Source organism: Poecile atricapillus, chromosome Z, assembly GCF_030490865.1.
Source record: "Poecile atricapillus isolate bPoeAtr1 chromosome Z, bPoeAtr1.hap1, whole genome shotgun sequence".
Lineage (NCBI taxonomy): Eukaryota > Metazoa > Chordata > Aves > Passeriformes > Paridae > Poecile > Poecile atricapillus.
The window spans coordinates 105,996,698-106,068,786 of record NC_081289.1 but is presented as its reverse complement, the minus strand read 5'-3'; positions in this window follow the sequence as shown (position 1 = coordinate 106,068,786).

Below are 72,089 nucleotides of genomic sequence, written 5' to 3'. Positions count from 1 at the left end.
GCCATCTCTAACAGGAACCTTTTGTCTGAACAATTACTGTGTTAGTGGAACAGTGTGCTAATGATATACATATACAGCTCTAGGTAGATATACTGCTCTAGGTAGAAGTCTCTGGAACTCATCCATAAATGGTGCAAAAATCCCACCAGCAGTGTAAAAAATGGATGGAAACATAAAAGGTCTGTTGTACTGATTACTTTAGAATGATTATTATAATTTATATTGTTAAGGTATTCAAATGTTGAACATTTTGGAAATGTTTTATATAGATATACTTCAAAAATTCCCCCTCAGTGATAAAGGAAAAGTATGGTTGGGTAAGATAAAATGAAAGTAAATTGCTTCATTCATTCTTTAGCCCCTTTCAAATATTTTGACCTTTCCTTTTGGAACCACCAGGATTCAGGTTTCATTTCTTTCTACCTCTTCACCTGACCTCTTAGAAAAGTGGCTGCATGCACTGAGTGAAGTTTCCTATCTCCTGTCTCATTTTGATGCTGCCTGCATTGCTGAGGGGTGAGAAAGGAAGGATCATTCACTACTTAGGTTCCTTTCCTGGAACAGCTTTTTAAATTTGCTGAAAAGAAACGTATGTAACATAACTTTTGTCAGCAAATAGGCTGTATTTTTTGGTTGGTTCAGATGGGATGAGAATAGAACAGTATTTCTCACTGCATAAAATAGGGATAATGAGAGGAAGAAATGAAAATAGGAGGTTGTGTTTAGGTTTCTCGCTGGCTGTATGTAGGGATGGATCCTTTTCTTCAAACTTCTAGTAGCTACAATAAAGATTTGAATACTTCATTTGTTATCCAGGCTCTCTTTGTAGACAATGGCAAAAGCCAGACATTTTCAGGATGAAATTAATCTCCTTTTAAGGCTGATAACTAAAATAGGTTGGATGAATTGTGCTATTTAGAAGTACTTGTTTCTCTCTATTGACTAGAAATTTAGGAAAACAAGCTAGTATAAATACCAATGTCTAGAAGTCAGAAGAGATATCTCCTTTCTGATAACTAAAAAGAGCAGATGATGTCAAAGAATGTCACTTTTGTTCATGTGGGGGAATTATACACTGTTGCTTTTGGAGGTTTTAATGTAGACAAAAAGTTACTTTTTATTAAATATTGCCCTTGAGAAGTCCCCCAGAAGCTCAGAATAACTGAGATTTATGCTTCCTTAGCCCTCTTTAATTCTCCAGGGTTTTTTGTTTGGTTTTTTTTTTGTTTGTTTGTTTTTTTTTTTTGATAGTTGGTCTTGCATAACTTTCCTGCTCTTCATACCTGTTATATTTTGGTCTTTATGTACTTTTGGGAAGGTTGTACTTTTGTTTATCTAGATGTTAATTTGCATTTTAAATGTTTTTAAGCATTACAAATTGAATTCTAAATTTCTCAGTATTTTAAATTGCATCCTATGAGATGTGGAAAGAGCAAATGTTGGTTTTCAATGAATTCTACCAAATGCAATAGCTACTACCCAAGTGGGCAACTCCTCCTTCAAAACCTAGCCTGTGGCAGTATTTCCATGGGAATCCTTGCATAATGCTGAATCTTTTCTATAAGCCCACACAAAAGTGTTAAATTCCTTCTGAACTCAATACACACCTCATAAAAAGAACACAGGATAGAAACGGATTTTAAACAAAAGAGAGATAGGAAGCAGGAAGGACCTCATTTGGCAGAGTGCTGAGCCTATATTTGTCACTTCATTTAAATTCTTCCTTTTGAAGTAACATGCAAACAACATTTACAGTCTACAAATGAAATCAATTAAGAAGCTACGAGAGAGACTTGAGTTGTTTACAAAACTGAGAGTCTGTGAGTTTTCAGTGAGAAGTTGAGTTGTCTGCTTGAAGGCTATGCTGTCACTCTGCTAATGAAAAAAATAAAAACCAAAATAAAATGTCTGTAAAATAACAATTAGAGAAAGAAGGGGGAACCCAGATTAAATAATAGAAGACAGTTTTGATTTCCTGTTGGGATGCAGATTAATATTTATTAGTATAAGTTTAGATACTGAAAGGTCTTTTTAATCAAGGTGAGAGGCAATTTTCATTAGCTGATTTTTAAAAATGGATAAATATGCATGAACAGATTAAGTATCCAAGTCATAGCAAAATTCTAATAAGGATTAAAAAAAAAAGTATATTGCTCTGTAGTCCACCAAAGGAAAAACATTGCTTTCCTTTTCAGTTGCAGAGACTGGTATTGTGAAGTAAGAAAAAGATAGTGTATGAATATATATATGTGTATGTATATATATAGTTGGATAGCTTTTTTTCATTAGATAGGAAGAAGAAATTATTCAGGAATAACTTATATAGTCAGTGGACCATTGCACTGGTAAGATTTATTTTCTGAGCATTATTTGTGCTTACATGCTGCATTTCAGCTCTGTTCACAGTGAATGCACTTTCTTTCTCATTTTAATCAACAGTTTTGTGGTGCTACTGCTGACAGTACATGTCAGAGGGCTCCTAATTTATCCTTGGAGCAAAGCTATGCAAGCCACTGGCTTTGCACTAAAGATAAATTTGACCAGTTGGTATGTCAACCTACTATAAGTTATAAAAAAATAACCCATTACAATGAAGTAGTCAAGCAAAACCTTATAGCTCAAGATCTTTGTTACCTGTCATAAAAATTGTCTGCTGCCCTGAGAAGTGAACTGCATTGTACTCCAAACATGTGTTTTGACACTGTTTCTCCATGTTAGAATGACCTAGTGAAGCTTTGGAGGTTACATATGGCTCATTAATTGATTGATAGGAGGATGATCTAGAATCCAGATTCCATGTGTTGCACAGTAGCACTGTCACACTACACTGCTGCTACACTCATGGATTGTGGTGCATTTTCAAGTGTTAGAGGTCCCCTCAATACACCTTAGTAGACATAGTTACAATGTGATATTGATTAAAGAGTATACTTTTTTTTTATTCTCCCTGTCTAAAAGGGAGGGAGGAATAATACAAGAAAATTTCTGACTGCAGGATGTTTGTTTGGCTGAAAGTGATAGGTTGAGTTTCACTCCTAGGAAGAAAGGATGTGTAAGTTTGTTTTAAAGTTAGCATGACATTTCTGTAGCATCCTGCCTTGTGCTCAGCTCCAGAGTTTCAAGCCTTTGAGTGCATCTGAAGTGAGTTAATCAAAACTAGCAGTGACAGGGCAAACTCTACTGTCAGATCATAAAAGCATTGTAGTGGAAAGACTTATTACAGGGAAAAATAAATAAGAAATAATAAGACACTTCAAACTGAGGAAACTGTGAAAAAAAACCAAACCAGCCTTCAAACCCTGTGTAGGTGGCTATCTTACAGCTTCTGTTAATGGGGCTGAAGAAGAGAGCTACACTGCCTTAATTGCCTGCTTTGGTTCACAGGTGTTCATGGGATCTGGACACAGTGGTTCCTGTCTCACTTTTAATTGGAACACACACAATTCCTTCAGATGGCTTCCCCTTGTTAGCTACAGTATTAATGGACATGAATCCAGCTGCTGAAAGTAAAATCAAAATAAAAATTCAAAGCATTACCTGACTGCTTATCTAATCTCTGAAATAACTTTTTTTATCTTACTTTCCCATCTCCTTGCCCTCCTGCTGTTGCAGCACAAGCTCTGGGGGGTATGTGGGTGAAAGCATAAGTGCTATGGCTGGCTCAAGAACAGACTCTCAACTGATTGAACAACTGATTGATACCCTGAACAGGTACAGGCTGTTGGTCTGGTGAGGGCAGGGAGCACAAGGAGTTGGCAGACCCCTCCTGTGAGAGTCAAACTGAAGCATGGAAGCTTGCTGAGAGCCGTGGTTCCCTGCCTCCAGGACCTGCCTTCTCAGGAGGAGAGGTGGTGCTGTCCAGAGCACAGCTGCTTTGCGGGGCTCTCAGAAACACTGACACTGGGACCAGGCTATGTGTCTGAAATGGCTTGTGTAGAGATTTGAATTCCACACAAAAGAAACCCTTCTTTATATTTTTCCTTTCCCTAAAGTGGTAAAGTAGTTTACAATTCTCTCTTGGGAGCACTTACAAAAGCATTTCACAGAAAGAATGCTGGTAGTAGGAAGAGAATTGTTCATTATTGATGTCATATTTTATCCTTCTTAGAAAACAGCTGTGTGGGTTGTTTTGTGGTTCTTTTGTAAATGAATAATTTTCACTTTGTATTTATCAGAGAGATCCTTGGAATTTGTGTTTTTTGTCTGAAAAACTTGCATTAGCTGTATTTGCGTTCCGTGTTTAACTATAAATAGTGAAGTAAAATTGGAAGAATGAAAAAAGGACTTTGAAGATCTTTAAAATACTAAGTATGCATTGTTACTATTAATGATAATATTCAGTAGGCCTATCTAAGTATCAAAAATCCAAAAGGAAGATGATAGGGGTGTAAATAGCCTGTAAATTAATCCTAATCTGAAATGCTATATATTGTGCAGATTGTTCCAAACTTTTTATGCTGTCAATTACAGAGCACGTGTTTGCCATATTTTACCAAAGCAGTGTTGTTACTTTGAAGTGTCATTCTCTGCTGAGTATGCATTTGAATAGAAGTACCACTGGAATTAACTAAATTAGATAAATTCTGATCCATCTTTGCTATTGTAAAAGAACATACATTTTCCTTACTTACTTGTATACTAGTGAAACTGAATTTTTGATATAATAGGAAATACTACCTAAAATTGACTAGGCAATATGCATGTCTATTCTACTAAAAACAAAATAATAGAGTTTTGTGATCATATAAAAAATTCCTTTTGAGAACTGTATCAGTTTTAAGGTTTTGTACAGTCCACCTAAAAAAAATAAAAATATCTGTGTATGTTTGCTGGGTAGCTAGAATTTATACAGTTTTTTACCTAATGATGATAAATGTTTGATTTCTTTCTTTACCTTGTGAACTTAATGTTTTTAATACACAACTTTCAATGTTGCCAATTTAGAAGACTCGTGTACCTTGATCAGAACTCAAGCATGCCAAACTATTCATGTTCCCAATTGATGTTTTAAGGTCTGTGGGATTAGCTGTCTGGTAGTTGTATTGTACTGAGGTCCTATCCTTCAGAATATTTTAAAACATCTCTGAGATGAAATGCTGCTAAATAAGGGGAGTAGATCAGGAAATAAATTAATGTTTTTCGATCCTCTAACGGTCAGAACCCATTTTATCATCCAGATAACTTGGTAAGGATTGTTTCCTGCATTCATAAAATTAGCTAATGAGGACTCTTCCAGGCTATATTCAGAACATCAAATACCTCAGTTGTCTTACTATATGCTTCCCCGATGTGCAAGGATTTTGTAGCAAAAATTACTAATTAACTTCTGTTGACAGATTTAACATTTTGCTGCTTTGCCTTTGGTTGTGGGTGTTTTGGGGAGGATAGGGCTGGCAGGAGGGACTGTGGTGGGATTGTTTGTTTTGTTTTTTTCTGATTGTGCATTTCTTCTTCCCTACACATGTGCAAGACAAACACAAGCTGGATGCAAACTGTAGCTATAAAACTGCATCTGTGGTTTAACACTCCACTGTCTCCTGAGAAAATTTTCAGCATCTTGGCATAACTACATGGATATTTTGCTATATTCAATTACTTGTTGGAAAAACCAACATGCATACATAAAACATACATACAAATTCATCTGCACAAATGGTATGTAAACTGCTCATGAAGCTATGAGTCATAAATGTGAATGATAACACCTTTTGTATCACAGGATCTCTAACAGGTAAAGATTTAAGAAAGCAAATTAGCAGGTTGCTTAACAGAGACATCTCTGACTGCTTTTTCTTTGTTAGCGTAGTAGTTCTAAATTAATATGCTATATTTATAAATAATGGGCTGGAAGAATAAATAACTAAACAAATTGAAGAAACACTCTCGATATTATTATTTAGCAGGGAAATTGCTATGGAAGCTAATGCTGTTGTAGGACTTCAGGGATTTCACCAAGTTACAAAATTGCATTGCAATTTTTGTAATAAGTGGAAGTAAAAAGCATGGTTTTCAGTGTGTGCTAATATATATGTATATTGACATTATGTAGAAGAGGCAGAGAAATAAATTTAATTGAGGAGCTGGCATCAACTAATGACCTATTTCAAGCAGCAATCTGGATACAAACCCTGAATTTGAAATTTGCCCATTGTTATGTTGAACCCAGCTTGCAAACTCCTCTGTAGATAAAAATTCTTTTTGAAAACAAAACAGAAAGATCTTCCTATCCAATTAACAAGCCTCCTTCCCTGAGCCTCCCTCTCTTTGTAACACCAGGTGAGGTGTCTCCCTGATATATACAGTAGTGATTAAGATGGAAAAGGAAACCTTTTAACAGTTTTCTTAAGCTATAGACAAATAGTTAATGCAAAGCTTATTTTAAACACTAGATAATTTGGGTCAAAATACCACTTATACTAAATTAATATCTCAGAAGTTTTGCAGCAGTAAAATGAAATGCTAAGTAAAGATAATACATGCTTTCTACCCTTGTGATTGTGAACACATACCAGGCTGCCTTTATGCCAGTGACCTGTGTTTATAGGTGCATTTAACATGCATACCTCTTCTTTGGAAGAAAAGCAAGAAACAAAAGAATCACAACAATATCAGCAGAATAGAGTCACAGCTGATGAATGAATGAATTAAAGAAAGCTGATTGCAACTTCCCCATACAGTGCCACAAATACGTACCAAGCAGGATGTCAACACATTAAAATTTGACATCATAAAATTTATACTGTGAATGCATTCTTGTTGATTGAGCAAGCCCAAAAGAAAAACCTTGATGGATGTGCATACAACAATGAAGATATGAATTTAAATTAAATACAATAAATTGTAGAATCAGCTGTCTTTATGTATCTCTTCTTCTGACTGCATATCTCTGCTTAAGTTTCTACAGAAACCTTGAAAATACTTCTTGACTTCAACAGGGAAGTATTTGGAATGAAGTGCAAAAGCTCATTTTCACAGCACTGATCTTAAATACAATTGTGGAAAAACAAGCATGTGGTTTGAGCTGTGATTATGCTACAGATGTGCAGGTTAGATCAGTCATGGAGAGCTGCTCTTAGGAATGTTATTTTGTTATTGATCATGGTCTGTTTTAATAGAATTCAATGTCCTCTTCCTCCCAATTTATGTGTACTCATCCAAATGCTGAATAGCTTCATTGATCCTAATCTGAAGCTCTGACTGGGTCTTCTTAAACAGGCAGCTTGCTTTAGGTATTAAGCATTAGAAATATAATATTTCATTGCTTATGCAAAAGCTGCCCAAACTGTAGCAGATTTAATGTAAACAATGGTTTCCATTAATTTGCCTTGAGTTCCCTAAACTAAATGTTCCCTAAACTTTTATTACCAATAGTATTTAGTGTCTGGTATTGGATCAGTTCTCAATACAAGTGAAATAATTCTCTGTACCAGGGCCAGTGAAGTCAGAAGGATTATGCCACGGCATTCACAGTCATTTCCCACAGTCAGTATGAAATCGACCTTTATGAACGAAGAGTATTTTTCTTAAGTCAGCAGCTAAGACTCAAAAACTTGCCAGCAAATGTGGGCTGGCATCAAGCTGCCTGTACCGTCTTGTGATTCACCACTGCAGTAGTACCCAGTTCAAAACACTGCTTTTGAAGGCATTTTTGATTCTGTACTCTCTTTGTGTTAAGCATGTGTCATCTTCTTCAGGTGATACAGTGCTTTCAGAAAAGCAATTAGTCACTGAGGACTGCTAGGCAATTCAAAAATGTCTATCGGGAGACAGTATGAAAGACACTGCAAGCTCTAAAATTAACATCAAAGTTATTATATCCAAAAGAAAAGCTTGTACCTACAACTGCTCTCCTAGCTGCAAACCTTTTTGTTTAGAACACTTTGTGTATCACATGGCTTTGCTGTTCAGTTTTCTGAAAGGTTTGATTTTTCCCCATGGAAGCAAGTAATTATTAAAAGGAGATAAAGAAAAAAGAAGTAATTTAAGTCTGCATATCTGTTGAAATCTGGTTGGATGTGACCCAGAAGCTGCTGGCTAAAGGGGTTTTGGTGCCTATGCAATAATTGAAATTTGACACCAGTATGTTATGCAAGACTGCAAATATTAGTTCCATTTGAAAAATTATAGAATTATTCAATCTTGTCATCACTAAGTAAAGTTCTAATTCAAAATGCTACAGTGAAAGGAAGTCCAGATGTGCAGGCTTACTATTGTCGATCAGCTATCATCTGGGACTATTTATCAGAGCAAATAGAGGAGAACATGGAAAATAAATTTTGGACAGTTGTCAAATTTCATTCTTGCTGTAGTTAATCACAAGCTCTAAAATATTCTTTACTCTGAAAAGCAAAACTGATTATAGATCTTGTGACTGTGAATAAAGTTTTAATGATTGCATGAAAGATTAAGCTAAAAAAATTCTTTGTTCCAAAACAACTGAAAAAAGCCCCAAGAACTACCACTTTTGTCTGCATCCCTGGTTTTTTAACTTTCCACTGCTACACAGGTTGTCTCTTTTGTTCACATTCCTTCTGTTTTGTGCCTCTGTAGAGGCTTTTTGCTTATATAGTAAGAACTCATCTAGAAAGTCTAGAAAAGTTCTTTAATAGTTTTTGTGAACAAAAGTCAAATTGTTTTCTCAGCAGAGTCTCTGTCCTACAGGTGCAAAGGAGGCCCAGTAAAATTCTCATGGGCATAGACAATAGCGGTTGATTCTGACTTCTGCTCTTGAGATAGAGCACTGATATAAAATACTGAAGGAACAGGTCATTTGGGATTCCTCAAGAGGAATAAAAGTGAGAAAAGACTTTGGTTTCAGACAATTATGTGTTAAATATAACCTAAAATTGGAATTCAGTATTTCAGTGCTAAATGGACAAAACCTTGACAAAATCCTATGGGTGATTGTAGTGGATTAAAGGAAAGACTAAAATGAAGAGCAAGATAAAGGACAAATGCTCAGGGTGTCTGTTTATCTAGATTTTGATGCAAAACTGAGTGCACAATATTAGCAGTTCTAACTTTTTCCTGGTAGCTATATCCAGAAGATCTGTATTTACCACCACATACCAGTTAATTCTCTCTTCCTGTTTTTTCTTTAAACATAATTTGAAGTACTGTGTTATGTCCTTGTAAACCTGTTGTGTTTAGATGTGATATTGATACGAATTTTATTTCTTTGGCTCTTTTATTTACAGTGAACTAATTATGAAATGTGCAAAGCAATTTCATTGAAATTAGCAAAAGTATTTGCATGTTTGGAAGAGTTCTTTCAATCATTCACAATAACAATATTCAGTGGAGGCTGAAAAGTGTTACTAGCATTGCACTCTGCTGTGTTGGGTAAATGTACTTCCGATACTTTTCATAGCAAAGTATTTTTCTGACAATGTGTGAAAGATATTCAAGAAAGAAAAATGTGGTAACAGTCTTTTTTTTTCACCATACAAAATTTCTGTGTGCTTTTTGATTAGAATTAAAAAAAAGGTTGCTGTTATTAAGCTATGATAGCAAATTGCTTACATGCTGAAATAACAACTAAACTGTACAATAACTTCTGACTGTATGCAGCTGAAACACAAATAACAAACTGATTTAAAATCAGTGCATCAGTGCAGATCACTGCTGAATGCGGACATAAACTGATTAATTATCTACAGGGGAGATTTTCTAAATCACTAAGGTACTCAGAGAAGCAATTTAACTGAAAGTTAATGGAATTTTATTCCAAAGTCTCTTGGTTGTTTTTGAATGTTCAGCTTCCGCATGAATGTATATAAATAAAGCTGTTGAAATACCTGGAAAAATCTGTGTTTTCTATTTCTCCCTTTGGTGTTCAATGATTCTTGTGGTCAACGCTTGTTTTCCCAAAATACGTACATTTTAAAAGTAATTTGTCTTGTCATGCCTTAATCAACATGTAGATCTAATTTTCTGGACATACGTTAAAATTACCCATAGGAGATATTTTTTCTGATGAGATCCTAACTTTATCTTATTTAGATTCCTTGCCATTAAGAGAGATTTTTCTTTGTCGTATTTGGTGTTCTTTATAAAATGCTGCTCAAGATGAGTAGCTCAAGGTTGTATATTCATCAAGCTTGTATATTGTAAAGACAAGAAAGTGTTTCAAATCCCATACATCAAGTTTGTGAGAATATTGGTTTTGGGTTTGTGTAGATTGTTTCTCGAACTAGACAACATTTCAGAGTGCTCAGTTTCAAGGAAAACTGATACTGATCTGATGACTGTTTTGTTTATGATTTTAAATGTTTGATTAGTTTTTATGTATTTCCAATGGCTATGTCTTAGGCTTGTATCAAGGAACTCTGGGGTTAATAAAAGTGTCTCTGGCTTCCTGTTTTCTTATCCTTGATGACTGTGTGTAAGAAGAACTCAAGTCATGTGAGGAGGCACAAGTTACTTTAGCAATAAATGATGCCTGTTGTCTTGATTGCAATATCTGAGGGATTAATATTTTTTTATCCACATGGTATTTTACAGAAAGACTTGGTTCAAGAAAGGTCAATACTGAAATATGAGCTAAACACTTTCCTTTTGGGAATGTTGGATTTAGCTGTTTAATCAACATTCCAAACATTTGCTAAGTGGCTTCATGATTATGTGCCAGGACAGACTGGGACTGTCTATCCATCTGAATATTTAATATTATAAAGAGTAAAGCTGCTCCAACAGGAAACATGTTATTCTTTTTCTTCTTTCTTACTTTCTTTCTCTTGTCCTCCACCCCTTCTCTTTGTGTCTTCTCAGCTAGATTCTGGTTTGAAACTTACAAACAAATGTCAGGTGTGGCTCATGTTTCTGACTACATCCTTTTGCCTTTACTGGCTCTGACAATATTCCTGTATCTGTGTATTGTGTATGTTAATCTCCAGAATTCTTCTCATGAATAAGAACATTCAAAATCTAATAAAAACAAATTCACTTTCTTGAGAATACTGGGCACATTCAAGTGTTGCAATTCCTTTTTAATACCCTTTGTTTTAGCAAGGGTCTGTCTGAAATCAGACTTGATTACACAGTCATGGAATGGGATTCTGACAACATTACAGCATTCTATTTAATTAGTGAAGACAAGAACCTTCCTATTGAGAGTCCTTAATTTGGTGCATTGATCAGCCCCCCAACAAATTCAAAGGCAGGCACAATTATGTCTTCTGTATCCAAATTCTATGTCAAATAATCCATTGCACCAATTCCTGAATCTCTGGAATTTAATATAAATAGCATAATGGAAAGCAAATAATTAAAATATTTTTATTTGACTTAAATGACTTTGTTAACCACTGGTGGATCATTAAATGAAGTCTGTGAAGTTAATTTTTTATTAAACATACTTTGTCACAGTATACTAAATAAAACTGTATATTTTAACAGAAAAAAATTAAGAGCAAAGTATAGACAACAGTTTCTTGTATACAGCTTTGTAAGTGTGTTGAATAAAATTAAAATTTGCTGTCATGCAGTCCTTCAAGCAGCCTAACTTTGACAGAAGATGAATGTAAGATTGCATAATGGCCTAATCCCATTATAGAACAAGCAGTGATCATGAGTTGCACATATACTGTAGTAACAAGTAACACAACAATGTGTATTTTTAATTTTTTAATGTTTTGTTTTGTTTTATTTGTTCAGTATAATGAGATGCACTGAAGCTTCCTTTTGGTTGATATAATGATTTCACTGGCAATCATAAGACCTATAATTAAAGAGGAATATCAAAGGAACAAAGTATCTGTGTGGCAGATGTAATCTTAGGTATTTATGTACTTTGAGTAGTCTATGAGTACTGAAACAAAGACAGAATGAAAGTTTGAAATTTATACACCAAAAAGAGAGATTTGTTAAAGATGAAAGACTCAATCTGATGTTGTGTGTCATTGCATTGGTTCTCTCTTCCTTATATTGCCTTAGTAATGTGAAATACTTATGCTGAGGCAGTCTCTCCCTAGACCCTGAGAGGGCATATGGTTCTGTCATCTCTTCTCTGTGTGAGGCATTGATTGAGCTTTTGATAATTTATAAAATATCTTTCAGGTGTTTGCTGAGTTTATGACTTCCATTATGCATACCTGGGAAACTTTCTGGACAAACAGGTTGTCAAATATATACATACACACAATGCTCATGAAAAAGGCTGCTGTTTTGGATGAGCAGAGACCTCTGCTTGAAGAACTTACTTTGGTTTGAAATAAAGACTTGGCTCTCTGTGGATAAGATCAGTAAGAGAACATGTCTGAAAATTAACACTTAAGGAAATACAGCTTCTAAAGCACTACGTGCACACTTTCATTTGCAAAAGGCACCCTAGGAAAAGGAAGGCTTTAATATTGCAATCTCAAGTACTTAGCAATAAGGAGATGTTAGCCAGCAACTTCTATAACAATGATATAATGATTGATTCTTAATTACACCATCAGATACCGGTTTGTTCGTTTGTTTCTGTTAAACTCCTGCATTGTAAGAAAGATGTTCAATATTTACTTTGATCATCATTATTGACTATGTGGCTTTACTTATTTGTTGTGCATTATCTGAATTCTGAACTTTATAATCCTTTTCTTTTCTTTAGTTGATTGTTGTTGCTGCTGTTTTCTCCAGGGCTCTTATTAGCCCAGCATCTTATTACTTATGAAACATTAATGACCTAATCTTCCCAGTTCTCTTTCGAGAGTGAAACTGGTAGGTTTCAAATTTTTTGCTGATGGAGAATCCTAGTTCAGTGAGAGAAAAAGTATCACTTCTAAGCTGTCAGGAATGCTATTCAGTGTAGGGTGCAAAATCCAAGGCCTTTGTCTTAGGTATCTGCTAAGTTTTAAGTAATTTTTAGTGCTGGGCATGTGGCAAGGTGTTGTGGTATGGTTTAAGATGATGGCGTCTCTGTGGACTTACTAGCTAAAAGAGGAAGATAATATGTTTTTTTGGAGATGCCCAGTACTGATTACTTTAAGGGTGGATGAAATTTCTTTGAAACCCCCTCTTGAAGTGAGTTCAGAAAACTCACATGAAGGAGATGGACACTGAAAGTAAGCTTGGTAAAATAACCCAGTCATCTCTGTCCTACATTGTAGTATGTTGTTGTCATCAAGTGATAGATCTTGTGGCCAACATGAAATGGAAGGAGTATTTTTCATTGCCTGTATTTCTGACAAAGAAAACAAATGACGTAAAGAAATGGCATAAAAATAGAAATGAGTTTTTTCCAGAATACAGTGTCTGTGAATAATCATGGTTATTTACCTGGGTCTAAGTATGACAGTCCAATGACTAGACTTTTTATATTGGCCAGAATCACTGAGTTTATGTAACTGAAGACCTGGTGGCGCTTTTATTTAATATGACAGATCAGTTTTTCACAGAAGAATTAATTCTGTAGTTTACCCAGGGAGGACAATTAAGCCATTTTTCTATAAGATTTTTTCATTTCTGGCCATGTAGATGTATTCCTTTGGTCTGCCATCTCAGTGTGCATATGTCTGGATGTGCTAATGAGACTAGCAAATAAAGACTAGTTGTTTTGGAACAAGAAGCTGATGAAGTTTTGAAAGCACAAAGCGCATTTACAAAATAAGAAAGGATATGGAGTGCTGTTAACATCCAATTCTTTTTTACCCTGCTTTGGTAACTTTTCATTTACATATTTATTAACTTATGCTAAATCAAGTATTTTTTACAATGATAGGCACAGAAAATAAATTAATTGTAATTAGTTTTATTGTAATGAATAATAAATGAATTTTTTTGATAAGCCACTTATTATAGTCTTATTACTACATAGTTTTACTGAGGCATTAAAGTTTGCATTTTAATTTAAGAATATTTGCACTGTATTAATTTACAGTATCCTGAATTCTTAAGAATATGAAAACCCATTATTTATTTTTTTTTAGTACATTTTAGTTGGGATAGCTGAACAAATTATTAATTTTTCTGAATGTTCACAGAATCAAAAAATGGATAGGCTTGGAAGAGACCACTGGAGATCATTCACTCCAACCTCCCTGCTCAAGCAGTGTTCCCTACAGCACATTACTCAGGATTTTATCAAGGTGGGTTCTTAGTATCTCTGGAAAAAGAGACTCTAGAACCTCTCTGGGCAGCCTATTCCAGCACTCGGTCACTCTCACAGTGACATGCTCAGATGGAACTTCCTGCACTCCAGTTTCTGCCTATTGCTTGTCATCCTGTTGTTTGGCACCAGGAAGCAGAGCCTGGCTCCATCTTTATGACACTGTCCTTTCAGATCCTTGTATGCTTTGACAAGAACACCTCTCAGGAGGCTTTTCCCATGGCTGGACAGGCCTAGTTCCCTCAGCCTTTCCTCATAAGAGAGATGCTCCAGTTCCCTAATCATTGTCACACTCTGCTTGTCCTGCTCCAGCAGTTCCATGTCTCACTTGTACTGAGGAGCCCCTAACTGAACACAGCACTCCAGATGTGGCCTCACTAAGACTGAATAGAGGGGCAGGATCACCTCGCTGGACCTGCTGCAAGGTTTTTCCTCCTGCAGGCCAGAATGCTGTTGGCTGCCTTTGCTGTTAGGGTGCATGGCTGACTCATAATCAACTTGTTGCTCACTAGAGCACCCATGTTCTTTCCTGTCAGGCCGTAAATAACGAGGGATGGGACCACTATGCTATTAAGATAATTTATTGTCCAAATAAGTCAGACAGGACATCAATCTCAAAGGCAGGAGATTTGGAGAGAAGCGACAAGTCAGCCATAGCTGAAAGGTAGTCACAGGTTTCTTCTTCATACAGCAATATATAACATTTTGGTCCAATAGAGAGTTGGCATGGAGTTTGTTTCTACTTTATACCCTTCACATTTGCTTAATTTTCCCACACTACATCTGATTTCATCCAATAGACAGTTAGGCCATGTACACGCATACATCTCTATTATAATTTATAAATCTTTAGCCTACTCTATAAATCACACTACTACAACTTAAAACCTTTCATCTCACCCAATACAGTTTCTTATTTACTTAAAGCATATTCTTACTTTCAATTATAGGAACATAAGTTTACGACCTCTCCACTCACTGTCTGTATACTTTTATCATTACATTAACCCAAGCTCCTTCCAAGGCTGTAAATCAATCCCCTCAGCATCTTTGGAAGTTTCTATCTTTTCATTTCCTTAAAAGCAAAAGCAAAGCATATCAAAGCTGCTTTCCAGCTGGTTGTTCCCCAGGAAGTACTGGTGCCTGGAGTAATTCCTCCCAGGTGAAAGACTTTGCATTTGCCTTTGTTAAACTCTTCGCGATTCCTCTCTGCCCAGTTCTCCAGCCTGTCTAGCTGCCTTTGAATAGCAGCATAGCCTTCTGGTGCATAACAGTCATTCTTCCCAGTTTTTGTCATCTTTGACCTTTCCAAGCATACGCATTGTCCCAACATGCAGGTCATTGATGATGAGGTTAGACAGTATTGGCACAGGTGTTGATGCTGAGGCATACAACTAATGATCTGCCTGCAAATGGGCTTTCTGCTGCCCTCTCTGGGCCTGGCTGTTCAGACAATTTTCCATCCAACTCTCTGACTACTTTGTCTAAACTATGCTTTGTCAAATTATCTTTGAGGATGGGAAGATTTCAGAAGCCTTCCTAAAACTGGTGATGCTCATCTGTGAAGCTCTATACTTCACTGTAGGAGTCTGTAAATTTTGTTAAACTTGGTTTCCTGTGTATAAATCCATGCTGACTATTCTCAATTGCCTGGTGTCACTCATATATTTGGAATGGATTTTTAGGATTAGTTGCTCTACCACCTTCATAAAGAACGATATGAAGCTCATTTGATAATCCACAGATCTTCCTTCTTGATCTTGAAGACAGGAGTGACCTTTGTTCTTTTCCAGCCTTCACAGACTTCTGCCAATTAACATGACCTTTCAATTATAATTGAGAATGGCCTCATAGTGATGTCAGAGAGATCCCTCCATCAGGCCTATGAACTTGTGCATGTTTGCTCAAGTGTTCTCTAGCCTGTTCCTCCACTGCTGAGGTTATGTCAGCCTTCCTCCAGACTTTTCCTCTAGTCTTAGGGCCTGATGGGTGGATCAAGGCCAATCTTACAGGTAGTGACTGAGGCAAAGAGGGCACTTATAGCCTTGACCTTTTTCATGTTCTTTGTCACCAAGTACCGAGCCTACTCAGCAACGGATCCAAGTTTTCCTGTGACTTCTTTCCTATTTCTCTTCTTGTAATATCCTTTCCTGTTGCCTTTGACAGCTCCTGCCAGATTCAGCTGCCAGTATTTATTTTCTTTCTTTACTCCATTCTTGCAAAACTAAACAGCATCTCTACACTTATGGATTATTTGTTCCTCCTTCAACCTCTTTTGCACTTCCTTTTTATTTAAGTTCAGTTAGGAGTTCCTTGCTACTTAATGCAGGCCTCCTGCCACCTCTGCTTATTTCCTGCTTCTTGGGATGGACCTTTTTGAGCTTGAAGGAGGCATCAACCAGCTTTCCCAGACTCCTCTCTTTATAGAGCTGTATCCCATGATACGTTACATCTCTGATGAAGGTAAGGTCTGCATTCCTGAATCCAGGCTGTAATTTGCTTCTTTTACTTGCATTCTCTTGCCTAGATCCTGAACTCCTGAACTCTACCATCTTATGCTCTCTACAACCAGGACTGCTCAAAACTTTTGCATCCAAAGACAGTTTTCATTTGTTTTTAAGTGTGGAGTCCACTATTCATTGTTGTCTCCTTGATCACCTGGGCCAGGAAGTTTTCCTTTATGCACTTCAAATAAGTCCTAGGTTGGTTATGCCCTGCTGTGTTTCCTTTCCAGAAAATATGAGGATGATTGAAGAAATGTTTGCAAACCAGGGCCTGTGAACATGAAGCTATTTCAAATTGTTTCAAGAAGGTGACTTGACAAGCAAGACCTGTAGTATTCTGCCTGCTAACCTTGAACTGTATGCCTTTGCTTGGCTCCTGAGAAGTCCCAAGGAAGACTTCCATGTCTTCCACTCTCACAAGAACTGTAATATACCCTCTTTTCTTTGCAGCATGTGCTTCCTGAAGGGCCTTTGTCCATTTCTTGCAGCTCTCCAGTTGTGTGAGTCACCCCACAATATCTTTATGATCCCAGGGAGGTCACAGTCATGTAGCTGCACACAGACTTGTGACTCCTGCTGTTAGTTTCCCATATTATAGGCATTGGTGCAAAGACATTCAGAGAGACATCCAAGCTTACTGATTCCCCAGAAAATGCTTCATAGCTGCCTGCATCACATTTCTGCTCATGTCTTTCAGGGCTGGATATTTTCTTCAAAGAAGCCTAGGTGTCTTTTGTAACCTAGCTTTGGGTAATAAATTATGTCTTTTTCTTTCTTACAATATATGAGTCTTATACAAATGTAGACTTTACTCAGATAGTAGTATATTCATAGAATTTTAAAATTTCAGAATTTTATTCAGGAATTCAGGAACTGAATAATGCTATTGGATGCCATTCATGTCAAGTGTGTATGCAGTTTTACCCTGTTATGTTTATTGAAATAAGACATTAGATCATGGTTGTTTTAAGTGATAGCATACTAAAGTTTTCTGACTCTCACATCTGGTGGCTGGTTGGAGTTTATTGACTTTCATCACTATGCGTTTTTTGACCTAATATAAATTATATTAAGTGTGGATAATTCTGATCTACTTGAGTCATGGTGAAAGCCTGTGTGTCATTTTACTTAGCAAGTTTTTCATTCAAATATGAAAGAAAAAATACAGATAAACTTTACAATCTTGTAGGCCTACTTGTCCCTCTTTCCTTTTGTCTTTTCCCCTAATTTCAACTGCTGGTCAAGGATGAAATTCAAATTACTGAAATGAGCGGCCAATTTCACTTTTAATTTGTAGACTTTAAAAATATGAAACTTGGAACTGGATTTTTTTTTTCTTCTTTAAACACTTAGAGATTTTGGAGCCTAAACTGGTGAAGAGAATCATTATTATTCAGATAATCATAATTCTGATATTGTCTCTGTGGTAAGTCCAGAATTTTTGAGAAGGATTGTATGACTTCAGAGTATAAGTATACGCATGGATCAATGGGTTCTGATTTAATGTATTTTTTGTCTACATTCATCTCTCTAAAAAAATGAAATGTCACCTTGAATAGCACTTCAGTACTATATAAAATTTAAAAAGAAAATACTTAGGATATTTTTTATGTAAGTTATGACTGCCAATCCTTTAATAAACAACATCAAGTAGCAGATATTTCAGCTGATGAGCTTGTTGCTGAATTTTCTGTTTTAGAAACGATAAATAGTTTCATGTTTTGAATTCTGAAAAACCTTCTGTTCTGGGAGCCTTGCAGAAGGCATTGTGCTTGAGGAATTATATATGGTCTGTTTAGCCTTGTACTTAGGGCTTGAGAGATCTGTGTGCTATTGATATAACCTGTAGCTTACAAGATCTTTGGGAAAAGTAAACCGTGTATGGATGAAAGGGAAGAATGTAGTGATCCTAGATGGAAGACTGTTGCACGTTGTGGAGTTAAATATCACAGTTAACCCCTCTTCACAGGGGAGATGTTTGCATCATGGCATAGGAAAATCCATTCAGCAGTAGGAATATGGGGTTACCCATATCTGAAGGAACATAAGATTACTCACTGTCCATATCCTTCTTTTTACTTTATCATATTAAACAGCTATGTAATTTGTTGTTGAGCCTTTTTTAGTGCCAATCATTTTCCCTTTCTCTCTGTTTCTGTCTTTCATTCCCTATGCTGTCTTCTCCTCCCCCACTGATGCAAACCCCCCTTTTTGACTTTTCTACTAATGATAAAAAAATAAGTTTGTTAAATACTAAAATGACCATTTTAAAGCCCACCATGGTGTGATTTAAAATTAGTTTTTATCAAAATAAAAGTAAATGTTTAAAATAATCATCCTAAATACTGATACAGAACTTGAAAATTAATGATGACATTTGATATGTTGAAGAAAATTACTTTATTTTTAGATAATTCAATATAATTTGAATATGTGGAGTTTGTGGGTTGAATTAATCAAGTTATGAACAGTGAAAATAATAGCAGTATACTGTATTCTACAGTTTCTGAGCAACAGAATGTGCAACTATTATGTACTTTTAGTGTATAGAACAAGATTTTAATTTCTTCTGTAACAGTATAGTTAATTGTTCCCATTCTATTGATTAAGTGAGATATGGTGATGAGTATAATTCTAAATAAGGGTGCTAAAACCCAGCCTGTTCATCACTTACATGTAAAATTGAACTGGAACAGATTTTCTGCAAAGTTTTACCCCACCACCCCCTTGCCCCCACTTCTGATTCTTGATGTAAGTGGAATTTTAAAATGCTTTGTGAAATCCCCACCATTGTTCTGCCTTTAGATTTAGTAATAAGGCCTCAGGACATTTGAGTTTGTGTGTTTGTTGTAAAAGGTAGTTTGAAGATGTCCTGACTTCCTTGTCATACAATCTCTGTCGGTGGTCAATGAACACGTAATTGTTTCTTTCTCTGGCATGTGGGAAAACAGATGTATAAGTGGAGTTAAAGTAATGTGAAACTTTGCAGTTACCAGCTTTCTTTTAGTTGGTTTAGCAGCTTTATCTGGATGGTAAAACTTCTCTCTCTGTTCCAAGTTTGTGAAAAAATTGTGAAAATTCCCATCTTTTTTCCAGTGTACGCATATTTCATGTTGCTTAATTTTGGCCACAGAAACTTGATTTTATTTCCCACTGATGAGTAGCAAGACTGATTTCTAGAGGTGATGTACTTTTATAGTTCTATTATAATAATAGGGACCATCAGGGCAGACTTTTATGCTGATTCATCCTTTACATCTCCTTTCTGTGTGCATTTTCTCCTGTTGCTTTTATGTATTTCCAAAGAGAAAACAACAAGGAAGTATTTAGCCAGAAAAACACAAAATTATAACTAAAATAAATTCAGTATCATTGCTTGGAAATGCATTTTTTAAAAAAAAAAATTAATTTGTTTTTCCATAAAAAGTAGTATCTGTAATTCATGTCACACAAAATTGCATTTTTTTCCTGTAGTAGTTTAAGTAGCATATAATAAATACTTTTGAAAGAGGTATTTTCTTAATAATGAAACTTTTTACTGGATTGTGTTTATTTGCCTCTTCATATGTGACAGTACAGCTTAAGAAACAGCTAACCACACATCATGAATTATAGACTTTCAAAGTTAATGCTGTTACAGCAATTAGATACTTTGATCTGGACTAGAACATGTTAAGGAAGTCATTAGACAGATTTGCTGTGCATAATGAACATAAAAGATATTTGTATATCATTCCAAAAAAGCAAACATTAATTGGAAGCAAAGTATAGCCTTGGGGTATCGCAAGAAGGCTCTGATTTCAAGCAGATTATTTGCTTGCTTTCTTTCACTTTGTCTTAGTTTAGGGCAAATTAGGGAGGAAAACTCCAAATGGGGATTTCCCCAGGGAAATGCCCCTCCCCACCAACTGGTCCGGGAAAGGAAAAAAAATTCTTTGGAGAGAAGTGGAAAAAGCTGTTTATTTAACAGAAATTGAACAATATTAAATAATAAAACCTCTTGCTGTTCGATGGAATGGCAAGTCTAGGAAGAAAAGTCTTTTTCATGTAGTGTAGCTCAGCTCACTCAGGTTCTTATCAGTCCCTCTGGCGCTGGAAAGTGCTGAGGCCCAGGCCCCGGTGCGCCACAGGCGTGAGCTCCCAGGGTTTGGCTGGGTGTTCAGTCCAGAGCAGGCTTGCACAGATCCAAGAAAAGGAGAAAACAAAGGTCCAGGGAACTCCTCTGCCTCAGCTAGCTAAAACTAACTAAAAGCCAGAGAGAAGCTCTGTCCCACTGTCTGTCCGTGCTGCAGACATACACAGTCCAGGAGCGGGGATGTTTTTCTTTAACACAAACTGCGTGCTTCTTCTTCCCCTCACTCTCGCTTTCAGAGCCAGTCTCAAAGGTGCAGAACTTAATATATAACATAAACCAGATGACTGGGGATACCAGTATCATAAAGTCACCCCAGGACATTCCACCCCTTATCCCTATATCGTCAACTTATTATCAAAATTAATATATATATATTTTAACTTTACAACACATACATTATATACAGACAAGGGCATTTATTCATGATCTTCACCTAACAATCAGATTTCTTTGCGGTACACATTGTGTTGTTCCATCTTTCTGTATTATCCACCATGTGCAACCCGGTCTTTGAGTAAAAACAACTCCATGAATGGGTTTGTCTGCACTCAAAGTAGAATTGATCTAAACTGTCTTTCTTAATAAACTTTTGAGATGTACTGCTGGGACTTTGTCTCTATGTGCTTTATGCAGGGGCTCAGATTGGGCTGGGCCTGCTTGGTTGGTGGAACTTCGGGTGTTAACTATGTGGCTTTTGCTAGATGCTGCTCTCAATTTTTGAAAGATCCCCCACTCAACGCTTTCAAGGTAGTCTTTAACAGTCCATTGTACCTCTCCACTTTTCCCGCAGCAGGTGCATGGTAGGGGATATGATACACCCACTCAATGCCATGTTCTTTAGCCCAGGTGTTTATAAGGTTATTTTTGAAATGAGTCTCATTGTCGGACTCAATCTTCTCAAGGGTGCTATGTCTCTAAAGGACCTGCTTTTGAAGTCCCAGGATGGTGTTATGGGCTGTAGCATGAGGCATAGAGTAGGTTTTTAACTATTTAGTGGTGGCTTTTACTATTGTGAGCACATACCGCTTGCCTTGGTGGGTTTGGGGCAGTGTGATGTAGTCAATCTGCCAGGCTTCTCTATACTTATATTTGGACTAACGCTTACTGTACTATAGCGGCTTCAACCACTTAGCCTGCTTGATTGTGGCACACGTCTCACAGTCATGGATGACTTGAGAAATACTGTCCATGGTTAGATCCACCCCTTGGTCTCGTGTCCACTTATAGGTGGAATCTCTACTTTGATGACTTGAGGCATCATGGGTTTATCGAGCTAGGAACAACTCTCTTTTGTGTTGCCAATCTAAGTCTATCTTTGACACTTCTATCTTTGCAGTCTGATCTACTTGCTCATTGTTTCTGTATTTTCATTAGCCCAACTCTTGGGAACATGGGCATCTACATGACGGACCCTCACAGACAGTTTCTCTACCTTGGTGGCGATGTCTTTCCACTCATCAGCAGCCCAGATTGGCTTTCCTCTGCGTTGCCAGTTGGCCCTTTTCCACCTTTCCAGCCATCCCCACAGAGCATTGGCCACCATCCATGAATCAGTGTAGAGGTAGATCTTTGGCCACTTCTCTCTTTCAGCAATGTCCAGGGCCAGTTGAACAGCTTTGAGTTCAGCAAGTTGGCTTGATTCACTTTCTCTTTTAGTAGCTTCTGTAACTTGTCATGTGGGGCTCCATACGGCTGCTTTTTACTTCTGGTTCATCCCTACAATGCGACAGGATCCATCAGTGAACAGAGCGTAGCGTGTTTCTTCTGCTGGCTGTTGGTTGTACAGTGGAGCTTCTTCAGCCCATGTCATTTGTTCCTGCTCCTCTTCATCAGTGAGACCAAAGTTTTCACCTTCCGGCCAGTTTGTAATTATCTCCAAAATCCCAGGGCGATTTGGGTTTCTAATACGGGTGTGCTGCGTGATGAGGGTGATCTACTTGCTCTATGTGGCATTGGTGGCATGGTGGATAGAGGGAACTTTTGCTTTGAACATTCACTCCAGCACTGGCAGTCAGGGTGCCAGGAGGAGTTGTGCTTCTGTGCCAATCACCTCTGAGGTGGCTTGAGCTTTTTCATAGGCGGCTAAAATTTCCTTCTCTGTGGGAGTGTAGTTGGCTTCGGACCCTCTGTAGCTTCGGCTCCAGAATCCCAGTGGTCGGCCTCAAGTCTCCCCAGGAACTTTCTGCCAAAGACTCCAGGACAAGCCATTGTTCCCAGCTGCAGAGTTGAGCACGTTCTTCACATCTGGTCCTGTCCTGACTGGGCCAAGGGCTACTGCATGAGTGATCTCCTGCTTGATTTGGGCAAAGGCTTGTTGCTGTTCAGGGCCCCACTGGAAAGTGTTCTTTTTGCGGGTGACCAGGTAAAGAGGGCTCACAATCTGACTGTACTCAGGAATGTGCATTCTTCAAAAACCTATGGCACCTAGGAAAGCTTGCGTTTCCTTCTTGTTGGCTGGTGGAGACATTGCTGTGGTCTTGTTGATGATGTTAGTAGGAATCTGACGCTGTTCATCTTGCCACTTTACTCCCAAGAACTGGATCTCTTGAGCAGGTCTCTTAACTTTGTCTTTTTGATGGCAAAACCGGCTTTCAGGAGAACCCAGACGATTTTCTCTCCTTTCTTAAAGACCTCTGCAGCCGTATTTCCCCAAATAATGATGTCATCAATGTACTGCAGATGTTCCGGAGCCTCACCCTTTTCCAGGGCAGCCTGGATCAGTCCATGGCAGATGGTGGGGCTGTGCTTCCACCCCTGGGGCAGTCGGTTCCAGGTGTACTGCACTCCCCTCCACGTGAAGGCAAACTGAGGCCTGCATTCTGCTGCCAGGGTATGGAGGCTAGCTTTGGAGCAGGCTGTAGGCCCATGGCCTGCCAGACCTGCCTGAGAAGCTAGCCTGGGGAATTCATGGGAGGATTCAAAACAATCCTCAAAGACACAAAACAGCCTGCAGGTGCTGTTTTCTGATTCCCGTGTTTTCCTTGCAGGAGAAAGTCAGGGGGTGGTAAACCCCACTGACCAATGATGGTAATGTAGTACTTTACTAACCAATAGGAGTTTCCTTTCTGTACTCTTCACGAACTAGTCTATATAACATAACTGTAACAATAAACTAGAGATTCTCTCCTGTTCTGACTCCCTTGAGAGTCCGTGTCGTTCTTTCCGCCGTTCCCAATTAGAACGACACCAGGGGAATGGAGAAAAATGCATTGGCAATGTCAATAGTGGCGTACCACTTCTCTGCCTTGGACTCCAGCTTGTACTGCTTGTACTTGTCCGGCACGGCAGCGCTCAGCGGTGGAGTCACTTCATTCAATGCTCGATAGTCCACAGTCAGTCTCCATTCTCCTTCAGATTTACGCACAGGCCAGATAGGGCTGTTGAAGGGTGAGTGGGTTTTGCTGACCACCCCTTGGCTCTCCAGTTCTCGGATCATCTTGTGGATGGGGATCACAGCATCTCGATTTGTGTTTTTCCTTAACACAAACTGCACGCTTCTTCTTCCCCTCACTCTCGCTTTCAGAGCCAGTCTTAAAAGTGCAGAACTTAATATATAACATAAACCAGACAATTGGAGATACCAGTATCATAAAGTCACCCCAAGACACACTTCCACTTTTCCTTTAAAATGAATTGAAAGTTAAAGCTTTCAAAGACTAGTGGGTTTTTAGCCTTTAAAGACTGTTTTTTTAGCTTTTAAAGATCAGTGACTCACAGTATCCTTTGTGACATATGTTAAACACATCATGCAAGGGGTCAACAAGAGTGTCACAGGTAGGGTAGCCTTGAACTATTCTTAATAGTGGTTGGAGTCACATGGGACTGGCGACCTGTCAGTATGGGGATTCTGCAGGGATCCAGCTTGCACCCAGTGCTCTTCAATGTCTCCTTAAACAACCTGGATGCAGAACTCAAAGGTACACTAAGGAATTCACTAACAGTTCTGGACTGGGGGGAGCTGTTGATTCTCTGAACGGCAGAGGCCCTGCAGAGAGACATTGACAAATCAGGGATTTGGGCAATCACCAACCACATGAAGTTCAACAGGAAAAGTGCTGGATTCTGCATCTGGCATGGGGCAGCCCTGGATGCTGGGGAATGAGATGCTGGGAAGCAGCGCTGTGGAAAGGGGGACCTGGGGGTCAATGCAAAATTGAACATGATCCAGCAGTGCCTTGGCAGCCAGGAGGGACAACCCTGTCCTGGAGGACATCAGGCACAGCATCACCAGCCGGGCAAAGGAGGGGATTGTCCCTCTCTGCTCTGAGCTGGGGTGGCCTTATCTCCAGTGCTGGGGGCAGTTCTGGGCACCACAATATAAGAATACAAAACTAATAGTGAGCAGCCAAAGGAGGGCTGATGGAGAATGATTTAGAAGAGAAATCTCTATGAGGGGGGGCTGAGGTCACTTGGTCTGTTCAGCTCTGAGCAGACTGAGGGGAGACCTCACTGAAGTTACAACTTTCTTGTGAGGGGAAGAGGAGGGACAGGCACTGATCGCTGCTCTGTGGTGCCCAGTGACAGGACCCGAGGGAATGGCCTGATGATGGGTTAGGGGAGGTTTAGGCTGGAAATCAGAGAAAGGTTCTTGTAGGAGTCTAGAAATGCAGGAAAATTTCTCTGCTTGTGAAATTCTCTGGAAAATACATCAATTGTATATAATACTGATAAAAAGGCTTCTAAATATCCCTGAATAAGCCAGAGCTTGTAGGAGATTAAATAAGAAGTAGAAAAATAGTTTTTTTGACACAGAGGTGAAAGTATAAGTTTTAAGAGGGTTCCACACATGGAGTAAAGATGGAGGGAAAAGGGTGTAGTTTTTAGTCCTTCTTCTTCCTTCTTCTCCATGCTTCTGCAGTTTATAGAAGCACAGAATGTAATTGGTTTAGAGTTAGTCGCACTTTTAATTACATTAGTAGATATAGAAAACTTATTTGTTAAGGTATGACAACAATATACGTGTCAGTAGTTAATAGGATAGAAATTAGTATAAGAGTGAAAAGGCCGCGTGGTTCGGGGCCATTTTGTATCATTAGAACAAGATGGGCCAGGCCGTGGCGATTTAAGCTTGTGCAGTTAGTCTGGATGGACCTGCCAAGTTCTGTAAAAATCCTTTAATAAACCCGAGAAATCTGAACCTAATGAGTCCGGGGGCTTTCTTCGAGTGACGAAGACGGAGATAAGGGGAACTCCCCACGAGGGAGGATCCCAGGAGAATTCAGCCCAGAGGAGGCTGGGGAATTAGAAAAGAGACTGTATCTACAGAGAAGTCAGTCCAGAGGAGGCTGGAGAGTAAGAGAAAATTGTATCTTAAAGAGAGTTCAGCCCAGAGGAGGCTGGGGGACTATAGAGAACTGTATTCACAGAGAATTCAGCCCAGAGGAGGCTTGGAGAATATAGAAAGTTATATCCGTGGAGAACAGAGCCCAAAGGAGGCAAAGAAGAGAGAGACAGAGGTAACAGTTCTTTACCCAGAGAGTGGTTGGGCACTGGAACAGGATCCCCAGGGAAATAATCACAGCACCAGTAGAGCTCACTAAGCATTTGGGCAAGGCATATGGTGTGATTTTTCAGGTTGTACTGTGCAAGGCCAGGAGACAGTTTTTTAGGTCCATTCCAGCTCAGGACATTCTAGGATTCTGTGATTTTTTTTTTCCATGATTCTGCATCTGATGATTCAACAGCAGGATTGCTACATACAGGAAGTACCATGCTGCCACCTAAAGTAGACTAAAGATCTCCATATTTTGGGGGTTTAGATAAGAATATTCTAATTTTTGGCACTCTTTATTAAAAGTGAAAGTTTAGATTTTAAACTTCCATACACGTGTACGATTGTGGCCAAAGTTTTGTCTTCATGTAAAAGTGGCACACTTCTAAAGCGCACAAGGTAATGTTAATGATTCTTTTAGCCAGATTTCACTCTTCTCTTTTTTTACAGTGTTTGTAGACATGCATATATGAATCACAGTCAGTTAATACTCTGAAATTGGAAAGCCTGTCCAGAAAAGAGCAGACATATAGGGGAAAAGCACAAACCAGATTAATTACTCTATTTATTTTAAAGAATATCTTTTTACAGTATAAGAATACTGCAAGCTGTAGTCCTTAAACATGGAAACTCAGGAGGAGAGTTTCTAAACATTCTGGAGAAATTGTATTTACGTTTCAAAACTATTCAAACATGTTTATATAGACTAAAAGTTACTGCTTGAGACCATAAAAGAAGCATATGAATGAAGATACCTGAATGCAAGTGTGGAAGATATTTTTCACTATTAGAACATTCTGGTGACGTTTTAATACTTAAAACTTACCACTGGTGTAGCTGTTGTATTTTACAGAGATTACGACTTTATCTGGTTTGACATGCTAACTGGCTCATGGTTTATATTTGCATTTCAGGATGATTTAAAATGTGCACCAAATGCAAAATCTGGATCTGTTTCTCCTCTTAAGCAGGTGCCAGAGCAGATATAAATGATGCAGATTGTCTCTCTTTGTGGGAACAAGTCCTTTGGGACTTTGACCCGTTGGTGCCCCAGCACTATCTGGCGTCTGTGGCACTTGCAATAAACTCCTTCATAGTAGAATTAAAGGTGGCACTTTCACAAATGGCTCCACCAGTGTGTGGTGGTAAGCCACATGTCATTGTCTGGCAACATGTTTCACTGAGAATGAACCTAGCTGATCAGAAAAAGAGCACTAGTAGTGTAAGAGCTGTTGGGTTTGATCAGTAAAGAGGAGGCAACTATATATAAAAGCAGGCTTAGTTATTACCTAGTCTTGCCCTGAGAGCTCCAATGCCCTAAGTTAACAACAACAAAGTCTCTGCAGCCTGGTATCTAGAGAGGCATGCAGGCAGCCAGCGAACAGCCTGCAGTATTGTTGCTCCAGGCAACCAGCTGTTCCTGGAGAGAATCTGCAGCCCTAAACACCACGCAGCCAAATAACCTGTGAGATGGCATTGTCTCTCCATTTACATTTATAATTCTATTATTTGGAATAGGATTAAAAAGTACACGTCGTCAAAGACAATTATTAGATTTATTAATTAATGGTTTGTCGTCATTTGGGAAAAATGCTTGATAGAATAGGACAAGGATTATTTATTTTTGTGCTATCAATGAAAACAGTGTAATTAGCTGAGATAAAATAACTTGATGGATTCAAGATAGAAGAAGTTTCCTTTTGAAGTGATGATGTAGTCACCCTATGCTTTGACATTCTTCTTCTTCCCTAAATACTAAATACCAAATTAGCCCGAAGACTGTGTTAGCATTTATATTGAAAAAATAATGACAAGTATTGTCAGCTGTTTTTGTCACATTTGCGCAGCTGTATTATCTATTGAATAGTCTTTGTCTCAACCCACAAGTTTTCTCACATTGACCGTTCTGATTTGCTCCCCCATTCCAATGAAAAAATAGAGGAAGGTGAGTGAGAAGCTTTGTGGGTTTCTGCTGTCCCCTGTGGCTAAATAGCAACATAGGTAACTGAAAGTAGTACACAATGTTCTTTTCATGTGTAGTCATGCATTCCAATTTTATGGAATTTGATTTTTTAATACGTCAGGGAAGCCGGGTGTGATAGAATCCATAAATGCACACAAATTTTCTCACAGGAAGCACCAATATGTTTGATAGAAGAACATTCCATTCAAACAGCAAGAAAAAGTGGTGTCAGTCTTGTAATATAAATAATAGTAGTACTCCCTATTTGATAAGCTTGAAAGCTTTGTTCAGAAACAGTTATATATTTGGACAAAAGGCACAATATATACTGCCTGTTAAAGAAACATAGTAATGGGCATATTTTATTCAAGTGTATATCCTATTCTTCAGCCTTTAACACCCCAGATCTCAACTCTTGAAACATCAGAGCATTTTCTGGATATAGTTCGGCAGTGTTTTGTTTTATTTATTGTTGAAATAAATAGTTGAAAGCAATGTTGATAAACAGTCAATACAGGGCTTAGGAGAAAGTACTAATGTTGATATTAATGCTATTTATTAATGGCTTACTTAATTATTCAGTGATATACAGCTTTCTTTATTGGAAAACACAGAAGTTGCTTAATAGCACATTGCATCAAAACACAATGGTTCAGAGCACAGTGTTGGACTACTATCAGAATATAAATGCAACAGATGTGTTTTATTGGCATCTACCCTAGAAGGATTATTGGTGTACAAAGATGAAGACATAAATTTGGCCAGAGAATAAAGAATTTTAATCCTTTTGGGACATTGCAAGTATGCAGAAGAAAAGATGGTGTTAACTGGGATAGGAACAAAGAGTACTGTAATATTTCCTTTCAAAGCTTACTTTATGTGGAGAAATAATAAGACATCTCATCTCATATCTGACAGAATTAATTATTTTGAAAAATACTCTTTGTATAAAAATGATGCTGGTTACAGAATAACATTTAAAAGGGCATGGAGTAACCATGACAATTAGAAGCATGAAGCTAATTAGATCTGCAAAATGTTTTGCTTCAAAACCAGAATGAAATGGAACCCAGGTAATCAGTAAGTGTTTGATTTGATCCCTTATTATCAAAATAGATACATTTGAACAGACAGCAAACACATAATAGAAGCTAGTGAACAAGCTGTTTGCAATTGCAGAAGAAAGGTCAGCATTTTTTAAAACTAGAAAAAGTGTCTAAACAAGTTATGCACTTGTAATATTATATTTCCCTTTTACTTTTTCCTTCCCCATCATGAGTGATATTGTATGTCATTGGATAAGAGAAATATGACTGTCAAGTATGGAAAACTTCAAACAAATATATAAAGTTTGTCTTGGGGAACTTCTGTAGTAGTCAGTTTGCGTTAAGATACAGCACTTAAGACTACATTAAGATGAGAAAGATAACAAACCCCTAACAAGTTCTTTACTGAAAGTTAAAGGAACACTCTGTACCCTTAAATATAAATTCTGAAATTTAATAAACTTTTAGAATATTTTGATTACATCTGATACTTGTAGTCAAGAATTTTGTTAATACTCTGTAGCTTAGCTGAGACAACATCTGTTTTTGCACCTGTAAACTCACTAAGAATGGAAAGAAGAATGTTTTAATATTTTTAAGTAGCGTAATTTAAAGTAGAAGAACGTGAACATATGGAGAAGAGATTAATGAAATATAGTTAGGGAAAATAAGACTTCTCATTGTGCTTTCTTTGACAGCTGGACTTGATGACCTAAAACATCTTTTTGAACCTTAATGATTCTATGATTCTTAATGCAAGAATAAAGATACAATGAAGTGGATTACAAACAGACAAAAGGAGTTTTTTTTTTAAAAAAAAAATCTCATGGTTCAGTTGCAAAACTTACTGCTCCTAAATATGTTCAAGGTCAAAACCTTGACATAGTTGACACTCAGATGATGGCTGAGCATGTGAACAGGTTCTCCAGGGAAGTGGCCACACTGCCAGCCTGAGAGAGTTCAGGAAGCACTTGGACAGTGCTCTCAGGCACATGGTGTGGCTCTTGGGGTGTCCAGGGGTTGGACTCTGTGAGCCTGACTGATCCCTTCCAACTCAGCTTATTATTTAACTCTAAGGAATGTATACAGTGTTGTATGAAAAAGGCTAAACATGGAAAATGAAAATAATGATGTCTGATTTCATGACAGAAATAGATTATTTTCTTTCTGTGTCTTAGGAAGCAAATTTACAAGTTGTTCTTTAGGGATTTGTGTACATTTCTCTGAAGAAAATATTTTGTGGACATACTGAAATGAGAAAAGTCTTGCCGTCCTATTTACTTTTCTCCTGTGCACCTAGTACTTAAGAATAACTTCAGTAAACTATTTTTCCCTCGTTGCTTAAATTTTTAAATCAGGTCCCAAACTTTGACATATAAAGCACTTCAGATATGGAAGACAAAGCACTTTTTTCAGTTATGAATTTCATGTTTGTATTTCCAGTGAAAATAATCAATTAATTTTGTACCAAGAAGGTGAACTGGAACACAAGCTTTGTTTTCAAATCTTAACTTACCAAATGTGAACTTAATGGATCACGAATGAGATCATTATATTAATTCTGTGCTCTGCAAAATGAATTATGGGTAAAAAGGTCAAGGCTAGGACTTCAGAATCTTCCATAAAATTGTTCTGTAAATCAGGTTGTCAAGAAATACTAACACACCCCTCTTAGATACATTAAAAGACAGTTTACTGCTATGTATTAGTTGAGTAGTTATTCCAAAATACATTATAATGACTGACATACATGTATATATTAGTTAACACATGAAGGGAGCATGCTTATAAATTGAGGTAAAGCTATAGCTAAGCCCTGGTATAATCAAATCTTACCTGTTCATTTAACCATTTAACCTTTTTTTTTTTTTTTCCCCCTTGCCTATGCAGAATTAGACTTTTTCAGTCTCAATCATATTTAAATGCATTCCTGTGGTCTCAGTGAAAATGCCTTAAGAACTTATTTCTTTTTATTCTGCATTTACAAACACAAAATAAACTAAGACATAATTAGGGGGAAAAAAACCAACCCAAAAAACAGAAACCAAAGAAAACTTTAAATTACGTATTTTCAGTCTGAAACCTTTTTTTCTGAGTTCTTGTCCAGTGTAATACTTGCAGCAGAATTACAAAGTATTGAAAATAGGATTTCTAATATAAAGGCTCAGAGCCCTTCACTGCAGTAATGTGAATAAGAAAGCCATAACCTACTGCATATGAGAGTTCTGTGCATTTTGCAGTGTCTAGTATTCTAATGTATTTAAAACATATTTTTTGTCTGGTTTTAAACATTGCAATATCACATTTTTACCAAGCGAATGAAAAAAAAACATTTTAAAAAACCACATTATTTTATGTATTTATTTTGCTGATGTGTATAGATCAGATATGCTCCAAGCAAGAGCATTGGATTGAATTTGTATTCAGCCTCTGAAAACCTGATTCACTCCAGTCTAATGCCAAACCATGATTGCAGAAGTTAGTCATGAAGAAAATAGAGAAAAAAGGAAAGTCGACCTGCATAAAGTCATCTCAGCTACAGAGCCGCAGTGGAACATAATTGTACAGTGGAATTCACTAAGTTCATATATAAGATGGCTTGTGCATTGTTAATTCAAATTTTAAACAATGTTTAGAAATTAAATATACAGTTTTTGTAGCTCAGAAAAATCTTAGTTCTGAAACAATTTTAGAAATACAAACAAAGCAATGGTGCATTACAGTCACCAAGATCACAAGATTATTTTTTCCTCCTATTAGCATAGTCTGATAAATGTAGTGTAAGGCGTCCTGCCCGTATTCTGGTGCCATCTAGTCTGTGTTACCTTCATCACAAGGAATTATATCTTGTAGTAAATAAATTGATGTTAATCTAGGTACAAATTTTCTTCATGTCATTGCATTTGCATGTACACAAAAGATGATTATTTTCATGCCTTACAATAGAAAATAAATATTAAAGCTTAAAATAATGATATTGTTTCTGCATTTAGGTCTGTTCTTGCATGAAAAATTGTCCTGAAGATTTCTGGAGTTCATAAGTTCTGTCCATCTGAATACGGTTGTAAGTTTGACATACATCATGGAAATTATCTAACTGTAGATGAGGTCTTTGAAGTCACATTTCTCATATATTCACTCTTCTTTCTCTGCCCAATCTTGTCATAATTTCTTAATCCTACAGTTCTCATTCAGTCTTAAATTATTATGTAAAATCTGGGGCAGAACTCTGTTTTTTCTAAAATGGACACAAAAGAAGTCAAAGAACTACTAGAGATGGGACTTCAATTTGATAGGAACTTATAGACCTGGTGTCATTCACATAACATTCTTATTTTGTTATAGTTACACTTCTACATCCTTCTACATAGTTCCTGTAATTCCTCATGGCACATAGAAAAATTCTGTGACGTAAAAATCTGCAATATTTTAATGCTTGTAATAGGATGTTCCTAAGCAGTGGAGCATGTGAGTTGCGTAGTTTTGTTCAGAAGCCTTTTCATGCTGCCCCCTGTACCCCACCCAGTTTTAGAGGTTGATATTATCTGGCCCTCTTTTTTATTCCTCCATTCCAGGGAGAAGAAGGTGCCTTGCTTCTACCAAGGTATTCATCCTTACATACAGACAAGGTGAAGTAAGAACTTTCCTAAAAAGGGCCCAGGGCTAAGGAGAAAATGCCTCATCCCTTGATTTAGGTGAGCAAGTGTTTCCCCTTTAATAAAGTTCTTCAGCATGTGCTGAACTCACAGCTCTACAAGAAAGCAAGAATATTGAATGTTGATTTCTTCCTGAAAATAAATTACAATATTTCAATAATTACCCTATCTCAGTAACTTGGTTTACTAGGTATGCACAAAGTTATTAATATTTGCTAAACTGTTATTTTAAAAAGACCTCAGAAATGTTTTGGTGTTTTACAAAATTTTTGATTTAAAAGAAAAGGAAAATGTTAAATAACAAAAGATGGTTTACCTGGTAAATTGCAATCTGACATAGGTATGGTAGTGAAAGGTGCAAACATATAAAACTAACATGGTAGACACATATTTTGCAATACTGCTACCTTAAAAGTGATCTATATTAAATCTGATATTTTTACAGACACACTCTGCTAAACACAAAGCTTTAACTTCTAGTGGGTAACAAGAATGAGTAGAAAAAACTGGTTATGTCTCTCTTAAAAGAGAATATATATTTTCTAAATGCTGGATAAATAAGGTGACTGATGACAATTAATTATTTTGGAAAGTAGTAACAGAAGGACTATTCATGATAGAAGATGATATCATTAGTTAAAGTGTAGTCCTAAAGTAAAGGTTGTCTTTTGCTAGATGTGTAATCAAATGTGCAATTTTAATGAAATTTTACAAAGTATGTAATAAGACAAGCCTCATACTAGAAAATGTGCTGGTTAGCTACTATATGTCAAAGTTATGCATCCTAAGAGCTATATGCTTGTTATGTCACCTCATCTCCCTCCTGCTGCCTATTTAGCCTGAAATAGTGTTGTGAGCCCCATTCTCACTCTGTATTTCTTTGAGAGTACTAGCATGTCACAAGTAGAAAGTGTCATGCTGACAGCAGTGGTCCTCTTTCTTTTGCAAAACAGTGTGAAGTGTACTGACAATTTAGATCTGCATGACTGAGAGTGAATTAAGTGTTTGTTTATGGAAAGTCACTGCATTGTTGTGTAACCAAAAGACCATTCCTAAACCAAACAAATGCTATGGATTTACTTACCATCTTCTGGAGATTTCAGTACTAAGATGGGCTCAAATTGGCAAAGCAGACAAGGACTGGAAACACCCTTTTCTGCCACAGGGTATGGAGACAGAAGGAAGTCCCCCACGACTGCTCCAAGAGCTAGAAGATCAGGATGACCAGTTGGATGAACCTATTGTGCCAGCTTTTTTGTTGGCAGGGCTCTATTCAGGTTCACTGAGTTGAGCCACCTTTTACCAGCTGAAAGCTAAGTCCACTGTAAAGGCTTCTGATAGTTCAGGATAAATGAGAAAGCAGAAAGAGTGGCTGCATTTTCAGGTTTTCAATTACTTGGTAAGTAGGATTTACAACATAAACTCTCACATGTCACCAACTTTCTGTCAAGCAACTGTGCTGTTCATTGAACTACCAAGAACTTTCACTCTTCATTGAGACACCTAATTGTACTTTTCACCAATGATAAGTGACAAAATGTATCAGTTAGATATACAACTTACATTATTAAAGAATTAATTAGAACTAGAGCCTTGTGAGTTTTCTAATTAACAACCTCAGTAACAATGAAGGCAATCCAACTGTGTCATACTGTTTCCTCTCGTACTCTCATTCATGATCATCAGGGTATGAACTTGATAACCCTTGGAATTCTGCAAAGTTCACCAGTAATTATTTCAACACATTCATTTTAAGAAAGACCTGTATTTCACCTTGGTAGCACTCAGCTGTAAATGAGTTCTCCACTTTTTAACTAAATCAAATTGTAATGCTTATCACTTTTGCTGGAAAAGAGGGACGTTGGTAGCATGAGTCATACACAGATGACTATATTGGCTCCTAAGTTAGAATATCCTCAGACCTCTCCAAGAACTTCTGAAGAACTTTGCAAAGTATGATGAGCTCTTCAAAGGAGATCAAGCTGTTTCACAGTCATCCTGTGATGATTTATTAAACACAGATTAGAAGTCCACTTACCTGCTAGTTTGAAGTTTATTGTGTTTTCACTCTTTGAGAGATTAAAGAAAGGATAGGGTCCTCATTCACAGAGGAATTTCTTAACTGTTTTCAAAGAAAAATTGAATTGACAGTGTACTGATAACTATGACAAATATTTGTTTTACAGTTAGCTTATAGGAAATGCATCTCTGGGAGACTCCAAGAGGATGGAGTAAAATTAGAGAGAGATTAAATGGAATAGGAAAAACCTTCCAATGCTTGAATGACCTACTGGGCCTTTTGAAGTGACAAAGAAAAGGCATTTAAAATGATGAAAAAACCCCGTTGTCTGATATATTATTCTCTTATTTCCCAGAAGATGTCCTCATTACCCAAACCAAAATGGAAGAGGACCCTGCAAGCAGAGCTTCTAACATCAGTGCTAGACAGAATATACTATGAGTTGCAAAGAAGGCTTCTTCATTTAAAGGAAAAAAAAATTATCCCTGGAGTATAGTCTTGCTTGTTGTCTGCTCTATTCATTAATTCCACAGGCATATGAATTTTGTTACATAATTTACGTTCAAGCAACTATATCTTGTCCTGCAAAACAGAGCTGTTTACTAGGGTGTTAAGTATTTACTAGAAGTAATATTTTCTTTTTACAAAGAGTCAATATGTGTGCATTGCTTAAATCAGCTAATGCATGCTAAAGGGAAATTTTATTTTTATTGATCTAGAAGTTCAAAGAAAATTTTAAGGATGCTTTTCATAATGAGTCTGGATGTAAATTGGGATAGAAGGAATGATTTCTTCTTTCCTAGCTAATTTGAGCTTATATTTTGACTTACTGATTTGATATGACATCAGGTTTTTATTTTGTCCATTTTTTTCCATACGAGAAGGATGCAAAATGTTACAGATAAAGCTATACTTTTCCATTTTTCCATTTTTCTTCCTTGAAATGTCTCTAGCAAAAGCTTGGTGGCAGATAGGCCAGCTTCTCTACAGGCTAGTGAACGTCCAAAACAGGACTGAAATTCTTTTTGGCTAGCATAAGGCAGTTTTATTTAAGGCCAGCAATGCTTTCTCCAGAATAGAAACTCTGGAGTGTCATTTAGCCCTACTAAGCATGGCAATTTAAAACTATTCTCATTTGGATTAAAAAGTTTGCCATATTTTTATGCTACAAGTAAACACAGAAATGTGAGCATTTACTGGAATCCTCCAAGCTTCTAACAGAAATCAATAGCTGGTAAAAAAACATAAAAAAGAGCAATGAGCAGGTGTGACCTATGTTTTATTATCAAGAAACACCTTATTAACAAAAGAAACTGGTATTCAGAGGCTTCATCATTTGTAAAGAACCTTTTTCCTCTGCATTTTTTTCACATTTCATGAAAAGTAAGTATTAATGTAGGACATTAAGACTCCACTTTTCTATAAGAAGTCCAGTGGTATTTTTTGGAAACCTGAAGTTCCTCGAATATCTTTAATTAATATTTAAACTGGTTTTAAACATGACATATGATAGGAGATTCTTGCCTTGGCAGCAGTCAGCAACCTACTTGTTCAGTAGTTCTCTTCCTCTCATGTAGAGTAGATTCTCTTCCTCTCATGTTTCTCCCTTAGCAGCAACACAAAACTCATCTTCCAGCATTCTTTGAATGGAATGATATGATTATAATGGTGACAGATTAAGTAATTTACAGCATCTGCTGGTAGCCACTTCAGTATTTATAGGTAGTTAATCCAGTCTGCCAAAGAAAAGGACCAGAATGCCAACAGGATTGAAATTACTGGTAACTGTGTGTGTGTGTGTGTGTCTGTGTGTGTGTGTGCCTGTGGGTGTGTGTGTGTGTGTGTGTGTGTGTGTGTGTGTGTCTGTGTGTGTGTGTGCCTGTGTGTGTGTGTGTGTGTGTGTGTGTGTGTGCACGTGTGCACGTGTGCATGCTGCAACCTTGCTTGCTGCCCTCAGCCTGCAAATGAGTTAACAGGCAAAGAAAGTTTTCACCATGAATGTGAGTATTTTGGGGAATATTTTCATTCCCTCAAAATTATGGCAAATGGAAGTGAAGTTCTGATTAGCACAATGGGAATAACAGTTGAGTTGAAAAATACTAGTATGTGTAAACTTTGACAACATAAGAATCAAATGTGTTTTAGCAACAACAATCACCTCATCAATAAATACAATGAGTTGAGAAGCATATCAGAAAGCCTAGAAACTCAGGCTGATTTTCTATCCCAACGTCTAATTTTATAATAGCAGTTATGTAATATCTCTGAAAATCTATTGTGATAAACCTAAATTTTCTTCTGCCCTTTTTTCCCCCACCTCTTAGAAACTGATAAAGCCATACCTTGTTATGTGGGTTTGTACTTTGGGTATAGTAGTCAATTTATGAATAAATACGTATAACTGTGCTGGAAAATGATTTCTGTTTCGAAACTATCATTTGTTGTCTCACTTCTGCAAGATATAAGAATAAAATCTTGCTGTTTTTAGGAGAAAACAAATTTCTACAGTAAATTTTTCCATTAAGATCCTTTTTTCATGAATGGAAAAAAAAATAAAGGAAAAGAAACAGAAAATAGAAAGAAATTAAGAAATATCTTATACATAAAAATATTTGGGTTTTCATTCCAAATATTTAAGAATGAAGATAAAGTCTTCATTCTTAAATATTCACAAGGCACTTGAGAGTGGTTTAGATTTTGGGGTGGTGGAGAGCATATAAATGAATCAATAAATAACCCTATACAGAGATTTGGTGAGGCTGCAGATTTTAAGTGAGGAAACTGAGGAAGTGTTCTCTGCAATCTGGCTAATTTGCAGAAGATGTTGTCCTTATTGGAAGATCTTTATAAGCACATAAGTCCTGGTAAGTTTTTTTTGCATGAGCATCAGGAATTTGATAAAACAACTGAAGCTCCAAGGTCTGGATTTTCCCTCTGTGGCACTGTCATCTTTGTGAAATGTGCACTAAATCTTTCTTTTTGTGATTTGGAGGGTATTTGAATGTGATAACATATGATTTATTCACTGTGGGAAGAAAGTCATCCCCCACTTTAGACAGCTGACCAGACTGAAGAGAGAATATGCCTTTTAATTGTTGTAGTGTGTAGTTTTTGGTGGTGTTTTTGTTTATTTGTTTGTTTGTGGGGTATTTTTTGGATTTTTTTTTGTTTCATTTGATTTTTGTTGTCTTTGTTGTTGTTGTGTTTTTTTTCTTCCTAAAAATAAGGGGTATTTGCACATCATCCTGTAGCGTAAATGTCAGAGGAACATGTAAAATACCCATATACAACATATGAAAAACTCCACTGTAGCTGGAGTATACTCACTTATAAGCTTCACACATGTCCAGCAGAGGTAATGTATTAAATTGGCTTGCAGGAAGGAAATAATGACAAGGAATTCCTGTGAGCCTTATTTTTAAAACCTTAATATTTATTTAATACTCCAAAGAACAGCTAGTTTCTAGTCACGTCTCTGAGATAACTATGTCCTACATGTATGTATGTCCAAAAGAATTAACTGCGTCAGGGAAGACTGGGGAGTCAGAACTGAGAGTTCAATGAGAATTGTGAGTTTTGACAAAAAATTTCCTTTCTTTGAAGAGAAAGGAATGGCTTTCCACAGCCATACTGAAACCTTTCTTTTACTAATGTTTAAGAAACCTGACATACACTTCTTCTTAAAGGTGTATGCATACTCATAGTATGTAGTTCACTGAGTAAAACTGCATTAATGAATATTTTTAAGAGCCAGGTTGATGATTTGTTTATATTGTGAAGTGTTAGGTCTTTTCTTATTACCTGTTCTGTCTGATTTTCTCATTTATAAAGTGGCAAGTGTGTATTTACAAACTCTAGGCACTTCTGTTTTATCCTACTTCGGGTGAGTGAAGAGATTGTACTTCCTCTTTAGTGTTTCCAAAAGTCTAATTAATTACCTAAATCAATATCCTCTTGCAGAGAAAATCATCCCCCTTATAATACTATTTTACATATAAAACCAACTCTCATTAAATTTGAAAGCATTTCCTTTTAATGTCTTCAAATGTTTTCTTGGTCTTGCATTCCATTATTGAAAACACATTGTGTTTGTTCTTGATCTTGACTGCATGGTTTTCTGTTCCTTTGATGCCTGTGTTTCACTTAGAAACACATTTCTTGAAGACATTACAACATCTAGCAGACAGCACTTAATCTAGCTTGCTTTTTTCATGCTCCTGTACATGACAACATCTCAGGGATCAACTATAGGTGCAGTGGGATGCTATTTTTTCTGCTTTTGTCCTATTGTCTCTCTAGCTAAGTAAAAAAACTAGGCCTTCTCTGGATGCTCTGATCCAATTTTGCTTTGTCAGTGTTACTAGTTAATAATTTTGTGCGAAAGTCATGTTTAGTTTCCTTCTCTGTGCAGCTATGTGTGAAGTTGCTAAGCTCCTTTGGTAGCACCTCTGCTCAGACAGATTGTCCTTGTCTGTGGCAGACAGGGTTGGTAAGATGGATATAGCATTCATGGGGGCCCAACACATGAAAGGATGTTTGGAAGTATTTTCATTGTTAATTGATCTGTTTTCATTCCTGGCTAGTTTTACTGAGTTAAAAAAAAAGAGCTTTTCTGAAAATAAAGGTCTTTTGTCCAGAGGCTTCAAAAGGAACTAAAAGTGGAACCATTTAAGCACTGAATTATTTTTAGTTCATTTAACAAAAACAGTAGTAAACTACAGTACAAATGGAGGGGCTGAACCAGATTTAGATTTTTGTCCTTGACAAAATGAAAATAATTAAATGTATTTGATGTTTATGTTCAATTTATGTGTTTTGAGCTAAATTGATAAAATGCTTAATGATGAGTACTGTTGGAGTACTCAGGCAGGAAATGTTAAATTAATTCCCTTGAGAGAGAAATTTGGACTTTCTCTTCCTCCTTAAGCATCAGATGGTGGGATATCCTTGTACTGTACTTTTAATGTCTTGTATTGAAATTCTATTAAAACACTAAACATTATCTGAAATAGGAATTTGAACCCAAAAAACTGTTGTTTCTAGTTCATTTCTGGATGGGTATTCCACCAAGGGTTTGTTTGTTTTTTTTTTTTAATTATCTATCATTATATTCTTGGATACCATATATAGAAAAAAAAATTCAAAGTGGAAGAAGTGAAAAAGTAATAGATGAATATTTAAATAACTTGATCAGGTATTAAAAAAAAAAAAAAGTCTAATTTCCAAGAGGAGCCTTATAATCATTGCCTCACCCTGAGCTTATTCTGTGTCTTTAGAAATCCTTCTAATTGCCATGGACCAGATTCTTGGTGATAGAATTCCTTACTGATATAATCATGGTGCCTTTATAGGCTGGAAAAGGAAGTCTTATTTGCTCTGGCAGTATTTATCTGGAAAACTAGCACCTCACTTAACCATTTGGGAAAAGGCTGTGATAAAATAGAGCAGTATTATCCAAGAGATATATACATGTGTAAACATTAAGGTCAACTGAATTAGATACAATTTTTATTTTTTTCATTCTCTGGGGCATGTGATCACGTGACTACTCAATTATTAACTAATATGTAAGTCTTCGTGAAATAAATGCCTTTGGAATCCTAGAGTAGTAAACAACTCAATCAAATCAGGCTATCAATTTCATATTTACTCCTCATTTATAGCTTTATTATTCTACTTGCAGTGTTTATTGGGGAAAACCGATTTTTATAGAATAATTAGTCTGAACACATACCTCATTTATCATCAAATAAATTAAGGTATGATAAGCTAAAATAAAGATAATGAGTTTTAGGATGGTATTTAGCTGTGCCAATGCACAAATCTGTAACTGCAGGTAAAAGGACTTTTTTGTAAAACAGCTGAGGCCAGAGCCCAAAAGTAATACAGGAAGGTAACTAATTTTTTGATTAAATTTTTTTAATATTTTCTGTATTTTTCTTTTCTGAAGCAAAGCTAGCTTTAGAAATCCCTCATTTGCATATACAGTATTAGGCACTACTTTTAGAGGACTTAAAATTATAGAAGAGAAAATCCAAGTCAGATATCTTTGAATCTCTGCATATTCCAGTGTATGTAACAGTTAAGCAAATTCTTTCTCTCTCTTTCTTTTTGAAGGACCTGAGAAGTAAAGTTGTGAGGGAATGATGAGGAATAAGCAAACGAAGGTTAAGCACTCAAAAGATCCATAGCATTAGGGTCAGAATACTATACTTGTATTTCATTTACAAGGCATTTGAATTTTTATGAACTTCGTAACTACGGAGAAGAAAAGCTGGAATCACAATTTGAACTTTTTCAGGTGAGATAAGGATGGAAACAAATGGTCTTGCATTGAGGAGATCATTAATATTTTATTGTTTAGTTTGTGATATGCTGCTTTTTTGGGGATGGGATTCATGGAAAGCTGTGCAGGAGGGGCAATAATTTTCCTTTAAAAACAGTGAGATCTATTTGCAGAAACTGGTGGTTTCTGATGTATGAATTATAGACCTTCTTGATTAGCCACTTATCTCTTCAGGATAATTCTGTCTGCAAATGCATGTGACAGCAGAGGAATAAAGGATTCTCAAGGATTCTTTTAGGGCTCTTCAAGCAGGCTTGTTCTGTGATGACATTGAAGGTATTTGAAATAGGTCTACACATTCAGTAGTGCAGTGGTATCCTGAATTTTTAAAATTATTTGATTATAGTTTCATCTCTAAGAGGTAGAGAAGCAATGGGATCCAGATATTTCAAGAGAAGGTGATCAGTGAAAAGCTTTACCTATACCACAAACTATGACGACAGAACACATTCATCTTGGTATGAAAGTCTGAAAATCATGAAAAAATATACTTTCTTTTTTTTTTTTTTTTTTTTTTTTTTGTGGGACAGTATTCGAAAGAGAGAGTGTTATTGCTAGTGTTGCATTGTCTTGTCTAAATGAAAAAGTAAGGCAGTAGAATACTCTGAGTTTATAAGTAGTCTTCCCTCAGGAAACTGAATGGTCTTCTAGTGGAAGCATTTAAGTAATGAAAAGTTGCTTTATTTTTTTCCCTTTTCTTACAGACTCTGTTGATTAATCAGCAGGTTTTGTTTTTGGATACAATACTTCAACCTTTAAAGGAATAGCAGACTTTCCTCATTCTCTTTCCCCATGTCCTCTTTGTTTTCTAATCAGGTTTGTCAAAGATTTTTTTTATTTTATACATGTATGGAGTAGTTGGACATTGAATTCAATTAAGTTTTAGTCATCTAGACAAGGAAGTGCCTTTAGTCCAAAGTCAGATGCACAAAATGTTCTACCATGTTGTAAAAAGCTCTTTCTGTAAAATGATTCATCTTAACTACAATAAGAATCAACAGTGATTAGTTGTTATCTAAAGGATTTTCAGTTTACACAGTTTTCATTGCTGAGTTAAATTAGGAGGGCCTTTCACTGTTTTCTGTTGCCCGTAGGGTAACATGAAAGGTCTATAGGGTAATTTAAAAATTACTCAAAGACATCAGTCTTGGCTAGAAAGTAATGATTATGACTCACTATTCTTTTCTTAGCTCAGAAAAGCAGAGAAGACAGTTTTGCTATATGCAGAGCACATTCAAACACTAGACTGGCTGCACTAGTCTTGCTACCCCTGACATATATCTTATGTCATATAACTTATTATAGTCTGCCAGTGCTTACAGTGTCGATTGCAAAATGCAGGTTAGTTCCATTGTGAGTGCTCTAGCATTTATTATGGAGTTGAGTAGACCTAGATGTAATGAATTACAGTTAAAATTTGGAAGTTTCATAGGACTGGGAAAAAATAAATGTGTTGTTTTAGCCCTCTGTCCCTTAGATTTTTTTTTTGCCAGTTGAAGAGACACTTTGATTGCAGGACAAAGCATTAGTGATCCTGATAGGTTTTGCTGAACTGACTCAACATGATTGATTCTCCTGAAACAAGTAGGCAAATCCATGAGATTATTAACTGTCAGTGTGAAGCATGAGTAAGCAATGAACACTGAAGTGAACTTGAAGGGCAGGCAAGGAAAGAACTCACATTTGTAATATATAGCGAGATACCTAGAATCATTAAATAAAGGTATTTTCCTGCTATTAGTTTTATAATTCTTACTTTTGCAATAATCATTCTTAGTATTCTAAGTTATATTCTTAGTATTCTTAGTATTCTCTTCATTTGAACAATTTTGCTCTTAGCTTTAAATGCAGAAAGTAACTGTCTTGAGAGGTTATATTCTGGAAAAGACTATTTGTGACTTGGATGCTTGTAAGATGATTTTAAAGATTTGCAAACACTGAAAAAATATTTCTTAGGACACATAGAAGCATTCAAGGTTAGTTATATATTTTAATATAATTTCCAGAAAAAAATGGTTTAGTTATAAGATTGCCCTTACAACCCTGAAATATAAACTTCATTTATAAAGTCCAAATAAGCCAGCAGTTACACTAGTTTCTTATTCTATCTTCCATAAAATAAAACCCAGAAGTGGCAAAACAAGCAAATACTAATAATTTTTCCCCACAGAAACTACTCTGCTGCTTAAAATGCAGCTGTAGAGGTTGCTGATTAAATGGGTCTTTAGAAAATTGCACACTTACTTATAATAGCTACAATGGAGAAATTGAGGCACGTTTTAGTAAAGATTTTGAAATAAAATGCTCTTATTATTTAAAATAAGTAGCTAGTTAAGTAAGAATAATTTACATACTTTTGAAGCCCATTCCTATATCTTCTTGGAATCTCAGATTTCAACAGTAGACAGTCTGATACACATTTGTGGGTTATGACTATTTTAGGTCTTGAGCTTGATAAAAGCTTGGTAGGGCCATCTGGGTTTGACTTTGTCAGTCATGGGGAAACCAAGAAGGGACAGAGGGACCTAAAGTGTAACTAGAGCAGAATTCAGGTACCGGAGCTGAAATCAGGGTTCTTAAACCTTGATGCATCCAGATTCTGTAGATCCCTACGTTTATAAATAGCTGTGTTTTTTTGTGTACACAGAAGTGCATTTGACTTGATAGGACTGAATTGTCTGTCTGCTCTGGAGTTACAATAGGAATCTTTGGAGAGGAGACTGTAACTTCATTTGAGGAGGCTTAAGTACTTAGTATTACATGCACCCTTGCTTTCTTTCCCAGAAAAGAAAAGGGGACTGCTTTGTGCAATGTGGCACAACTTCTGCAAGATTTGTTGAACTCAGAATCCTTTTTGCTAAAATTGCTGGATCAATAATAGGTTTGCTTTACCCAGTTAATTCTATGATTAGTCTTCTTACTAACCTCTGTTGAGGTTTTACAGAGTCTGTTTTCCTGTATTATTGATTGATGTCTTACTTTATTTACTATTTTACTTTGGTTCTAAGTGCACCATAATATATTAAATAGGAAGGAAAATATCAATAGAACTTCCTTGAAAGAACATTGAGGTTAGAGTGAAAGGTTTGCTGAAGTGAATGGAATGATTTCCTTTAGACACTATCAGGCTTTGGGAGATATATAATCAGTTTCTCAAGGTGATTATGAAACAAAACAGAGCCTGAGTCCACGAGGCCAGTGAGTCAAAGTTCTTCTTGCTTTGGGAATCAGTTTCCAAATGATCACTCTGCAGAGGTACGGTATTGATAACACCATCAAATGTAGTTCTGTAATTCTGTAGTACTGTAATGCTGCAATTCTCGGCATCCCATGTTTCTTATATAGTCATGTATGAAGTTATGTTATATGTATTATGTTATTACCATAATCAAGTATTTAAGGACTCCTGGTCACTTTATGTTTCTATGTTATTTGTAAAAACACAACTGTTCCACTTAGACATCAAATCAAACATAAGAGCTGATGATAATTAAAAAGATAATTTATTCAGGACACTTTGCATGGTTTGTTGGCTGTCAGCAACTAGTTCACTAAATCATTAGATCTTTATTATTTTAACTAATTTGCTAATTTCTTCCATAAATAATTACTGGTCTCCAGATCATTTGCGTAGAGTAATTACTATTCAAAATAAATAATTTTATATAACTTTAATGAGTTTTAAACGACATGTTTAACTGTGACTAGGCAGTTTAAACTGGGTTTTAATCATGTCAAAGAAGCTTTTATTCTTGACTAGGTATTTGTTTATATAGCTTTCTTTATTTACCCATTTCCACCTTCTGAGACTGAAAGAAAATACTTAAAAATATCCAACTATCAGACTAGAACATCTCTGCATTCTACTTAAAAGCCTGACATTGCTCATTACTTCATTCCAGCATCTAAGCACAGAAATATTCTGTATTCCTCAAGTTTGATCTGTTGACTTTTCTGAGTTATGAGAAGTCACTAGGGGCCTCTATTGGGACAAATGTTACTTAATGTCATCATTAATGGCACAGATGAAGAGATCAAGTGCACCCTCAGCAAATTTGCAGATGACACCAGGTTGAATGGTGCTGTTGATACTCCTGAAGACCTGTCTTTGAGATGGGTCTGGACAAGCTCAAGCGCTTGGCCCGTGAGAATCTTATGAGGTTTAACAAGACCAAGTACAAGGTGCTGCTCCTGGGTAGGGGCAATTCCCAGTATTGATACAGGCTCAGGAATGAACAGATGGAGAGCAGCCCTGGGGAGAAGGATTTGGGGGTTCTGGTGGGTGAGAGGCTGGACATGACCCAGCCATGGGCACTCCCAGCCCAGAGAGCCAAACGTGTCCTGGGCTGCATCCAGAGCAGTGTGGGCAGCAGGGGAGGGAGGGGATTCTGCTATACTCCTCTCTGGGGAAACCCCTTTGGGGTACAATGTCCAGCTCTGAAGTTTTCAGCACAGGAAGAACATTGAGAAACAAGATGTGAGGAAGCCACCCAGGATGATCTGAGGTCACTCCTTTCTTAAGGTAATATAAATTTGAATGCTCTTAAGCTGTGACTCATGATGATGGCATGACAATTTTTTTCCTGTATGTGGTGAAACTACTTTGCAGAGCCCAGTAAGGACATTTTAAAGGCTGTCTTCCATAAGATCCTCAGAAAGAAGATGATGAAGATTGGGCTAGATGAACAGACCATGAGCTAACCTGAAAAGTGTTAAGTGGTCAGCACCAGAGGGTGTGATTATGTGGATCATCAGCAATTTTAGACATGAAACTGAAATGAAAGGAAAGGCTCCTATGCCAGGGGATCAGGCTGCCATCCAGAAGGACCTTGATGAGCTAGAGCAATAGGACATTAAATATCTTCTTCAAGATGTGGGTAGATTGTAGGGGAAATGAGCATTTGCCTGTCAATATAACACTCTTCTCTGAAAAAGAATTCTGTTCTAAGACACAAGAGGGGAATTTTTCACAGTCCACTAATTTTTTTTAGGTATGATGGAAATCTCATGCAGAATGACTACACTGACACTAACTAAAACTGCCACAAAGCTTTCTGGACAACATTGAAGTTTGAAAGAGCTATGCCCTCTCTTTTAAATATGCCCTCACAATGGGATGGAGATCATGAGCAAGGGCAAAAAAAATACTCCAACTCTGTAAATCTTATTCTACTATGTCTTGCTACCACCTACAGAAAACATGGAATTTCAGAACTATGTTTTCTAAGGTGCAATCTGTTTTCCAAAACCAAACATGCAAAATTGCTGTACTGAGGAGAGAACATTTATTCACAATGCCTACCTATCTTCTGATACTTCACCTGATACTCAGTACTAAGATCTTTTTGCTTGCACTGATGATTCCATTTTGCACTGTATGATTGTTGATCATTATAGATTGCAAGAAACTGGAGTCCTAACATTGATTTTAAGAAGTCTTTCTAGTTTACTGTGCTCTGCATAATCAAAAGTAAAGGAATTTGGATTGGTTTTTCACTCTGAAAACAAGTCTGCATTTGTAATTGACCAAATAGCATTCAGTGCATTAGGACTTGAAAACATAATCTGTGGTTGGGAAATACTTTCTTGTCATTATTGATGCAGAGGAAAAAGATCCCTACAACCACAAAAATAACAGACAAAAAAAACAACAGCATCCCCCACAGCCTCCCAAACCCTCAACAAAGCCAAACAACAATCAGGGAAGTCTGCTGGTTAGAACAACCACAAGGGAAGGGTGCTGTCCATGTAGTCCCATTAGACTGAGATGGCAAAACATTAGATAAGTGTGTATGTCGTGACAGTAAACCATATCATAGTCTTGTTAGTTTTGCCTCAAAGTAAATTCAGTCTTTCTCAAATTTACTTGCTTCCATTACCTAGAGGATAATTTAAAAATGCATGTGTGGTACATCTGGTACATCTCCACTAGCTATACATGCACAGCATTCAAACTGTGTTCCAGCTCTTCTGCAGGGCCATTGAGAGGCTAGGTGATCCGTGATGTCAGAGCCTTAATAAATTAGATTTGCTCTTGGCTTCTAAAATGTTAATTTACTGAATGTTTTTATTATTAGTCAATGAAGGGTTGTTACTATTTCCTGAGCTTTCATTTTGTTTTCAGACACTTGCAATTTCATTAATATTAAAGAGTTAACCTCTGATAGACTGCTACCAATAAAGTATTTTGAGCATTTTTTCTTCACACAGATCATCTTGATTTGCAGCCTGCTAAGCAGAGACTTCTTCAGAGGTGACACTCATTAAAGATGCCCTTTCATTGGAGCAGTCAATTTTAATGTCAGATTATGATGCAGTAGTCTCACTGCTGAAGCCAGCTGAATAATACTCACAAAATAATTTATTCTGTGAATTGAAATATTTTGGTAGTAAATTATTCAACTAGTGTTCCTTCATTCCTAGCCTAACTCTTAAGTTGTACTAGTTTCTCCTCTGCCTTTCCATTTGTCTGCAGTTGGACTGATTTGCATGCAGCATTGCTCATTGTCTGAGCAGAAAAATGAATGTTATATCTTTTTAATTGAACAAGAACATGTTTTATTTACAAATAGACACACTTAGCCTTATTTCTTTCCATGCATTCTGTGAAAAAGGTTAGTGAAGTATTGTTAATTCACAACTGTTTAAATAAATTAATGTGATACAATGTTTACTCTTTGATATTCATTGGGTGTAATATCAACCACTTATATTTAATGATAAACCTTTTTATACTTATTTACATGTTTTTCAGAGAGCACAGTCCCATGTAGAAAAAATTGTTTTCTAAGCAGAAGTACACTTGTAAGACTCGATATCTTGCCTTCAACACAAGGCGTCGTAAAGAAGCCTAAGAAAAGATCCATATTACCCAGAAACCATGAGTACTCCAAAAATTGCCAGCTTGTTTTGAAACTCTCAACACCTCATTAGGAGAACCCTAAGCTTTCCTTTATAAATTGTCACTCAAGTCAATGTTTTTTATGTGGGTTTAGGGTTATGAAATTTTCTTTCAGGATGGCTGTTTAGACAAGTTGGGATTTGATGCAAAAAGTGATATTCTTAATGACTATACTCCATGCAAATATGACACTGAGTTTTCCCTTGATTTGTCTGCAGTTTTGATGTACAGTATTACCTGTATGTGGCTGATACAAGACAAACATGCCTCCCTCAAAGATTCAAGTACTGCAAATTTGTAAACACAAATGAATCTTCTGTCTCAAATGCAGGTCATTTTTTTCTCACCTTCAAGTGTGTCAATATGGCTTCAAGTTTATGGGGAATGTAACAGGTTTAATATGGAGAAGGACTTGACATATGGGTTTTTCTATGTACATCTATGTAGTCTTGGCTTTTTTCGTGATAGTGTTCAAGACATATTTACATGGAGGAGATGACTGTCACAGCACTTGTCAAATCCTACTCCACTCTGCTTTCATGGACTATAAATAATGCCAGACTGAATACAGAAATCTTTCCAGATTTTATTAAGAGACATAGTCTATACAATTGCCACAGAACACCTAGAGAAACTGAGGCATCACACATCAACAGAACTTCTGCACAAGACTTCCAGAGGGCAGACTTCGGCTTTTTCAAGAGATTCATTTGGAGAGTACAGAATGACAGAATGACTAGGCTGGAAGAGACCTTCAGGATCATGAAGTCCAACTAATGCCCTATTACCTAAACTATAAACTAAACCATGGCACCGAATGCCATATACAGTCTTGTTTTAAATACATCCAGGGATGGTGACTTCATCACCTCTCCAGGCAAACTATTCCAGTATTTTATCACTCTTTCCATGAAGAACCTTTTCCTAATGTCCAACCTAAATTTCCCTTGGTGAAGCTTAAGGCTGTGTCCTCTCGTTCTGTCTGTTGCTGCCTGGAGAAAGAGACCAACCCCTACTTGACTGCAAACACCTTTCAGGAAGTTGTAGAGAGTGATGAGGTCACCCCTGAGTCTCATTTTCTCCAGGCTAAACAACCCCAGCTCCCTCAGCCATTCCCCACAGTGTTTGTGTTCCAAGCCCCTCACCAGCCTCGTTGCCTCCTCTGGACGCGCTCAAGCGTCTCAACGTCCCTCCTGAACTGAGGGCCCAGAACTGGACACAGCACTTGAGGTTCTCACCACACAGCCTCACCAGTGCCGAGTTCAGGGGGAGAATGACCTCCCTGCTCCTGCTGGCCACACCAGTCCTGGTACAGGCCAGGATGCCATTGGCCTTCTTGGCCACCAGGACACACTGCTGGCTCATGTCCAGCTGGCTGTCCCCAGTACCCCCAGGTCCCTTTCTGCCTGGGCACTGTCCAGCCACACTGTCCCCAGCCTGTAGTACCTTGGAAAATAGTTCTTAAAAACAAAGGGGTTCTGGGAAGGATTGACATACTTCAAGAAAGAAATCCTGAAGCCTCAGGAGCAAGCTGCACCTATGTGCAAAAAGATGAGCTGACAGAGAAGATGACCAGCCTGGAATGGCAGGGAGCTTTGAAAAAGCTAAAGGAAAAAAAGAGTGTGTATCACCTCTGGAAAGAGGGGAAGGCTACACATGAAATGTTTAAGGATGTTGCTATGTCATGCAGGAAGAAAATTAAACAGGCAAAAGCCATTAGAACATGATCTGGACAGTTCTGTGAAGGATAATAAAAATGTTTTTATAAATACTAATGTTTTTACAATATATAAAATATATCAATAAATATAATACAAAAAAATATTTTATTAATATTAATGTCTGTCAGAGACTGAAATAGTTCACACCTTAAACACTGATATAAAGCTTTGCTCATTATAACAAAAACTGTATAAAGAAGCTACAACCAAAGAAATCTCCCTGAAGATACCTGACTGGGATTTTGGACTGAAAGTCAGACTGCTGAGATTAGACAAATGGAAAACCCATTCTTCAATCACCTGAAACAAACAAGTAAACATGGAAAATAATGTGAGCCAAACCCAGCAGCTGTGCTAAGTGTCATCTTTGGCTTGCTTTAGGGTGGGGGAGGCCATTGCCAACAGACCCATTTTCTGGGAGCAGGTTTGCACAGATTTGCCCCCCCAGCTGAGGAGGAGGGAGGAAGCTTGGGTGTGTTTTAACCTCTGCTCAGGGGCAGTGAACCCATCCTTCCTTACACAAACTGGCTGTGGAACCCCCAACCCTAGGAAGGCCACATCCATGGAACATTCAGGTGAGACACAGCTGAGGAGGTGCCTTAATCAATCAAAAGCCCCCCAAAGTGAAGCCTTGCACTACAGGGCTGCATGTGATGCAACAAATGTGGAGTCTGTTGTAAGAGAAAATGCCAAACTTCTCTCCCCAGGGAGATGCCTGGGTCTTCCTACCTGAGCGTATATTAATCCATTAGATTCTATGCTTTTCAGAGGGGCCTCCAACACTAAGAAGACCAGCTGGAGAGGCTCAACAGAGCATCACTGGGATCCAAGAATGGTGATATTTGCCTTATTCTGTCCCTGATACTCTCTCTCTGTTCCCCCCCAATCTATTTTCTATTTCTTTCTCTCTCTCTCTCTCTCTCTTTCCCATATTTACTATCAAATAAAACCTATGCTACTGTCACTAGCATATGGTCTTGTTTGCACCTTAATTTGGGCAGTGGCATTTCTAAGAACCTTTAGTAATTAGATCTTGAAAATGGTAAAAGGAGGGGCAAGGAGAACATTCTTTGTTAGACATGGGAAGGAATATATACATATATAGCTAGCAAAGACAAGGAAAAGTCTGAAGTACTTAACACCTTCTTTTCCTCAGTTTTCAACAGTAAGACAGGTTGTCCTCATGACAACTGGCCTCCTGAGCTGGTAGATAGGGATGGGAAGAAGAACAGACCTACTGAAACTCAGGAAGAAGCAGTTAGTGATCTGCTGAGCTACCTAGATGCTCACAGCTCTACGGGACCTGATGGGTTCCATCCTAGAGTGATGAAGGATCTGGCAGAAGAGTTTGCCAAGCCATTGTCTATCATTTGTCATCAGTCCTGGCTGACAGTGGAACTCACAAATGACTGGAAGCTGGCTGATGTGCTGCTCTTCCATAAGAAGGGCTGAAAAGAGGATCCAGAAAACCACAGGCCTGTAACTCTGACCTTGGTGCCTGGCAAGGTTGTGGAACAGATTTTCTTGAACGTGAGCACACATCCCAGAGAAGACAACCACAGGATCAGGCCCAGCCTGATCCAGGGGTTTAGGAGGGGCAGGGCCTGCCTGTCCAACTTGATTTCCTTTTATGACCAAGTGACCTGCCTGGTGGATGTGGGAAAGGCATCCATGCGGATGTTGTCTACCTGGTCTTCAGTGAAGCCTTTGATACTATCTCCCACGGCGTTCTCCTGGGAAAGTTGATAAATCCATGGCTTGCACAAGTGCACCCATCTCTGGGTTAAGACCTGGCTGCATTGCTGGGCCCAGAGAGAGGTGATGAATAGTGCCACATCCCATTAGTGTCCTGTCACTGGTGGGATTCTGTGCTGGACCCAGTCCTGTTTAATATCTTTACTAATGATCTGGATGAAGGGTTTGAGTCTACTGTTGACAAATTTGCAGATGATGTCAAGAGGGCTGTGAGTGTTAATCAGCTGGAGGGTAGGAGGGGTCTGCAGAGGGACCTGAACAGGCTGGATAGATGGGGAAAACCCAATGATACAATGTTCAACAAGACCGAGTTCTGGGCCCTGTGCTTTGGCCACAACAGCACCTTGCAAGCACTATAGGGTAAGGCCAGAGTGGCTGGACAGTGCCCAGGCAGAAAGGGAGCTGGGGGTACTGATCGACAGTGGACTGAACATGAGCCAGCAGTGAGCCCAGGTGGCCAAGAAGGCCAATGGCATCCTGGCCTGTATCAGCAAAAGGCCAGCAGGACCAGGGGAGTCATTCATCCCCTGAACTCAGCACTGGTTAGGCCACACCTTGGGTACTGCATTCAGTTCTGCTGATAGCTGTGGTTCTTAGGATGAGATGTACAGATAGGTGTGTGCACCTTTAAATAGACAAGCTAATGTTTCTGAAAGAAAAAGGTTATATGCTTGCCTGAGTGTATTTGTGCTTGTTTATGTGTCTGTTTGAAGCTGATGAACTGGAAGAGCTGCTACAGTCTTACTCTTAGAGGGAGATGTTGAGTTACTTCTGAATTGGCTAGGAGGGAAATAAATTGTATAATGTTAACAAATAGGAGAGGAAAATTAGATTTCTAAAATGATATTTTCCCTTGCAATATAGCTCAATATTGCAAGTGCCAAGATTGCTTCTTCACCAACACTGAAAACCTAAAGTGGCACTAAAGTGGTTTGTCAAATCACAACCTTTATATAATATATATATATAATATATTATATAATATATATAATATAACCCAAACTTGCTGGCTCAATAATAATTAATGAGTTAATGTTGTCAATCAGATAGCTTTGTTGGAGTTCTGGGAAAGACTAGGTCAGTGGAAGCATGGCACTGAACTTTAGCAGAGAAAAGTTGGCTCCTCTCCTCTCCTCACCTCGCCTCGCCTCGCCTCGCTCCGCCTCGCCTCGCCTCGCCTCGCGTCTCCTCTCCTCACGTCTCCTCTGAGTCTCCTCCAGTCTCCTCCAGTCTCCCCTCCCCTCCCCTCCCATTCCCAACCAGTCTGTACACCTATGTGAAGGAGAAATTGAGGAGAAATGGGTACAAATTGCACCAGGAGATGTTTCATGTTGATACAAAAAATATTTTTTTTACAGTGAGAACCATCAATCACCAAAAGAACCCCTCCAAGGAGGTTGTAGAGTCCCTGTCACTGGATGTTCTGAAAATGTGATAGGATAGTGTGCTAGAAAATCTTATTTAAGTTCCCTTTCCCATGAAATATTGGATCTTTTGAAGTCTATTCCAATCTGACACATTCTATAATTCTGTGATTCTAAAATAATCTCCCAAACCACAACCAAAGAAATCTACCATTTATCTAGGGCATAGGTGAATCAGATTTTTTACTAGGTTTCCACAGGTTTTGAATGATTGATGCAAAATGCTTTGAAATAGCCAAAGAACCCTGTGATATAGACCTAGAAAATGCATGATGAATTTTTTAGTGGGTCTGTCTGCTAATATTCAAAATAAATTTCAGTCTGATATATATTTAACTTAAAGCATATGAATGGTCTCCTTTATTGAAATGAGGATCTTCATCTCACATTTGTTTAAATAGAACTGGCATGGTGTGTAAATTCCACCATATAAAAAAGTATTTGGGAATGTGATGCCTGTATTTAGGTGAAGATGATTTTCAGAAGTAGAGAATATAATTGTTTTATTGAGGGATAGTTCAAAGAAAAATATATTTGTTTCAGCTTTTACCCTCTATTTTGATTATCCCATTTGATCTCAATAGTTGTGAGTTTCTACCTCTTTAAACAATCAAGACATTACTTATAATTTTGTATCTACTTTTTCATTCAAGAATTTCCTCTTATGGTCTCTGTATGCACTATGTCATACCCCCAGTTAGCTACATCTGGGCCAGAAAGCATGTTCTTGATCACCATTTTAGCCTAAATGTGCTGTGCTGGGGTGGATGATTACTTGTGAAATTAAGGGAATGGCAGTGTGTCATGATTTTACTGTAGCAGGCAGCTAAATCATACATAGATCACAGTCCTTATGGGTGTACTTGCTCTTGGAAGAGTATTGTCTATGAGCCATAGTATTTTTTAGGGGTATATCTGCTGCAGCAAGGACTTATCCAGAGCCACAGTAGTTTTGTGGTGCAATTGCTTCACTTTAACCTCATCCATGGGCCATAATTCCTCCTGGTGTGCATCAGCTCCACCATGGGACTGCCCATGGCCACAGATCTTTCAGAGGTGTTCCTCCTGTGTCATGGACTTATCCACAGGTACAGACACTTCAAGATATTCAGCACAGCTTCATGCAGTCACTGGCACTTCAAAGTGTAACTGTTGTAGCATGAACTTGTCCTTGGGCCACAAACCCTTCAGAGATACACCTCCTGCAGCACAAACATAGCCATGGACACAGATGCTGCTAGGTATACTTGCTCTGCTGTGCACTCATCCACAGCCACAGAAGCCCCAGGGTGTCCTGCTCCTCTGTGCACTCACCCACAAGTTCACAGACTCTTTGACTCAAGTTCACGTAGGAGTTTTATCCTGTCCAGTTCAGCAGCACAAAAACCACACCAATGCCCTGGCCATCTGCCAGCCTAGGCACATCTCCATGCTGTTTTCCAAGTGTTCCTGGCCATAGCAGAGCACTGAGCTCAGCAGCACGACACTCAGCAGCACAGCAGTACAGTGACCAGCAAAAGCAAAGAGCAGTCTCTTATATAGAGGACAGCAAGCCAGCCCCACAGCAAGCACAGGAACCTGCTGATTAATAGCTAAATTGTACTAACAACAGCTAGGAATTCAACGTAGCACATTCCAGTCAAACCTGTCATTATCTCAAACTCTTCTAGTCTTATACCGGGTGGCAAAAAGGACTGTCTTGGTATAACCCCAACAGGCAAATAAATACTGCACATTTGTTTGCTCAGAAAGCTCATGGATTGAAATACAGGCTGTTCAATAGGTAAAGAGAAAAGAATGAATTCACTGCTTCTCTGTAGAAGGCAAGTGTTCAGTCATCTTTGGGAAAGCAGGTCTCTATCATATGTAACAGTTAATCAGGAAAAAACTCTGACCATCATTCTGCCCTTCCTCCACCAGTGTCATACCTTATAGGATACCCCTTTGGTCAGCTGGGTTCAAAAACATTCCCAGCTGTGTCCTCTTCAAATTTCTTGCACAACCCCTGGCTGCTAGCTGAGTGGCAGTGTGAGAAACAGAAAAGGACTTGATGTAAACACTGTTAAATAGTAAGAGAAATATTTTTGTCACAAATACAAAACACAGCCCCATACAAACTCCTGTAAAAGAAGTCTGCTTCAGCCAAACTCAGTGCAGAGTGTTAAGTCTCAATGGTTTGATAAAGAATTGGCCTGGCTGGTCCCCAATAGGCATATGGACCTCAAGGTTTGGCCCTGCTGTCTGGAAATACCCACATATAAACATAGATACATGCATACATACATGCACGCATACATACACCCATACATAGATACATACCATTTAGAAATTTCCTGTGTGCAACAAGACCAAGGTGTTAAAATGTAACTAGGCTATCTTCATATAGGCTATCTTCATCAACCAAAGAAAGAAAAAGAAAGTGTAAAAAAATTTACACAGGAACCAATTACCCAAAGTAATGTGTAATTACATTTCCACTGTTGGTTCTCATTACTGACGAGTTCATCATAATGTCCCAATAACAGAATTAGGGAAACAATCTTTTATAAATAGGCCTACATGGTTAAACATTATGCAGTTTGTCTTTCAGATATCTAAAATTAACATCTAAGGAGTTATACTTGGGGAGTGATTACTGGTGTTTGACTGTGAAGTGCACAGAAAGATAGCACAAAATTAATTATAAGCAACTTAAATTTTGTAAACATCTCAATGTACCAGTGAGTGGTGCTCATGAAATACAAGCCCTTTAGGTGGTATGCAAGTCTCAAGAAGAGGATAGTATCCAAGTGAATATATCATTTTGTCTGTAACAAGGTAGAAATAGTTTTATTGTCCTTGTCTAAATTTAAAGTTTACCTTTTGCATTGATAGCCAGAGATATTGAAGATACAAAATAAAAAAACACACTTAGATCTGTAAAATAGGTGAAGAATAAACCCTGCCAAGAAGTGATTTGAACTTATTTATCATAAGGTATGGGTTTTTTAGGTTTTTTTTTTGTGAGAACTACAACAGGATTTGTTGTCACAGCCTGTGTGCTGTACACAAATAAACCTCTGATTTTTAATACCTTTAACTCCTCAAACAAATATTGACAAATATTATGCAAAATATTACCAGAAAAACAAGATTCTGAGACATTTATGTCATTTGTACAGGTTTTTCATGGTAGAATTACTGAATGGAAGAAATATCAGAGAAAATAATACTTGAGCATCTAAATGGAAAGCAAGATATACTCCTTTTGTCACAGGAGTAACCCACAGATTGTAACCGTAAACTTGGCATTTACTGATAAGCTTTAGAGTGACTACACTCTAGAATAGTGTCTAGAATATCACTGGATAGTAACATGGTTAAACCACAGGTGAAAAACGTAGACTTCATTGCTGACCTCAGTACCTGGTGAAGGTTCATCATCGTGTAGAAATTTGTACACCTTTTCCCCAAGAAAAGTGGCTTGCTCTATTGATGGATGAGCCTTGTCTCTGAGTTGGCAAAACCACTACTAAATTAATCAAGAATAGTATCTATTTCATAAATTTCCCATCCCAAAAATTGTCTGGTTTGTAGACACCAGTTTACTCAGTGGATATTGTTCATATGTTTCCAGCTATCAAACAGTTCCTTTGCTCTTTTATTCATTGCAATATGTAAAAACAAAATTAAATTTAGAGACTGCCCTTGTCTTTGCTGCAAAAAAGAAGCAAAAGCTGAAAATGTATTTTTAGAACAATTCACTGATGTATTCTAAAAAATATATACCTGCTTTTATTTCTTGTTTCGACTTAAAGTCTGTAAAAGTTATACCTTGAAGCCAAATGATATTTTTATCTCTGTCTATATCTCTGAATGTCATTTTTAAAGAGTGTATCTGCAGATGTGGAACCTGCACTACTTCTGGAATCAGAAGCAAAACTGAAATAGATGAAAAAACCAAAAGCTAGTGGAAAAAAATTCTTAGGAACTCTAGTCATGAGTCAATGATCAGTATATTTTGTTGTAGTTCGTATAAAATACAAGGAAAAGATAAGGTATTCTTCTTTAATTGAAATAAATTGAATTATGACTTTCCTCCAGACCGAATGGTGCACTGATAGTAAATGGAGTGTTAAAAATAAGTCACAGGATTCTGAATGGAAGTTATTGCTGTTTATGCAAATATAAGATTCTTAAAATGAAAATCCTAGGGAAGAATGGAGGGCCTGATTATTCTGCATAGAAATGGTGGGCCATTGTAAAGATAAAATAAAAATCTATATATTTTAATAAGCCTACATTATCCCCAAGTAGGATTTAAAATTCCTTTCAGCCCAGGTGCAACCTTTTCAGTTTCTAGAGATGCCAGATTATAGCCCTCATCAAGTTGGGTGATGCAGACTGCAGAGAGATTGAGCTATGAGTACTCAAATGATGACTCAAATTTAGATCAATGCCTATCTATCTGTCTTAGAAAGCTGAGGGTCTCAGATTTTTTGGTGTGGGGTTTTTAATATTTTTATTTTTATATTTATTTTTCTTTTTCTTTCTGCCATTCAATTGAATCCACAGCATCTCTGCATTTTTAAAAAATGTAGGAGAAACTTGTGTTGCTATCTAGCTGCTCTTAATTTGTTAATTACCTTTAAAAGTTTGTTAAATAAAAAGCTAGATATGCTATGAAAGAATACAACTACAAAACTCAAGGAAAGGGGGCAAAGGCTATTCATCCAGTAGTTTATTTTCAGCAGATAAAAACAACTTCTATGTATAACTTCCTAATTTTTACATATTTTCAAGCCTTTTCTTCAAGGTCTTTCAGTATCAGACATGGAATCATATACACTGAGTAGTGCTAAGGGTTAGACTGAATGAAAACCTGTAGGGAGCCTGTATACTGGATTTAAGTTACAAGATCAGAGCTTTTACCTTGCTTGTTTCACTTGCTCATACCCAGCCACCTCTATGTCCAAAACATTCCTTCCCAGCAGGAAGATGGCATGAGATATTGGGTGGAAATTTGTGTTTGTTCCTGATGTCTGCTCCCTGTCTCAGGCACTTGGGACCAAGCATCCCTGGCGTTCTCCACATAGGTCCGTCACTTTTAGTGACTTTTCTCACTGACAGGGTCCTTGCTGCAGCCAAGGTCTTCACCTTCTTCTTTTAAAATCTCCTCCTTCCTTTTGGGAACTCCTGGTTTTGGCACTGTCTCCTCTTTTACAAAGACTCCAAACTCTCAGTATTCCCTGTGTACATACAGAAGCATAGTGTGTGATCAGCTTATTAATTGATGGTTCTGTCTTATGTGTCTTTATTATTTGGACAATTCTGGACATGTCATTTTTGTTTAGCCTGGATGTTGTCAAAATTTACAATGGAATTGTATCACTGGCAGCTAGCAAGTGGAAGGTTTATGCATAAGGGCTCAAATGCTCAGTATTTGACAGTGTCCCATACATACAATTATTTTCTACCTAATATCATTCTCAACCAAATCAATTTTTCAGCTATGACAAACAGCTGTCACCAAAATCAAAATATACACTTATTTGACAGAGAACAAGACAGCATGTACGATTCCACATATGTAAAGCAAAACTCAAGAAAATTAAAATAAACAGGTCAAAAATATTTAATAACTCCTCTATGGGAAGACAGGACTTTATTTATTTATTTAACTTTGTGAATAAATGTTTTTGCTCTTATCTAATAAAGTTTGGTTTCTGCTTGCTCTGTTTACTTGTGTGTATATATCTACATACCATTTACATGAAACTTAGATATCTTTCGCACTTACTGTGAACTTTTCTTTAGACACTCTTAAAAGGTCACCTATGCTATTCTCTGTCCTGTGGAGTCAATCTCACACATTTGATTTGATTTCAGTGTCTCCATCTGTCCCATATGTTCCTAGCTTGCTCCTGTGTTCTAGTATCTGACAGGTGCTATTGTGATTTCCTCTACTATTCATTCCTGGTGGCAGAGTAATTACATGTATTGTCCCCATATATGAATTTTTCAAAGTGTATGCTTTGTGAATTTTTTTGTCTTGTACTCATTGCTATACTTTGGTATAAATGTGTGATCAGTTTCTAGGGATTTTCTCAAAGACAACATGAAACCTTCTTTTAAAGCCAGCTGACAAGCTGTGGTAGTTTGACACTTAGGGAAAGCAGTGGGAAACACCCATGGAAGTGATTTCTTTGAGAGAGGCTGCCGGGAGTTCTTTCTGTGCTTGAGATCAGGCCAGTAGCTGGCCACTTCTGAGAACTGGCAGCATTTTGCACCACTGAAAAGTAAGTTCACCTTTGTGAATATCACCTTTTAAAAACCCAAACCCAGGAACTTCTTTCTCTTTCTTTCTGGCTTTGAAAGGTAACAGAGCTCTGGTGCAGCTGGCCCCGCTCCCCTGCGGCCTGTGTGGGCTGCAGGGGCTGGGCCGGAGCCCAGCGGCTCCCGGGTGGAGGATGGAGGCTGCAGCCCCCCCACTCTGGCTGGGCCGGGCTCTGCTGTGGCCCCTCCTGGGAAGCCCTTCAGGTCCAATTCCAGCAGGGTGGTGGAAGCTGTTTCCAGCGGGGCTGAGCCCTCCTCGGGAGTCCACTGAGCCCTTTCCAGCTGCGCTGCCAGGCCAGGCCAGTCGCCGGCTCGGCTGAAATTCTGCCATCGCTGAGTTTTACCAGAAGCTGGCGGGCAGGGGGAGGGGAAACCATTGGCCCTCAGCATACTGCCTCTGAGTGCTAGCCTGGCTCCTGAGATGCAGGCTGCCCTCCCCCAGCACAGCCACTGAAAATCATCCATCAAAAACAGCTCCAGCCACTGGCTCCGGCAGAGATCCCATGACCATCCACAAGACCTGGGCAAGATTTAACCTTTTCACTACACAGAAGAGACCTGCAGACTTTAATCTCTCCAGGGAGAGAAAAGACGGAGCAATTGACATGCAAAGAGACAACACGATACATCAAGGTCAGTAAAAGAAGGAGTCAAGCTTCAGATGGAAGGAGAATGAGGAGATTCTCTAATAAGCTGAAATATTCTTTTGGTAGGGCCATGGAGATGGACAATAATGTTCTGAAAAATAACTCTTTAATTCATGAAAGAGTAGTGGGGGAATGAAGTATTTAAGCTGTAGATCTGAGCAAAGGTATCCATTGATGAAGACAAGCAGATAATGGAGTAGCTGTGATCCCATGAGAAGCTCGAATAGAGGGAGAGAGATGACGGTGATGAAGACCCTTTGCCCCAAGGGAGAGAAGGAGAAAACTTCTGTTCCCAGAGATGATCACAGAGACAAATGGAGAGAACCTTTGCCTTTGAATAACTCATCCTTAAAATAATACCCCTTGAGTTCATGGCCCATGGACACACCTCTGAGTGGTGTGAAAATGGGAGGAAGGCATAACAGCAGAGTTTGTGCCTGGGCGGCTGTCAATTATAGAAATGAAAAGCCACGAGAAAACAGTTTGTTGTGGAGAACTCTCCATGGAATGACAGGAGAAAACTCTCCCTACAAAGACTGTTAAAAAGACTATTGTGTAGTTGGTACTGCTTTAACATCCCAGGTTTTGTCTCTATGTTGTCAATTGGGAAGAGAAAGGTTGGGTGGGATGAGAAAAGGTTTCTGGAGGTTTCATTCTGGTTTCTTATTCTTGTAGCATTGTTAATAAAGTTTCTCTATTCCTTTTAAGTTTTAAGCCTGTTTTGCCCTTCTCCTAATCCATATCTCAGAGCAAGAAATGAGTAAGTACTCTTTTTAGCTAGCGCTAAAAATCACCACACAAGCAAATGTATATGGAAGAAATAAGATTTTAATAAGTAAATGATATAGCTTATAAATTGTATTTCATTTATAAAAATGCAGTATTTAAAGAAATTGCTTTGTTCAATAAGCTTCCTCTTAATTTACCTAACACAATCATGTGTTTATTAGGATGCAGTCATTTACTAGTGGCTATACTGGTATTTTGTTTCATGTGTATGACCTTTCTTTGACACAAAGAAAAACCTGAATTCCATTTCATTTATCAGTGAATAAGTGCAACAGAAGTCTGGAACTATGCACTCCTTTTCTCCTTTTCCAGCTGAAATTTGTACTGCTGAACTCACTGACACCATAAATATGTACCTATACCTGTACTAACTCATGCAAAGTGGGCTGGGCTAATGTAATTAGTGAGATTCAGTGATGTATTTATGGAGTCCAAGCTATTCTGTCCTAAGGGCAAAACATTGACTAAGGAAAACTGTACTTTAATGCCTGTTTCATCAACAAACTCCCCCTTTCAGGGTGTGTTAGAATCCAAAACAAAAGCTTCTCTGGGCTCCTCAGAGACAGAAAATAACTAAAATATATTAAACCATAGATACAGAGTAAAAGTGAAGATTTTCGTTTTAAGTAGGTAAAAATATAGCTTAAGTGCCCTAAGAGTCTGTGTTAGCTAGTGAAAAGCCTTATTCCCCAGTTTAAAGTTCAGTGATAATACCCTTCACAGATTCAACTGAGCTCTAGACATAATGAAAATATAGTTTGCATTCTTGGGTAGACCAGACAGGATTATTCACGTAAACAGATAATACCCTATACATAAGATTTAGGAAAAAAGAACATTGCTTTTGCATGTTAGAATTAAGTTCAGATTGGTGTAGAAAGTATTGTTTTAGAAGTGTGTTTTTAGCTGATTGGTTGATGTATGAATTTAATCCCCTGTACTGGGGATTGGGGGCTGGACCAAGAAAGAAGAGTGTCAGCTCCATCATCATCACGAGCTGCTTCTGCGGCCCAGGACAACAGAACACCACATTGAGAAGCTGCTGCTCAGAATCCAGGACTTCATGCCAAAAGCTTTTAGTAAGGACTGTAACTCTCTGAACTTTGCCTTTCCGACTGATGATTTTATACAATAAATACCTTTCTAGCAATCTTTAACTGCTCATATCTCTTTGAGACCAGGAAAATCCCTTGAATCCCCATTGAAACATCAACAAGGGTGAAGAAAATTAAATGGATTAATTATGAAGAGGTTACATAGACGTTATGTCCTGAATATATGCATGTAACAGATCAATTATGTAGATTCTTCAGCTTCCTTATAGGCCAGCTGAAGATCTTCACTGTAGGTGTGTCTGCAGGAATCATTAGCAACTCAGACCTCTGCATGCTTCAGTCATGATTGTTACAGATTTTAAACAATAAATTACATCACTTACCATTCTTGGACATTTTTTTCATATTGTCTTTAAGTAGGGAGAAATAGAATTGTCTGTAGTGAAAGTTATTTTTAGACAATATGGTAATACAGTATGGACTTTGGACACCATCAACTGCCACTGTATTTTCTCATGAGCTAATCAAAATAGTTTTATGGTTTTTACTGTTTTCCTAATGATATATATAAATATACATATAAACCTAGGTAGATTTATTTTCTTAGAATACATAGTATTCTTACACCATCATTTAGTTCATCAAGTTGGATGCAAAATGATAGCCAGAGATGCATTCTATTTATTCTTTTATTTATTACATAATCATATACTGAAGTGCATTGGTTTACCTACTTGCAAGGAAATTGTCTGCATACATTTATTTTCATAACTTTATGAGTAATTTTTTTTATTGCATATTTTATTTTAATTTTTTTTATTACTGGGACCTTGCAGCCAAAGTGTTCAAAACAAGAAAATTCCAAATATGGAGCTGCTCTGATTCTGGCTGTTACGAGGTTAGTTAACTCTGTCCCAACCATGCCGTGTGCATTGTTTTTTCTTATGTGACCAGTGAGAGGACACAAGGAACTGGTATGGTTAACCTACCTTGAAGCTACAAGCCCACATCTGCAAACTGGGGAGGAAGGCAGCAATGAAGAAAGGGGTCTTCCAAGAAGACTGGCACTCCAGCTGCTGCTGAGACAATAGAAGGCAAATAGTGATTCTCTACACACAGGAAGAAGACTGAGAGGGCCATGATTGTGGTGAAAGGACTTCTGGCACTGCAATGGTCAGGCAGTGAATACTCTGACCAGGAGCACAAGTTCTCTGGCTTATGCCAAAAGAAGGAAATGGGTAATTGCTTTTGAAGGACTGTGTGGATCTATCTGGCTGCATGGGACACCAGGTCCGCAGAAGTCTAAAGCTTGGGTGGACTTCAGGGCAAAATGTACCCACCCTAATGTCATTAGGATACAGCGAGGAAGAAGCCAGCTGTGTTTCTGGAGTGACAGTGGGATATCAGCAGTTATCTGTTTTGGAGGCTGAGGTAAGCCTAAGGGGGGGACCAGCAGCAAAAGTATCCCATTGTGACCAGCCCAGAGACACAATGTTCTCTTGGCATAGATTACTGCAGCAGAAAGTACTCAATGACCCAGAAAGGTACTGATTAGTTTTTGGTGTATCCACCATGAACACAGAGAAAATTGAACAGCTGTTTACATTTCCAGAATCTTGGAAGATTCCACTGATGTAGGATTGCTATGGATTGAAGATTGGCAAGTACCAATTTTTATAGATTGCAATTTACAATTGCAGTGTAATCCATATTGCTTTTTTACTTGCTTTTTTATTATGTGTTTACACTGCATATAGTAGAAATGCTTGCATGTTCAAAACATTTTCTGCTGAGATTCTTTCACATTCACATTCATTCACATTCTTTCTTTAAATACTATAATACTATAATAAATTTTATACTACTTTATGGGCATAAACTCCAAACCTGCATATCTTCTGATCTGGTTTTCTGAGCAGGTCGCAGTGTATGTGTAAAATGAAACAGCAATTTACCAAAAATAATAGGAGTAAAGTCTCTGCAACATATAATCCGGTTCTGATTCACTTCCGATGTCTTTGCTGTGACAGCACTCAATAGTCTCTTTCTAGGTTATGAACTTTGGATGCTTTCTATATAGCACAGTTGGTTAGAGCATGCTACTAATAATGGCACAGCTGTAGGTTTGATGCCTGTATGGGCCATTCACTTAAGAGCTGAACTTGCTGATCCTTGTGCATCCCTTTAAACTCAGAATGTTCTGAGTGTGATTCTATGATTACCTTCCAGGATTGTATATTAAAAAGTTATGCAGTCCTTAACAGGGTTTATGCATGTCAAATCTACTTTTTCTTCGTTTTGATGGGTTATGCTGTCAAACTCAGCAATGTTGTCAGAAATCTATGCAAAATCAGATTATTTCATTTTATGAATAGCTGTGCTATCATTTGCAACTTGCTCACACCTGTTAAATCAAATTTAGGGTTCACTGGATGCAAAGAAACAGAAAATGGGAAAAATGAACTCTTCCTCTTAGCCCTTGTAAACCATAAATTTCAGCATCTCTCTGTGCTATTGCTAATTCTCTAGATCACTTTTCTGAATTTGTTAAGAATTCAAGAACTTATTTTGAAGCTTACATGTGGGAAGTGATGAGAAAACATTTTCCTTGGGCTAGACTGTTAAATTCCATCACAATATCTGAGGAATGGGAAGTAACAGTAAACTGAAGTATAAAAGCATAGTTGTCTTATCATATAGCAAAGTATGAGCAAACTGCAATCAGCAAACTAGAGGAAAGAAAGAAATTTTGCATGTGAATATATAATTCAAGTAAAGAAGGAAAGAAAATTTGCATGTGAAATACAGGTTTTTTCAGCATTTCTGAAGTACAGTTTAGTGAACATCTTTAGTGCTGAAAGACAGCCACCAGTACAACTGACTTCTTGACTGAGCCATTTGAAAGGCAGGAGACACATCTTCTTGATGTGTTGTTGCAGTGACAATTTTGGCTGAGAACATCTATTCCTGTCAAAAATCTTGTGTACACAGAAACATTAACAGGGCATGATCCAAAAAATAATTCTGTGTTTCTTAGAGAAATTATACAGAAGAAAGTCAATATTGCAAATTAAATGCTATCTTAAGCTTAAACCTTATTTTCATATTTTGAACTTTAACAGTTTGACCTGTTTTATGGAATTCTCACAGGATAATAAGGAAATTACACATTCTATAATAATATTTATATGTGTTAGTCGCTCTCTACATGATTAGTAAAGTATTTGTGGTGGGTTTTCCAGCTTTTATGATGTATAGTGTCTCTGAGTATAATTGGAATCTATATTTAGAAAGGGTATTGTGAGAGAATAATGAGAAGCTTGTGAGGTTGTTTCCTCAGAAAAACTTACAGAGTCTCACTGTACTTGTTAGCAGGAAGCTTTGCTCCTTTTGGGAAAATACTCTTTCTTAGAAGATAACACTGAATATGCTGAGAGCAGCTAAAATCATATATCTAAGTGCATGATGCCAAAGTTTATTAGAAACCAGTGAAAGCTGGATTTTGACATTCAACAGCATATTCTTGTGCATCTTGCTAGTGCAACCATCGGTGGGAGCCAGTCTAACACACTGTGGTTACGCTCTAGCAGAGGGTGTTGTAGGCAAGAGGGGGCATTGATGCCTTTGTCAGGACTGCAGAAAGGAAGAGAGAGAGACCAAGGGAGATGAGCAGCAGAAGCAAAACTTTGCAAATAAGTAAGCAAATGGAGATGATGATAGAACAGATGCAAGGGTTTGCTAAAATGAAGTACGTATAAGCTAAGAACATAATGTGAATTACTAGCATGTTCTTTGATGGCTCATTAAGACTGGTTTCACGTGAATCACTTAATATCTATATTTTGCAGCTGCTATTCTCAAGGATCAACACTATCTTAAAAATTACTGCAAAAATGTCTGTTTGATAGCAGGTAGTGGCATATCTAGGAAATCTGGCATCTGCTCAGAACAGAGTGGAACATTTCAGTGCTAGTCAACAAAAATTGAAAATGCTTTCCTGAACTCCTGGCTTTGGACCTGATAGAGTTGATTTTCTTCTTCCTGTAAAGTTCTGTATTTTGAATTCAGTGTGAAAATAATGTTGACAGCACACTGATGTCTTGGTGGGTGCCAGGTAGTCCTTATCCTTAGTCAAAAACTTTCCAATTTCCCAGTCTGCCAGTGAGCAGGTGCACAAAAAGCTGAGAGGGAGCACAGCCAGGACAACTGTCCCAAAGACATATTCTACACCACAGAATATCATGACTAGTATATAAATTTGTAGGGGAGGGAGGGGAGGGATTGGTTGGGAGGGGTAGATGGCTGCTTGGGAATGGGCTGGGCATTGGTTGGTGGGTGGTTAGCACTTGTATTGTGCATCACTTATTTATCTTAGTTTTTTCCTCTCTTTCTCATTACAATTATTACTATATTTTATTTTGTTTCAGTTTTTGGAGTGTTCTAATCTCAACCAAATGGCTTTACTTTTTCCTGCCCACCAGAGGCAGCATGGTGAGTGAGCAGCTGTGTGGTACTTAGGTGCCAGCTGGGATTAAACCATGATAAGAAGATATTGCTGTTTATGCCCTAATTGGACATGCCTTTCTTCAACCTCACACTTGATAATGGAATTTGTGTATAAGGTATTAGAAATGCATGGTTGATAAACTAAATAGACTTTTATATATTTTATCAGACTTTCTGGTTTCTGATGTCACTTACTTTGGAGACATATCTGCATAAAAACTAGATCAAAATGTTATGTTATGCCATGTTATGACAGGCAGTTATGAATTAATGATGATCAATTGGTGATTACTCTTATCAGAATTATCATACTGAAGAATGAGCCAAGTAAGAAGTATCTGTACTTGTAGCAACCCTAACTTGCTTTTATGCAAGTGGTAGATTCTTTCTTTAGCTTTGTTTTAACAGATAAATGTTACTAATGTTTGGGATTTTTTGCCCAGCCAGAGTCACATGATGGACTTGTATGCACCATATAAGAATGAATCCAAATCCAGAGATGCTATATTTGCCTTTTTAAAGGTCTTAAAACCTTGATAAAAGCTATTGTAATAGAAAAACACAAAAAATATTGAAGGAAAGAGAGTACAATATAATAAAGATAATGACCAAGATAAAAGATCTAAATTTAGGAAATGAAAAGTTATGTAAAAAACTTCTTGAGGCTTTTAGAAGAGCAGCTGGGCAATAAATGGTATCTTATGCAAAAAACCGTACTTGAATCTCTTTATTCTTATGCAATGTGCTGACTGCATCCCTCTGCAAGGAAGCAGTTTTTCTGTACTTTAAAAGTAATTGTATATGTGTTATTTTCAGGAATAAAATTTTATTATTTCTTCTGATGTCTGTCAGTTCTTACACATCTTTTGTGTAATATTTGCCGATTGAGAGAAAGCCATACATACACATTTTATTAACTGTATTGCCTTTCTATAAACAACAGTGTAGATTTCATCACTTGATATTTGTTTCATAGCTGAAATATATTTTCTTGAGAAAACGCAATAGTGAGTTGATTGGAGAAAAGAAATACTGTCTGCATCATAGAAAATAATTATGCCTTCTCATAAAATATTATGAAAAGATGAGTAAATGAATGAGAATCTCATAAAGGTTTATCTGTTTCATTTTGCTATCAATTTTATATTATAAGTACAATAATGAATACATATTTCTCCTTCTTTCTGTCTGTCTGTCATTCTTTCTAATTCCCCCCAGTTACAACAAAATCTTTTCAAAAGTAATGTCTTGAGATTCTGAGAGTGAAATATTTGCAGTGCTCTGAACAAAACTTCCTGTCTGAGCACCACTTCTTTTTAATGTGTGTAGGTTTTCCTATACAACAGATATTTTCTTTACATAGCACCAAACCCACTTTTTTTATTTTATTAGTAGAAAATATAAAAATCTGTGAGAGAATAATGTAATCTTTTTAATGAAGCAGTCATTTTCAAAGTAAACCCTAATAATAAAATTATGCTCTGACCAGATATTCTAACTAGAACAGCTATTTAGGAAAATATTGTTATTTAAATTTATGATACGGAAGACATTAATAGAAATCTATTCCATAAATGTATAATATGTGAAAAAGAAATGGAAGGGTATTGAAATCAGCAATGAATTACAAAAAATGTTCTTGGTTAAAGCTAAGCAGCTTCTTCAATAGCAATGTTTTCACAAATTTGTTTTGATGGAAATTCCTGTTAAATATACATTTATATAGCATTGATAAGTATCAGATCCCTTGTTGAGTTGGTGATTAATGATTTGGTGTCATAAAAACTTTTGAAATATCAGTTTCAGCAAATGCTTCTAATGGTTGCGTAATTTGAAAGATATATACCACACCAATGTGTGGAATGTTTCCTTTAAGGAGTTTGTGATATGGGCAGCAATCACATATTTATGGAAATCATGAAAATCTGTGTGCAACTTGAATCAACAGCTTTCCTCTATGAAAATACAAATGGTCCTTTGTAAATGCAGCATCTTTTTTTAAGCACGTGCTCTAAATAAATACAAATTTATTTTTAAATATTATTTAAAAAAAATAATTCCCTTTTTTAAAGGGAATGATCCTTTGAGAATCAAAAAGTTCAGTTCTGTTGAAATATTTCTACATTTGAATTATTCAAATCATAATACAATCAATATTTTCTGCAAATATTTCAAGCAATACTCTTCTGTTCAGAAGATTTGCTTATGCATTCTGTCAAGAATCAGCAGTATCCATGACTAAACAACGTGGTTATAACTGTTTGTGTTTAAGGCCAATGCAGACAGATAGGACACCAGGTGCATTTTTTGGGATTTATTACCTAAAATTTATTATTGTGATCCTTTTTTATTAAATTTCACATTGTTCCAACAGCTGGTGGTTGGACAGATTTATTATGCAAACAGAATTACTCAGTGATAGTATTATAACTCAACGTCACTGATTTGGAAATTCCAGTGCCTGTATGCAAAATGCTTCTCATTTGCAAATTCTTTCTGATAGCATCAGTTTCTTTACTCAGGAATATGTAGTGATATTAACTTAGTGTTTTGTTTCACTCACTGTTATAGATCATTGTTTTACGATCTGCAGAAATCTTGTGGGTACTGCTTTATTTTGCTGGAAATGATGGTCCTGAAGTATTAGATAAGCCAGAGGAAAAATAATACAATTCTGCTGCTCAATGAAGCCCAAATCTTTCCATCATATGCAATAAAGAGGTTTAAGTTTCTGTATGTATTTATAGATTTTTGGATGTACATAGAGAATTTAGAATTCTAATTAATTCTGTTTTCTTGCATAATTAAAAAAAAAACTTACAACATGTTATTTTTTTTACAACATATTTTGTTTTTTTGAAAAATTTAGTCTTCAAGGCAGACAGAGGTGAGAGAGAAGAGAGTGAATTTTCAAAGTATTTGTGGATATGTGAAACTAGCAGACATTTTCAGAAGAACATAGTTTTCACACAGTCACTTATCTGTGCCAAAATCTTCCTTGGACAAATAGGAGTCCTGTTAGTGAACACCTTTGTTTCACTTGAGTCATCAGTGAGTTTTTCATAGGTAGGTACAGGACTGTAAACACCCTAGCCAAAATTTTTAACTGCTTCTTATAATACCTGTAGCAGAACTTAACATTTTCGAGAAGACTTATAAATTTCTTACTGTCTTATTTTTATAACAGTATAGCTTTATACACAGTGTAAACAGGAAATTTAAGACACTGTGAAACTCCAGTTAGCATTTTTGAAAAGTTTGAAATTACTCCATGCTTTCCTCTTTTTGCTCTAGAAAACTTGTAAATTCTCTTTGCACTTCATTCTGTGAAGAGTAAAAGATATATAGAAAATTTTCATGAATGTATATTTCTCTTGTGTTAGCATAAAATCTTTTTGAATATTATTGAAGGTCTGTAACAACTCTTTATAAAACCTTAAACAGCTGTAAACTCAGGTGCTCAGGTTAGGCATAATTGTTTAGTCTTAAAAGTAGACAGAGATGAGACAGAACAGGGTGAATTTTCAAAGTATTTGAGGATATGTGAAACTAACAGACATTTTAGGAGCAATTGTAAGCATAATTGCTTAGGCTGAGAATATGCAGAATGACAGGTAAAATGATTTATGCATAGAAAGAATGTGAAAGCAGAGGATAAGATTTTTTGAATTCTAATCCACACAATACCATGTCCACAGCACATTCCTCTATATTGTGACATTAGGTTCATCATACAGCAGAGCAGGTTTAGCTTCGAGCAGGTTGTTGGCTACTGTGAAAACTCCCTATGGCTGCAAATTCATCTGGGAGTGTCTAGGCAGTGAAACAGGTCCATCTAAAGATAATAGTGACAGTATTTAAGAAAAAGAGACTAGTAAAAGAGATTGTCAATCCTGTATTCACCCAGAAATAAATGCAAAAAATTAAAAATTAAAGCAGTGATTGCTGGATATTTTAATCAAAGAAGGGAACTGACTATGGACTTTGTGGAATCACAAGATGGATTTTGGTTTCATGTCAGTAAGATTGTTGAAGTTTTTCAATACAGCAGCATTGTTACAATTTCATTGACTAATTAAAGATTACTGATCTCTCACCAAAATTGTGGTTCAAATATATGTCGCAGTAATCTAATTCTGTTAATATATTTTTCCCTAATAAAATAAATTAACATATGTTTGCTTAATCTGTTTTTATTGTGGTGTCTGTTTTATCACTTTACAGGGAAAAGTTAAACTGAAAAAATCAGCTTGAAAAGATGACATTAAATGGAAATTCTTGAAGTTGAAGTCAGTGATAATAAAAAAAAAGGCTGCAGCGACAACAGTTGGGGTGAAGATCTTGTTTTACTTAGGGGATAAACTTCAAAGATTTAAAACTGCCTACAACATTTAAGTCTGAACTTTAAGTCTGATTTAACTCTAAGTCAGAAATTCCAGATTATCATTATTCTTATCACCTAACTGCAATGTGCATGCCTTTCATTTGTCTCGGTATTGGTTTCAAATCATTAAATGGCAAATGCTAAAGGCCAAGTCACTTTTCTGTGTTTAATATTGCTAACTTTTGTACTTATGTTGAACTTGAAAACTATGAAAAATGTGAAATTTCAGATAGGAACTATTAACACAGACATTAAAAAAATCTGAAAAAACTTTTTATATTGTATTAATACTTTTCCTTAAGATTACAATGTATTTTTTTTAATTTAGAAAAATTTGTAGTATAATTTCATGGATGCTTTATTAAATTAAAAGAAAAGCTTTTATAGTAAATTTATAATTTACTATATTTTTTTACTACAATTCTGGCATGATTTTATTAGTAAAAATTTTGCAATTTGGATAGTCAAACACCGAACAAAACTAGAGAGATCATGGAACCTCTTTCTGGGACATATGTAAGTCTTACCACAGAACACACTGCAAAACTTGTCCTGTTCTGGCCTTGCTTTGAATGACAGGCCAGACCAGAGGACCTCTAGAAGTCCACTCCAAATTAATTAGTTCTATGACAATTATCAAAATGTCTATCATTTTGCTGCTTCATTTTGCAAGCAATGAACACTTCAAACTCCACCAAAGTGAAAATGTAGAAGTGATACTATTTTCCTCTAACAAATCAAAACTTGAAATCCTCCTATTTTCTGTCGCATTCAGAGTCTGGTATTTTAAAACCCTCAAGAACATGTCCTCTTCTGTAGTACTTTTGTGTGCTGTAGGCTATCTATGAAACTAATTTTAGAGATATGCTCAGACATTTAAGTTCAGCATGTACCTGCTGGAAGTGCTATGAAACTGCTCATGATAGATGATAAATTTGTTATTCGAAAAAGGATGCTGTGCATCAGCACAGCAGTCTTTGCATCAATATTGCTGGAAACCAGGGACATGCTAAAAGGGCTTTTTTATTATTTATTTGGACTTTATTTCTAGGATGATCTATATTATTTTAAGACTGAAGAGAACAAATTAACTATATTTACATAAACATCCTAAAATAATTAATTTATTATCTGCTCAAGGATTTTTTAGTATTTTTGTTCAGAAATATAAAAACATAGCATTTCTGAGTATGAAGCTAATAAGAAAATGGACTAAGTGAACATGAATACATAAAGCCATACATTTTCATTTAGCTGCCAGGTTAAATGATTGCTGGAATGACTTCCTCAAGACAGAAGGAAGCAGAATGTGTTTAGTGTGATAAGTATTCATGTTGTGATA